Source organism: Polyodon spathula, chromosome 11, assembly GCF_017654505.1.
Source record: "Polyodon spathula isolate WHYD16114869_AA chromosome 11, ASM1765450v1, whole genome shotgun sequence".
NCBI lineage: Eukaryota > Metazoa > Chordata > Actinopteri > Acipenseriformes > Polyodontidae > Polyodon > Polyodon spathula.
In genome coordinates, this window is record NC_054544.1 from 23,109,637 (window position 1) to 23,181,725 (window position 72,089).

Below are 72,089 nucleotides of genomic sequence, written 5' to 3' on the forward strand. Positions count from 1 at the left end.
CCTTTCTATAGGAAAGTTTTTACGCAACACAAAAATCTCACTCGTTTTTTTTCATTCGTGCAGTAAGACAGGAAAAAAGTAAGCTTGTCATTCTGAAATGCCTTTTTGACACATCACCCAACTTTCTGAAAATGTTGTGTAGTGATTTTTATATAGACTGTGTGTGTGTGTGTGGTGTGTAATATATTATAATATATATAATATATATATTATATATATATATATATATATATATATATATATATTATATATATATCATAGTTGCGGCAGTCTGTTATGTGCAATGTAATAAACAAGAACCAAAATGGTGAGTTGTTTTCCCCTTCATGTTACAATGACATTTCCACGTTTATTTTAGTTGAAGTGTTTAAAGTTCAATTTCAGTTTTCGTTTGCTTGTTCAGCTACAAAAAGGCACAAATAAACCTAATTTTATTACATTATGAAAAAGTCTTGATGTCTACTGTTTACTATGAAGAAACGACAATGGCAAGGAATGAAAATAAATAAATAAATAAATAAAAAGCGTTGTCAACTTTTATGTACTATTTATTTCGGGAATAAACAAAACAACATTTAACTTGAACTGCTATTTGGCATCCTTTGTTTTGTAGGTAATTCACTGGGGTAAAGTAAGTCCTACACAACTTATTCTTTACTCCTGCTGTATTTTTCTATTTTAAAGTGTTATTATATTATATTAGAAGGTCTTCCTGTAAAATAAAGGCACACATACAGGGGCCACAGCCACATCCCCTACCCCTGCTGCTATGCTGTCTCTACCTGCGTTCAGATCACTATAATGGCTTTTATTACTTTTTGAAAAACGAGCAAACATCTGAACGAATATTTAAATAATGAGCGAATATCCGAACATGAAAATCCTGTGTTTGTCCCAGCACTAATAATAATCCATGAATGGTTTCACAGACATAGTGTTACATTAGGTAAAAATAGTCCAAGCTCAGTGCTAATTTGAAACCAGACACTGAAAAATTAAAAGTTGTTGTTGTTCCTAATCAACTTCTTTGCTGTATGACAATTTTACTACAATGGTTAAACTGCAATTAGACAATGTTACCTGCACAGGCAGTCATTAGGTACAAGGAAACAATACAACTATGACTCCAAGTGATGTTTCAGGTAAAAATATCAAAATTAAAGGGGACCAGTGATAAGACAATGGCTTTGAATACTTAGTTCTTAGTCCTTTCATTAAGAATAACCATTTTTTTCTCCCAAACTATGTCCCAGATGGCATGACATGTATTTCCCCTGATCGCTGATGCCAGCTCTCAGGTGGTGAGGGGGTTCTTCTGCAGCAGTGCGACGCTCCTGCAGTCAACCGTGAGCAAAGCAGCAGCAAGGTTTGATTACAACAGCACTCGAGCGCTGCAGAGGATTGATGAGACAGAACCATATGTGTTAACAGGATTAGAAAAGCAAATTGTGGGCACCTTGCCATCTGAACAGTAAATAGCTAATGGTAGGCAGGGTATATGCATAATGTGGCTGGAACAGTAACTGGGTTTGTCTTCAAATTATCTGTTACCGACTGATCTTTGATGGCAATTCAGCAGTGGTTCAACAATGGCAAATGCAGTGGTTCAGTACTTTACGACGCTGAGATGATAAAGCAGAGAAAAGTATGCAAAAACCATGACAGCCATGGTCGGCTATGTTAGAACCACTTTAGATTACAGGGCCTTCATAACCATGTCATAACATTGTAGTAACTGGGTAACTACAGATGCTCTTACTTGGTCACTACTGTATTGGTGGAATAGGTGTGTAATTACATTTGTGTCACTTCAACCTGGCATATTGTAGTCACCCTTTATGTTTAACAATAAAGTTTAAGGATAGTGAAACTGTAATTGTGACTTACATAGAAGACTAGGGCAGTGATATGTTCAAGTTCAAGACATACTAATTGATCCAATCCAATTTACTTCAAAGACAACGCAGCAGAAGTAAAATCTGTGTCTGTTCCTTATGACCAACCACTTCCTGTGTTGAAGCTCATTTCTGCTCCTGCCTTTTAGCTGCAGTCTGGCCATGTGCCCTATTACACAGGAAGTGAAACAATTCCAGGAAGAAATGGGTTGATTTGTCTTAATCGACATGCAAAGCACCAAAAGATTTTCAACACAAAAAAGAGAGGCCCCTCATGCTGCTCATAATTGAATAAACTGTCAGTTTACACATTATTGTTCAGAACCAATGAAGATTACATTTTAATAAGCAATCAAAAGAAATAAAGATTAAACTTCATCCATTTTTTTTTATTTTTTACATCTACATTGACTTTCAGTGTGTTAGCATTATTACAATTCATTTAACGTGATTTAAAAAAAATAAATAAATAAATCAACATTGACAAAACGTTCTTCTTTTCCTAAACATGAAACACGAAACTTGAGAAAGTGAGTATCAACATTATGGCACCATTTTATTTTCTTCTTAAGTGTCAAACCTTTAAAAACACGACATTTAAATTATACACAGTACTGTATAGTTTTCGCCAATAATGAATTAAAATATTCCAGTCTACTTTTGCTAGAGAAAAGAGCTTCACAGGAAACAGTGCTTTTTTTAAAAAAAATAGTGCTTGCAACAAATATAATAAAAATCACATACTTTATACTATTTACAGAACAATGTAATGTCCATTTCTATTGATTGTCATTTTTCTAAGAGGTTTATCGCATTTTGATTGTTCTGTTTAGAAATAAATCTATAGTAATTTGGAATGCCTGACTTTATCAGCATTATCATGCATTATCCTTTATCAGCACCTCAATCGCTGTCTGTGCAATATTTCCACCAGGCTGGCTATTGTCATCTTCAGTATTTAAAGAGTTTGTAGCTAACAAAAATTATTCTGTACATTCGGTACACTTCTCAAATGAATAGTTTTGAAATAAATATTTGCTTTCACTTTCATGGTCATTTCACCTGGCGAAATTATCCCTACCCCTTCAGAGCCAACTTTCCTGTAACGAACCAACAAGCTGCTTCCCCTAATGACTGTAAGATGGTTGACCCAGAAAACACTGCTGTGGGGAAATGACATAGGAAGTGCAAGTGTAACAGATTTCCTTGGAGGCAAGGCAAGCAAATAAGAACTTTATTTTACCTATTGTACTATCTCATGTCATATTTTTCAAAACTGCACAGTTGAGACCTATACTTATTGAATTGTAGGACAGTATTTGAATTGTAGAAGAATTTTGACAGTTTATCTTAAACAGAGTAAAATGAAATGATCATGTTGAATTTCAGAATAATCTCTAGCACCGGTTTGACAGTACAGTAGAACCTTGGAGTTACGAACACCTTGACAATGGAGGTTGTTTGTAAGTCTGAAATGAAAACTGAATTTTCTATGGTGTTATTTATTGTGGACATAGTGATACAATATTCATATTGTTATGGTCCAAAAGTCTTTAAAAGGGTACTACAAATGGAAAAAAAGCTATATTTAATTTACCATTGAAATCATAACTGTAGCAAAAACACAGATTTAAACAACCACGAAAACCTGGGTTAATGTAGTGCTTGCTTTAAACAAAATGCATCTGTGCAGCTTGGCTCCTTTGGCTTAAACAAACAAACAAAAAAAAACAGTCTTTGTTTAAAACTAAAATGTTTCTAGTAATATTGCCTGTACAGTACTTGCTTTGAGCTCTGCCTCACATTTATGGATGCAGTTGTTGGTACAGTAATTTTTCATTCTCTGTGACCAGCACACCGCTTATAGCAGTGCCTATCTGGCTGCATCGCATGCATGGTGGAGTGATTGAATACTTCCGGTTGAAAGTGGGGTGTTCGGTGGACTGGTCACTTTATAAGTTTGGTGTTTGTAACTCTGGGGTTCTACTGTACTTCACAGAATGTGCGTTTTCTCCAAAAAGTTTTGGCTTCACCCTTTATTGCATTAAGTTGCCTCACAGCAGCACATCAGTTTCATATTGTTTTTAGGGCAGATCATGTTAAAGTTTGCTTTTTTTTACACACGTTTGGTCACCATCATAGCTGTTGCATGAACCAGAGTGTAATAATCCAGCACCTCTGCACTTAAGTATTTGTATATCAGCTGACAAGTGTTCAGCTGATATCCCATCATGCCTTTCTTCTTAAAGGCGTGCAGCCTCTAGATATGAATCCCCAATATCTCTCACAAGTTCCTGGTACATATGTATAGCTATCATGTACTATATATCATGTTACAGTATAATAATACGACAAAAAATGCACAAAAATAATCTTAGTTCTATTATAAAGTAGCCGGTGCAAATATAGTATTAGGCAGAGGATTGCGCCGATCGCTGGCTTACTTTGAAAATCCTGCATTCATTGTCACTGTTTTTGCTTTGAAAATAATCGGTTATTTTTTTAGCTGTCATTTTTAATGTTTTAGCCTCTCGGATTTAACACAGAAAACCCACCCCTTCAACTCTCTGATTGGTTAAATGTTGTGTCAAGACGTAACACAGTTGTCATGTGGTTCCAAGATTTTTTTTGTTCACCCAGCCATGCGCAAGTGATCTAGTCTGCTAGAAGCGCAATCAATCCTTTTTGTTAAAGGCAAAGTAGCATCTGCAAAACGGGGAAGAACCCTGAGCCTACTGGAATGTTTGTTAAGCAGGATTTCAAACGTGTTGTGTGAAAGGCATTGCTCAGAAAGTTTGTCTACTTGGCTTGGTTTCTTTTACTTCAGGGTTTGAAATTATGAATGAATCACTGTAAAATGTATTAAGAAATTATGGTTCAAAAGACCAATCTTGTAAATGCAGCTACTGTTTTGGGAAAAAAAAAAAAAAAAAAAAAAAAAAAAAAAAAAAACCTGACTTACAGAAGAAAACATCAATTCACAGAATACATTTTTAAAGTTAAAAAACACATTACATTAATTCAAACATTTTGAAACGTAAACTTGATTGTCTTCACAATTTTCAATTGAATTAAAGTAACACGATAAAAACACAGGTCCATTTCTTAATGAGTTTCTCAAGACTCAATAATTGATATAAAAAAGGCTGTAAGTGACTGCCCTGCATTTCTACCTTGGTTTTCAACTGATTTAAAACCCTGCTTCATTGTGCTTTACAGTGCTTTTTTTTTTTACTGTACTTTACCACACTCTACAGGGTGTACAAAAGTCACACAACACAGGAATTGCTACTTTTATTGCTGCACATTCTCAAATTGTCATTCTGATTCTTGCAAACATGCCCAAGCACATCTGAGAGGCAGGACACTTTCTGATATTGTATCCTTTGGAATGTGTATTCCAAACCAGTTCATGCATGTACAAAGGGTCCTCATAGCCATGGAATAACTGCAGTGTAACATTTGACCATGGTATATTTGCACAATCATTTCTTCTCCCAATTTATCACAGTGTCTTATGTTTGCACTCCATGCTTTGCCGTGCTTATTATTTACTTCCCCTCTTTTAATTCTCTTTCCTATGCTGTTATCATGGCTTTTACATTTTTCAGAGTGGATTACTGCAAAAGCAATATCCATACAGGCAAATCATATTGCACTGGCCTAAATGTGTGTCTACTTGACTTTATTTCTTATAGTTTGTATGGTTTTATTTTGGAATTCTGATGGAGTGTCTTGAAGTTATGTGTTATATTGCAGCTTACTGCATTAATCTATTGAATCTGCTGTAACTCCCTGAGGAATATTACAGCCATTACATATCTAGTGCAGTTGCATAGTTGGGGGGAAAAAGTCACAAGAAGCAATCTGGTCATGCACCTCTGAAGGTATTTTAAGTTATTACAAATGGTAATTATGGGTTTCAACCAGTGTTAAGAGGAGCAGAGACATTTCCAAGTTTGTCTTCTAACCAATGTTGACAATGCAAAGAAAAACACATCAAAAAGCTATATTGAAGACTGTGGATTTATCACCTATTTAATGCCTGAAGGTTGGTTCATAGACAATTTATGGTCAGAGTCGAGGGTCTCCGACCCTGTGTGACAGGTCGGAACATCATCCACACTCTTGCGACGTGCATCTTTTTTGGAAAGTCATACAGCATTTTTTCATGCGTCTGCGACTGAAATCACACAGGGTCGGATAATGTGGAGAAACGTAAACATTTGCTGCATGGTCAGAATGAAGCTGCACAGCTTTTATAGCTGTCTATGCCTGACGTATTGCATTCATCTGTGACAGAAGTATGAACCAACCCTTACTTATTGGCCTTTATAAACATAGTGGAGACATTGTCAGACTAACATTTTTCATGTGAAACCAATTCTTTCAGTTCCACAGAATTTAAATACACTTGCTATATTTTATGCTTTTTCTTAAAACAAGAATGCTCAGCAAGCTTAGCAAATAAAACAGAATCATTTGGTTTTCAACTCACAAAGAAAATGCTGATTTCAGTAAAACAGAAAACTGCATTACCAACACAGCGATTTAACCAAACCAGAGAGAGATTCTGCAAAGGTGCCACACTGCTGACACTTTCATTTTTGTTTCTTTTATTTCTTTGTTGGTGAAAATCACTTTTTTCTTTTACTTCATGCACCTGTTTCTCAGTTTTGTGCATCATCAGAAAAAAACATCTTTAAAAGGAGAAAAGAAAAAGGAAAACTAAATGGAGAACATAAAATCAGCAAAGTGCTGCATTTTCAAAAGACCCAGCCTTCTTGTTATTCAACTCCGTGGGATAATCCAAGTCTGACCTTGATAATCTCCCCATGTTTAGAGGTAAAAGCCAGTAGTCTGAGTGCCGGGAAGATGTGGATCCGCATTGTCCGACGGGACTTCATTGCCATTGGGGAGCAGACGGTCTTCAGGATACCCCAGGTTTGTATTGGTTAGGATGCATCCGTTCTCCATCTGAGGATCAAGGACATTACATCAGTCAATTAATATAAGGACTTCCAGTGATTGTAGATGACCATTCTTACCTGTTTAGTTTATTCACTTTGTGCCCACAGGGCCAGCACAGGTACATCTCAATAGTGTAAGCACTAATACAAAGAGAGACCTAAGTAGACCATACTTAGGTCTTCACTCGGGACATTTAACTGCAAGATACGGGCCTTGCCTGATGTTTTTTGGTACCCTAAGTCCAATGTTTTTATTTAATCTGCGTGCCTGTGAAGGGTGTCAACACTCACTGCTCAGAGTCTGATTCAGTAGTATTCAGTGACAACCCATGTGTGTAACACTGCCGTTACAGCCGAGATGGTCACCTGCATAAATACCTGCAGCTCTCTGCACTCCAGGTGGGTGTTCAGAAGTGGAGAATGGCCAGAGCGAGAGGAGAGATTAATTTAAAAGAAAAAGATATAGGAACAGTGAAGGCGATCGTCCAGCTTGACCTATATTTGTATTTTTGTGTTTTGATTTATTTTATTTAAAACCTTTTATTTCGCTCTGTGAGCAAGTGTTTATTTTTGTTTAAATATTTAATTAATTTTTGATGTTCGTAATGAAACGGCACACGCCGTGCCTTTGACCTGCAGTACCTACCTCTCTGTGTTTTTGTTTCGCCTTCTGGTCTGACATCACCGCAACACCATTTCCTGCCACACTCACCTTGCAGCAGTATTTACGTACTTTGGTGTTAAAAAAACAAAACAAAACTATAGTATGGATTTGCTGGGAGTGGGAGCAGTTGCAGCAGCAGTAGCAGCAAATGTAATTTTTGAGCTTGAGTGCGAGTCTGATGATGAAGGCAATACAGAAAGAGGGTGTACATGACCTTGGTTAATTTCTTAGATTGAACAGATGACGATCTAAAAACTCGACAGCGTCTGTGTAGGGCATTTTTTCAACCTCTGTCAGACTCTGCAGGAGGACCTTGAATTGCATCAGCTGCAGAGTTACTTACAACAACAGTTCACCCGAAAGATGGAGCACAAGGAAGTCAAGTGACTTGCTCACGATCACAGAGTGAGTCGGTGAGTGAGCTGGGATTTGAACCCGGGACCTCCTGGTTACAAGCCCTTTTCTTTAACCACCAGATCACACAGTGATCAACATCATCCATTTTTATTATTCTGTCTTTAATAAGCCACCGTGATGACTTTGACTTGTAACAGTGGCGGCTCATCATAAGAGGCTTTCCAGTGTCTACTGTATTGCTTTTGGCTAATGTAGCCTCAAAATGGGTGAGATTCTATGTGTCTTCCAACTGCAATCACCCTCTGTATGTCGAGTTTTATGTATGTACTGGCTACACGGTGCAAGTTTGTATCTAGCCTCAACCACTCATATTTAGACTTAATCTTGATGTTGCCAAGCAGTTTATGGGTCATGTGTGGTCACTTCGCATCAATGTCTGTGGTAACACTAATATCTGTGTGTAAAGTAGACATGTTATGCGTGTTGTTCTGGGGGTCTGACAATGTTAACATTCCCATAGTGGATAGCTGGTGCTGCTGCTGTCCTACCTCTAGAAACTGCTCCAAGGAAGGATTCTGAGGAGGATACTGGGAGAAACAAGTGGAGGAGACCTGCTGCTTCTGGGAGATCATCTGATAGGAAGAAGCAGTGGCCACCACCCCCTGATATTGGTGGACTTCTTCGACGAGTCCACTGTTTATTGTAAAATCCAGGTTAGGCATATCGCTCATGTTATAATCCCCATGAGCCATTCCAGTGCTTGGGACCTGAGGTTGGCAGAGCTGCTGGGAGGAGGCTACCCCCTGCACAGTATTATACGCAGACATGTTTGTTGGCTGCTCAACCTGATTAGGGTTGGTTACCGGCACGTAGCCATGGTGGTTGCCCAATGTCTGCTGATTCACTGAACCCTGGCCATGCATCCCATTTACTGTCAAAACATTGTTGGCCTTTTGTTTGAAATGGCACTGTGGCTGGAGGTGTACGTGGAGCTGCTGTTGTGGGAGCTGGGGCTTCTGCTGCAGGCCCCCTTGATGTGTGTGAGAGCTATGCTCCGCAGCCTGCCCATTGATGCTCATAGGCACATTTTGGGTAATCCAGTGGCTGTTTTGGGCTGCATGTTGCCCCTGCAGTCGCTGATCCCAGTGTTGAATGCTGTTCCCTTGTGGGAGTCTGTGGGGCAGGTTTTGCTTATTCATCTGGATTTGTAGTTCGGGAGTCGGTGACTGAAGCTGATGAATCCACTGGTGCTCTTTAATCGGTGGGTTTTGAGTGTGGAGATGCTGCTGCATTTGCTGTGAGAACTGTAAAATTGGCTGCTGATTTTGCGGCAACTGTTGCTGGTGGGGATAATACTGTGCTGGTGTTTCTTGCAGTTTGGGGGTGGTTTGGTGGGGAACAGGCCATGGACAGGACAGCTGATTATCAGAGCCCCCCTCCTCAGTTCTGTTCTCCAGAGAATCATGAACGTAAGATAAGATTTCGTTGTTTGTTAAAAGGTCGTTGAGGGAAGGGATGTAGCCCGGGTCTATTTCTATTCTGATCATCCTCTCGTCTAACAAGATAAGTTCTAGGTCTTCTGCGTTCAGCCCAATGTTCTCCAGTGCGCTAAACAGCTCGTTATTTGAGCAGTCCCCGTCATTGTCTAATGACAGAGAGTCTAAGGTTGATAGGAGGGGGTCAACTGGTCCAAAAGTATCTAGCTCTGGTTTTAGCCCATTGCTCCCATTTGGAACTGCGTTCCAGCTGTCCCCCCCTGGGTTGGGAAAGCTGGTGGAATCTCCCTGTTCATTGAACAAGCTGGTATTGAAGGAATACTTGGGCTCCAGTGCCGGATGGGAGATGTAAATGGATTCATCTTGCCTCATCATGGCCCCCAGAACAGAGTTGGGATTGACGGTGTCATTCTGCTCCTTCTCCTGCTTGTTCTGAGAATGCTTATTGGACTTGGCGCGCTTCTCCTTCACCTGGAAAGGATCCGGGCGGCCGGGGATGGGGTAGCTGGTCTGGTACAACAGCGCTTCTCCAGTAGCAAAGGTGAAAGGAAGATGCATAGAGCGCTTTCGGAGGTGTTCGCCTCCTTCTTCTTCCCTAATAATGAAAAAAAGATACACATACACTACTCCCAAATTCATTGGACTAGTCCAGCAATGCATTTTCACACAGTGTTTCTACAGTTGGCTTGCTTGTTTACCACAACTACTTTTAAACTAATCTATCCTACTGTTGTCTCATGTGTGGCTGAATGACAGATTCTGTAATTATTAAATTGGTTTTGTTTAAAGACTAAATTATTAAATAATTAAAAATTCTGTAACTTAAGATTCATGAAGTTCCTGCTGGTGTTATCCCCCAAGAGACAGTGTCCCTCCTATTACTACCACCACCCCCACACTCTCCTATTAGGTTTCCCAGAGTTGAAATTAACTTGAAATCAGTCCTGTCTCCTTTTCCATCAGAGACTGAGATCAAAATGGTCCAGGAGCCCAGTTATGACTGTAGCTGGAGGAAGTTACCTAATGAATGTCTAATGCTCACCCTCAAACTACAAAAAAAAAAAAAAGATCTAGCCAGACAGTCGTGTGATGTCAGGTTTGCACATTGTATTGTAAACTGTGGAACAAGATGAGAGTGCAGATGATACATACAAAAAATGTCTACAGCAGGTTTACAAGTTTCAAAAGTATTTATATCTGCCACTATTTAGATCATATAATAGACTCTGTGCTGCCATTTTCCTTTATAATGCAACACAAACATTGTGACAGTACATGAGTAGATCGTGTTCCATTACTTACACAAGAGGCCTCTGTGTGGCAATGATGTAGTCCGGTTTTCCATTCTTATACACCAGCCTGGCATTTGCCTGAACCCACTTCCATCGATTCTCCTTTGTCAAGAGCCGGAAGACCGTCAGACCACTTTCTCCTGTCTTTATCACTGCCAAATTAAACAGAGCACCCCTACAGTTAACTGCATGTTAGAATAATTACCTTTCAATATCTTATTCAACACTGTAATTTTTTTATTGTTTCATTTTAAAATGTTTTTTCTGTTTTCAAACTACTCAGGGCAGTGATGTTTATTCATGGACAATGCTGTTTATTCAAGGCAGTGCTGTTTATTCAAGGATAGTGCTGTTTATTCAAGGCAGTGTTGTTTATTTAAGGCAGTGCTGTTTATTCAAGGCAGTGCTGTTTATTCAAGGATAGTGCTGTTTATTCATGGACAATGCTGTTTATTCAAGGCAGTGCTGTTTATTCAAGGACAGTGCTGTTTATTCAAGGATAGTGCTGTTTATTCAAGGCAGTGCTGTTTATTCAAGGCAGTGCTGTTTATTCAAAGGCAGTGCTGTTTATTCAAGGACAATGCTGTTTATTCAAGGCAGTGCTGTTTATTCAAGGATAGTGCTGTTTATTCATGGACAATGCTGTTTATTCAAGGCAGTGCTGTTTATTCAAGGCAGTGATGTTTATTTAATGACAATGCTGTTTATTCAACGGCAGTGCTGTTTATTCAAGGCAGTGCTGTTTATTCAAGGCAGTGCTGTTTATTTAAGGGCAGTGCTGTTTATTCAAGGCAGTGCTGTTTATTCAAAGGCAGTGCTGTTTATTCAAGGACAATGCTGTTTATTCAAGGACAATGCTGTTTATTCAAGGACAATGCTGTTTATTCAAGGGCAGTGCTGTTTATTCAAGGCAGTGCTGTTTATTCAAGGGCAGTGCTGTTTATTCAAGGCAGTGCTGTTTATTCAAGGGCGGTGCTGTTTATTTAAGGCAGTGCTGTTTTTCAAGGGCAGTTCTAATGTGAGGATATATGGTATGTGGTTTTGCAACTTGTTTTTGTAAAATGTAAATAAAAAAGATTGTAGGTTTGGATTTTAAGTATCAAAATCTCCAAAAGGTCTTTCAATCAAAGACACCTCTCTGTACTCAGAGAGGTGATTGCTCTGTTGTGCTTTATATTTGTTACAGAACAGCAAACTTAGCAACAAAAGGACATACATATTACACCCTTTTACAATAAAAGTACATTACAATAACATTTAACAGTTTTAAATTAGATATGACCAATGTTTTGTTTTTTTCAGATGACATTTCTGAAAGAGCAAAACACATGATTTATACATTGCCAGTGGACTGGAAATTAGATACATTGGAAGGGTGTGGGGGAGCTGTGAGTTAATTTACAGAAAACTGGAGCAGTCATCATAAATTAATAGCAGTACTACTCTAACTATATCATACAAATGAAATGCTGAGACAGTGCACATACCACTGAAGTCTCGAATTTAATAGCATCAAAATGCACGGCACAATGAACCCTATTTGAATATTGTAAGACAAATACATATAACCTCTGGAATAATTTCATAATAGTTATAGCATACATTAATATTAATATTAAACCGCGTACATTTCTTATGTAACTAAATATTTGTGCTTAAGACTGTCACATTAAAACATGTACATGCTTCTAATTAATTTGCAATTACTTAATGTTTATCTGTTTATAAAACATTGAGACAAACCAACAGCTATCAGCCATTAAATCGTCAGTAAATATTTGTCTTTGTTATTCCTTGAACTGTTTGTTTTCGTATGTGTTGTTTACTACATATGGAGCACTGTTGTATATTTGAAATAAAAGTACAATATATGCATGTAACAGGGAGAGATCTGTGCTGACTCTGCTGGCGTGTTCACGGGCTGCAGGAAGAGGGCGGCAGTCGTCCAACAACCGCCTGTGAGTCATGGCAGTGACACAGGGAGGTGGGAAAGTGGGTGTGTGGACTTTCCCTCTCTCTGAATGGCTGACATGTGCATCTTGGGAGATTGTTGGTCCTATAAAATAACGCTCTGCTGTTTCCTCAGGTCTGCCTTTGTTGACACGCTGTGTGTGCGGAATGGCTGGTCAAGGACAGAGAGACCAGCTGGGAACAGCGAACAAGCCAGAGAGTGACAGCGGGGAACCCTCGGGCAGACCCCGAACTATTGTTTAGAGTAGGCAGGGAGCCGCCAGAGTAGGACGGTGATCCGGGTTGTGCGGGTAGCGGCGACCGGATAACGCTGCCGAGTGCAGCACCTTTTATTTGTAGTTTTATTACTGTTTTATTTTCCCTTGTTCTTTTCGCCTTCTGTTCTCTATATTATTTTGAGCACCTGCAAGTGCGTCCGCAGTTCATTCAACTTACCAGCTTTGGTATTTCCGTGGTGCTGTTTATCATTGTTGATAGGCAGCCCACGGACAACAGTGACCTCTGCGGGTAAAACAGTGAAATTGCTGAGAATAAAACTGGGCACCTGGGCGGTGTTCCAAGTACAACTGTTCTGTCTTGTGTGTCAGTGAATTACCCATCACCCTTCCACAATGCACTACTGAATTATTATATTCTGTGGTTGGCTATCAATGTGCCAGGACACATAATGTTCCTTCCCAAGTGTACTTTATTATCTTGTCACATGTAGCACTAATGAAGACAACACCACACATGGATTTGTAACCCCACTTTTCATTTCAGTCCTCTCGTTGACATAAGCCTTCACTCAGTCTCTATTGTAAATTACACTCCCATCCTCACACCCCTCCCCTGTCCTCTTGATCAGACGAGGCGGGGTCAAGCTGTCAACTGCCTTGTACTTCAGGGCTGGCTTTGTGAGGCTTACACTTTCAACTAAATTTATTTTAAGTAGCTCACAATACCGTGTACTCACTACAACGAATGAGAATGCATCACAATGTTGCATCAACACACAACACATGCTGTTGTGACTATGCATTTACAAACTTGTAGGTAATGCTATTTGTTTATATGTATTAGTTTATGTGTTATATACTTAGTACAGTACATGTGACTACATTAAATACTGATACAAACCTTTTATGAACCTCTTCCTTTGATTTCAGTTGAGGATCCCAATTCAAAACCATTTGTAACTTTGTTCTTTTGTTTAATTTCAGGGATTTATGATATACCTTGCCACTGTAATTTAAACTAACAGGAATCACATTTTAGTTGTGTTACAGGTGCACAGCAGAGGGTATAAAGAGTATATAAACAGAATGTCATCATCTCCGGGAGTATTTATACAAACTGAACACACCTACAGTGCTTCTGTGCACTGATCACTCTCTCCTGTTTAAGTAAATTATAACAAATGATCGGTAAGCTCCTGGACTATTTTCTGTTTAAATATATTCTTAACCTAATCTGATGTATTGCTAATATGACAGCCATTTCATTATGTCTCCAATTGTATTGGCAATAAAATATCAATATTTACATTTTTAAAGCCTTGATGGTATGCACCCTAGCCAAACCCTTACATTAAAATAAATAAATAAAACATATACAGTGAAACTCTAATACAACATACTGCCTTGGGACCGTAAAAACAGTATATTATAACTGAGGTATGCATTATGTATAATAGATACATCCGCATACCTGCGAAATAAGCACAAAAATCTAAACTAAGGAGGTAGTCTCGAACTTGGTTGTCGGCATAATTGGGTTATATAAACTGGTTTAACTGTAATCTGGACGTGAACCGTGTTCCAGTCTGGTTACACAGTATCCTTTGATATCTCCTAGTGCTTTGTGGTAGTACATTGCCATAATCCCCCTGGTTATATGTGACAAGAATAAAGAAAAGACAAGCCTGAACTAAAATACAGGAGGATTTGATTTATTCTTGTCATATTCCATGGGTACAGTCAGATATGCTAATGTACTGTAGTAGAAAAAACTTAAAATGTGTCCAAAACACTTTTTAAATTATCTTAGATCACGTCATCACTTCTTATCTGCGCCAGATTTTCCCTTTTTGCAAATGCCCTTCTTATTTACTATGATGTGGGCAACCCCCCCCCCCCCCCCCCACGATTTATTCCACTTTTGATTAGTTAGGTACTTTCTTGTAGCTCCTCTGTTCTGCTCCCGCGTTCAATTAAAATAAACAACAATATTTACTTGGGGGGGGAGAATGTGTATACATTACAGTGGTTTCTGGGATACAATCATCCAGCGAGGTATTTTTTTTAACAACAGCTGGGTTAAACTAACCCGGTTTTACTACAGCAATCTGGATGCTCTAACACTGATGGGCTAAGGTTCAGGTAAATCAATTTTTAACTTTGTTGTCGATTTTTTTGCTCTAATGTGGACAGGGCGACTGCTGCTTTTTAAACTTGAGCTCTTTGACAACATAATTCTGACTGCTTTTGTCCCTTTAAGATTTCTCCAATAATATACAGTTTGTCCTTAAGTGCAATTGATGATCATTTAACGCTGGCCATGATAATGTTGCATAAATTACAGTAATAGAGAGCAAGGTCAAATTCAAACAGCAAAAAGTAGGTCTACAAATATGTATTATGCGCAACACAGACCACTGTGTGCCATTGCAGTGCATGCGTAATAAAAAGAATTATGCACTATCAAAGTACGTACTAAAAGGAGAATTTAAACAGGATTTAATATGATTTTATTCAGTTCCATGATAATGGTTCTTTGTATCAGTATGTACGTTATATCCGAGTTACGTTGTAAATGGGTTTGACTGTATTAGTATATTCCCAACTCAGACATAAATCCGCATTCTACACAGTGGAAGCCAGTGTCACCAGCAACCTAATCCTAAAGATAAGAGTCCAATCCCATAGTGAAGGCTGATTGGGTAGACGGACCAAGAACCTGGCCCCGTCCCATTCACGAATAAAGGACTTTTTACTACAACATATTTAATGTGAAAGATCAGTTTATCACCAACTCTGGAAAAACTAACCACAGATTCTTATGTTTAACATAAACCTGTGACTTTGCCATGTTCTAAGACCATACTGCTTATGTGAGTTTTTTCAAACAGCAATTCAAAATATATCTGAATAAAGTCTTACTTCTGACGTGATTCTCTGCACAATACAGCATGTCTGCAGCATGGATAAACTGGTAACCTGTCCCCCGCACTCGGAGCTCAGCTTCGGTGTATCCCAGGACAATCTTACCCCTGCAGAGACCAGAACAACACAACACAGTAATGCAAAATTCAGAGATATCAACCACTCAATTAATTCAATTCCAGTACACTGCTCTTCTGCATTATGGGCACTTGATAAGTCTATTGTAGTACTGCTTATTGCAATGACTTTGTCATTGTGGGATCTGATCCCTATACTGTGCTGATTTGTGAATTTAGCAATTTTCTGTTTAGTGTGTGTATATGTTTACAAGTATGTCTTAATGACACTGATTAAGACTTAAAAGGAAGTCTTAATAATACTGTTCCTGTCATATTGGTCACACAGCTTCCATATTGTCGAACACAACAGGGAAGCAGGGTACAACACAGGGGAGCTGGGTACAGCACGGTGTAGCAGGGTGAAAACAAGGGAGCAGGGTACAGCACAGGGGAGCAGGGTGAAAACAAGGGAGCAGGGTACAGCATAGGAAAGCAGGGTAAAACACAGGGGAGCAGAGTACAGCACAGAGGAGCAGGGTACAGTACAGGGAAGAAGGGTACAGCATAGGAAAGCAGGGTACAGCACAGGGGAGCAGGGTACAGCACAGGGGAGAAGGGTAAAGCTCAGGGAAACATGGTAAGTGCAGGGAAGCTGGGTAAATTACGGGAAGCATAGTAAAGTGCAGGGAAGCTGGGTAAAGTACAGGAAGCATGGTAAAGTGCAGGGGATCTGGGTAAAGTACAGGAAGCATGGTAAAGTGCAGAAGACCTGGGTACAGTTTAATATGTTGACTCTGCAGGTCTCTTTACTTGGCATCGCAGGCTAAAGGTGTGAAGTCCAGCTTGTGCTTGGTTCTGAAGATCATGTTTTTGGTCCTGATCTCCAGTATGGAAGGAGGCTGCAGGGGCATAGCGATGACAAACAGAGCCAGCTGGGGGGGCACCAGGGAGCCTTTGTCCGACCACCTGTTCTGGCCATGGAGGAACTTCAATCGGCCTTGCAGGTTCAATGCCTGGCACAAGAGCAAGAAAAAAGAGGAAGGTTAAAGCATGCATGCCATTCCTCTCCACCTAATGACTATACAAGTAGATAGGCTGGTGAAACCCAAACTAGTTGAAACCCTATTTATCTGTTCTTTACCATATCTTTTTTTACCTCCTCTTTTCCTTTTCTACTTATCCTAGCCAGACTTTTTCTCCATGGCACAAGATCAAAACTTGATCTCCATTTTTCATTTTTCCTCTCTACTTTTAAAAGCCAGGCTACACTGCCGAGCTGCACCCAGCTGAATGGAGAATGCTGTACATCATTAGCAGACACTATCTGCTGACTCAAATAAGGTGCTGGTTCCTCCACATTTGCAAATGGTTAAAACACACACTTTTGAAAGGTTTGTCTAAAAGACTAGGAAGATTCATTAGCTACTGTAGAACTATAAATACAGCAACTTCCATTCACACTCCACTCCAATGGCATTCCAATGAATTAAACAATCTTCAGGCAAAGAAGGGTCACTGGAGATCAGTCCACAAACAGAGGAGAACAGCATTCTAATTCAACTAATCCCACTGGTTTCCCTTCTCCTTGGGAATGTGTTACAAAAGATCAGCTGGAGCTCTTAAAAGGGACTGTCTGTTTAAACAGAACAAGTTAATGAATAGCTTCATGGCTTCATTGTACAGTATTTGTAAGAAAAGTGAAGCCTAAGGGCTTGGTGGGGGAGTGAGTTAATTCTCAAGCCATTACCATCTGAAGGCAAGAATGGCTGTGTGAGTAATATGCCAGGCAATGAATTTGTCAAACTGAGTTTAAAGTCTGTTCTCCAGAGTCATCGTTTTCAGACATTTTCACTGGAATTCATTTTCTGCATTTTCTTCAGAAATGTTTAATGTGTGAAATTTTGGTAGACACACCCTAGGGGGAATTTTAAAAAAGGAAATTGTTGTTGACTTTGAACTTGTAACACAAGTGTAAAAGCAAAAGTCTGCTGCGCTAAATATCTGAACACTCACAATGATCAACCTGAATATTTTATATGAACACAAAATATAACACCAAGGATTGCAGTGGCATGGTAAATCTGGCAGTTAGGGGTAATTGCTATTCCAAATCATTTATGATATACACAGAACCAGGGGTGCACACTTCCTATCCTTGAGGTTTTGAATGGTCTTTGTTCCACCTGTAGTCTAAATTACTTAACTGAACCGATTAAATCTTCTCTATGTTTTAATCAGTTAAAACCTCCAGGACTTTGTACACCCCTGGAATATACTGTAATGTTATTTTCTGATGAAGACCCACCAAAAACCCGGAGGAGTTGTCCAGCAAGCATCGGAAACGACATACAAAGCTCCGCTCCAGGAAGGAGGAGTTTTCGGGAGGCAGCTGGTCTGGGTTGTAAATGACCACTGAGGAACTGGGGACTTTGTCTCCTGTTTTCAAAAAAACAAAACAACTTCGTGGTCATCTACATTTCAGATATTTAATTTCAAAGGCAGTGATGTGTGAATTAAAACATATGTTTTTAAACCTGTTTTCACACTCTCGCTGGTCACCTTTCATAGAAAGTAGCTTCACATGCTTTTTTCCCCTGTTCCCTTGCCTTTTCATGGTGCTTCCGATCATTTTTAGTAATTCATTGTTTGTTTGCCCAAATATTGTGTTTAACTTCTGTCACTGTCAATAGTGATTCTAGCACATGTTATAAAAGAAGAATCTAAATGATATGTTCAGCAATTTTTCATTTACTATACGATAAGGGTTACATCTTGATTAGTATCACACAAAAATGCAGTTTAAATATAATATTAATAATAAAGGACTGAGTAGTTCAATTGATACCAGCACTATGGCTTTACCCCTTGAACACATTTATATACCCTGCCTATGGATATGGAGGTGTGACAGAAAGACATGGTAAATCTCCCTCCCGACCTGTGAAGGCGCTAAGTAACGGGAACAGAACACTGGACTACTTGGCCTGACACTTCGTTCCGAGGGTTAAAAGGAAGTCGGTCATGTAGAAAAGAGACAGAGCTTTGGCACACTAACTCATTGACCTGGAAGGTAAATAATGTGGCAGCCGTGGATTAAAGGAGAGGCTGCAATCATTTAGCAAGGAGTCATGAGTGACAGAATAAATCGGGGTTGAAGCGATGCATCTGTTCCTTCGTTTTGGTTTGAGTGGTAGACCTGTAAGGACCTGTGAGAGACCCAGTGATAAAAGTTACCATGAGTGTTTTGTTTTGTTTGCTTATAATAGTTTGTTTGTAATTATTAGACAGCTAACAGGTTCTGGAGCTGTCACCAAGAACCAGCACAAAACCCGGAACAGGACTTCACTTTTGTCACGAATAAACTTGTATCACCCACCACGAGCACTGCCGCACGCACCCAGGACTGGTCACTGTGTTTGTACATTATGGGAAAAATACGTGTGTTTATTATTTGGGACTGCAACCCGTTTGTTTGTTTCCAGTGCAATGCACATTGTTGTGTATTGCCTGAAATTATTGTTTGGTCACCAGACAAGGATTATAAACAAAAACACTTTTCCATCTGGATTACATATCTCTGTTTGTTCATTGCGCACTGCATCACTCCTGCACCTGTACACAATCAACCACATTGCCACAGGGGGGGCAGTGAAGAAACTAAGGAATTTCATTATGAAGCTACTTACTTTTAAAATAGGGGAAGCTTACACAATTGGTTTGCATATATAGAATTAATATCTATGGTGTAACAGTAAAACTAGGTGTGTTGCAAACACACAGTTTCCTGTTTACAAAATGGTAGCGCATTACAGCAACTCAGTGTGAAACAATGAATATGGGATGTTTTACACATTAAAATTTTTAGGTAAACATTAAATTAAAGATTATTCAAGTTCCTTGTTTGAACTAGCTAAAACAAAGACCAATAATGAATGATCTATTAGAAAACAAACTCATACAATGAAAAACACCAACAATAAAGCCTGCAGTGGACATCTTTCTAACTGCAACTTCAGTTACAGTTTCTTAGTTGCTGTTTTGTGCTAGTTTGTGTTTTTCTGTGCTGCTTCTGTTTTGTCTGTAGACCACACACAACGTGAGGACTGTTGTAATGAAGTGTTTGCCTGATATCTCTTTGGAAACATGGTGTTGCTTCAAGTGTTTATGCTGGCAAGCGCTAAATGTTAATTACATACATAAATAAATATAAATTTGCTGTTTCATGCTTTGACGCAAATGTAAGATCTCTGGCTTGAACTCAATGTTATTGAAAACTTGGGTCATGTTCTCCTGCAGAGGGTATTTATACATTGCAGCAGCACACAGAACTAAGATCTCCCCCATAATGCCAACATTTAAATCATCCGTAAAACTTTACACACTTCACTTTTGCATTATGTTTGATGTCTGTTTCAGTGTTAACATTTCGGGTCGCACTTGGGACGTTTCACATAAAGGTCATGCAAATATAACTTTTTATTTTTTTTTTCGTTTCAAGTTCCATGTAATAATTTGTTGACATGTTCCAAATGTACTTCTTCTTTAATCCAGGATCTTCAGGCTGATTGTAATAGTATTCAAACTCTGAAGTTTTAGCTCTGGAATAATAAAACTCATGAAGTGCCTCAGGTATAAACAATTTCACAGAAACTGAATTTTATTTTACCCAGCAAGATGGTAATTCTCTTCTAAGTTATAGTTCCCTACATTTATCATTTAGGCCGCACATTCATAATCACTTCCAGGTGTACGCACCACACATTGTGTAACGGGGGTCCGCTACATGTGGCTGAAGGAATGACTGATTAGATGATGCGGATGCGTGATCACTGTGTGATTGACAGGAGACCAAGACTGGAAGGTTGGGACTGACACGCCCCACAGGCACACAGGTTTATTTACGTAGACGTACAGGCGAACACACAGGAACCCCACTTGACACTACCAGAAATGGTAGCTCACATGGGACAAAATGCAAAATAAACACTGTACAAAAACTATTAAATATAATGTGCTGTGAAGATAGCTTGCGTTATTCCACTAACAAATGGAGGTCCCGCATCCATACCTGTCTGTTATACTGGGTGGGATCTACTATCCCAAAACTAACTCCCTGTCCCTCGGACAGGTCACCAAACTCCGACTTCAGAATATACACACGATCGTTGGTTCATTGCAGCTTCCTTCTCGGAACAAGTATTGAGATCTGTATAAATATCAGTACATTTTACAGTTCTGGATATGGAAGTACTTGAGCACCAATCTTCAGCCCTTTAACTTGCAAAGGGTGATGCTGCTTTATATATTACATATAACATGTCAGGGATTTCATTTCAATACTAAATGAATCAGTCAAATGAGCGGCATCCCATTTAAGCAAAAGCACATGTTCAATATTTCAACTTCTTCCACTACTGTGTTTTGTCATAAAGAGATTAGCTGAACAGAGCCTTTTTGCAGACAAATCCAGAATTAAATCCACAAAGAATTCTGATCACTGTTACAAGGGGAACAACATGTTTAATATAAAATCTATATTAAGGGCTGCATTTCTGTTGAGGAAAGAGTAAGGAAAGAATCTGTTGAATTGATTTCACTTGACAAAGTAATTGAGATCTCCGCTTTTGTTTTGAAAGGGTCACTACAAAAGTTAAGGTGAGATTACAGAGCTTTTAACCTCATCTCATCAACAGGGGTCAGAATCTGAAATGCCATTGCTTCACACAACACTCCAGGTTACACTATTCACCCTTTAACCTTGGTGATTGTCTGCAGCCAGTCTACAAGATCAGGTTCATGGCACCAATGTATCAGAGTGGAGCCAGGCTCTTTTGCATAGTAGTTCAGGCACTCATTGAGTGGTCACTAGTAAAGTGCTGTAAAAGATGGCAGACAAGATGAATCAATCAAATCACAATCAAGGTAAAACTTACTAAATGCTAGAGACACCTTGTGTCAGACAGAGCCCTGCTTGTAAATAGTGTTTTGTTTGTATGTTGGTGGTGGTAGTTGGCAGTGATAGGGTTAATTCCTATCCCTGCCAAATACATGTGACAATGTGGTTGTTCCCAAATTAAATAATTGGTGCTAATGAGGAACAGCCACATGATATAAAAAGGGAGCTAGAAGCTCCATTGTAAGAGAGGTTTTTGAAACTGCCTGCAGAGAGACCAACACTCCTCTGTTTAGATTTAAAACTCACTGTAGTGTGAGACTTGGGTGACAGATTGTCTGTTTATTATTAGTGGTGTGCAACTGTTTTGTTTAACCTTTTTATTTTGGCTCTGTGCCCTTTTTTCTGTCATTTTTATTTAAGAAATAAATATTTGCCGTTCATCAGCTTTGAATCTCCTTCGTACCTCCTGATCACCTTAGACACCTGGTTGTCCTGTCGCACACTTATCTGCAGAAAGGTGAGAAACTAACTTAGCAGTGATGAAGCTACAATCAGCTGTTTCCCAGGAAAGGATGCTAGAAACTGCAAATGGAAATCCCACTGAACAGCATAGTAGATTGACAGGGACCATTGAAAACCTTTAGCATGGCTATGGAAGCTGATCTTCTAGATGTATCTTCCCAGTGCCTGGCTGAGGGCCCCTGCAGTAACAATGCTGCTGCACTCACCTTGTGTGGACTCCTCTGGTTCAGAGAGGCTGGAGGGGTTGAGGGCCCAGTGCAGGTTCCTTCTGAACTCCTGCTGGTCCTCAGTGTGGATCAGCTCAAAGACACTCTGGTTCATAACATCCGTCTGGAGAAGAAAGCACAGGGTCGTTTTAGTTTTTACACTTCTGTACTGTAACCATACTCAAAGATACGGCATTATATGAAAAGGGTATATTCAGGTAAGAAAAACACTTTTTGTCTGTACGGCCCTCTTGTCAGAACATTATACACACATTGTTTTCTTTTAAGACCTGACTAACAGAGTTGGGTTTATATTTGTCTTAGTTTCACCCCTAACTTTTTAACACAATTATTAGCATCTCCTCACAACAGCTCAGGGGATGTGGAATATTTCTGGACGATACTGGGACTTAAAACCTTATAGTTATGGATGATCCTTTCATTCTACAGCTACTAGTGGCCATATGGGGTTATTACACATGCCAATACACATGGAAAAATACATGGAAAAAATATAAAAACATTAATACAGGGTTCAAACAAATCACATTGTCAGTCCTATAATTCCCCACAAGTATGACAATTTCATGAAGATCTGTCTTAATTTACGTTTTGCCAAGAAGAACAACAAGAAGAATATTTACACTGACTGATAATCTCCCCTAAAACCGATGTTACGAATATTGTTTTGTACGTGATGTTAGTGTTTTATTATTTGAATGGCGCTGAAGCAAGCTGTGGCAATACCCTAGAAGTTTTCTCCTGTAGAGGACAGTTTTACTTCAAACTTGATTCTACAGTAAATTGGCTAAATTGAAAGTAAAGTGACTAATGTGACTCCCAATCATTACCTAGTTATGTTATGGATGACTATAAAACATATTATAAAACTATAAATCAGGCACTCAGAAATGCAATGTTGTTACACAGCAGTAATATGATCTGCACTGCCATAACAACAAGTGGGTATTATTTGCCAATTACCAACCCTCCCGCAGTTAGATCAAAGGTGCTTATTTGAGGAAATTTTCTTTTCTTCTGAATTGACAGAAATGCCACCCATGTGGTCTAGCCCTTTTTAACCAATTCAGACTGATGCCTGCCAGTTTCCCCCATTGTTGCTAGAAGACAATGCTGTCAAATAATCAAAGGGGAAACAAAGTCTGTGTTTTTGTGTGTGCCTGCTGGGAAAAGCCAAACTAATGCATCACTAGAGTAAGAACTCCAACGATACCTGGTGAAAACAGAAGGCTGTTTTGTTAGCCCTATTTTTGTGCCAACTTTTTTGAAATCCTATTTTTGGTTGCAGCAGTTAGCAGAACACATGATGATTCAGTTCTAAAAGTGAAGGGTGTATACATGTGGGTGAAACCTAGACCTACTAAATGCTGCCAGACCTGGCCAGATCAATCAAAACAGCTATATGTAAGTGTTATGAGTGTCTCTTCCCTGGTAAAGGCACGTCCATGTGTTGTGCAGGGTGAGTCACACAGTCAGGGGACTGCAGGTTCCTGACAGTGTGAAGGTGCCAGTCTTTACTGGGGATTTCAGCGGAGCGGGTTACTGAGGCAAAACTGGCAGGGAGTGTTTCTCCTCACCGTGCTACAGTGGACCCTACCGTCCAGGCACCTGGTGTGCTCAGACAGACACCCGCAGGGCTGGCCTTTATAATTGGGCATTCTAAATTATAATACAGAACAGCTGCATGGTACCCTTATTCAGTCATTTGTTAGGACCTGTACCTAATATCAGGTTGGGCCACTATTTGCCCCAATCACAGCAATAACATGATATAGACTCCACAAGGTGCTGGATGGTTAATCCATTCTGTAATTAATACATTTTAATGGAGAACATACCCCACACAATTAGTCTAGTGTTCTCTCTTGCCTTGCCACATAATGCTTTGCACTCTGAGTTGTCTCAGCTTAACTGGCTGGTTTCTGTAATGTTACCCATAGTAATTTTTATATTTCAAATAAAATAAAAACATTTTTAATGCTAGTTTAGATCACTGAACTAGATTTCTCTCAAAATGTATAAATATGAATTCTAGAGAATGCTTTCCTCATCTGACCTCAGTAGAGAGCATCTAATTGAGCTGTACAGTAAACTGGGATGTGTATCATCTGATTTGCTGGTTTGTGATACTGTGGCTTTATCTTATCATCTTGTGCTGAGCTCGCTTTGGTAGATGACAGTGTAATGCTTGGCAGTGTAATATACTCTACATCAACCACACACTCCTCTGTATGCTGCTCTAACATTTAACAGCAGGTAAAGTTTTACTTGTTCATTACTTCAAAAAAGTGTACTGTGTACTAATACATGAGAAGTACTATTGTATTCCTAATTGTCAGATAAGGTTTATTTGATGTTAAGATATGGTTTAATACAGGTGGGTTTACACCAGAACTGTCAGCCTTGTTAATTCTTTCAGCATCTTCAGTACATTTTCAGTACCTTTACACAAGGACTTCTCCAGGAAATTAAAAAGTCTCTTATACTGAAAAAAAAAAAAAATCTATATGATTGCTGGTTATCTGGTTTGAGAGGAGTTATGTTTTCTATACTACTAGAGCTGGCTTTTGTTTTCAGTGGGGTAATCTTTCCTACACCTGTATATAGATCTCAAGTTAAAGAAAGACCATCAAATCGATTCTTCTACAGTCAGTTGGTGGTGCCTGGGACACAATTCTCAAATTTCACAAATTTCCATGTCCATCAATCTTGGACTCTTTGAAAAAACAGGTATGTAGCCAAGTGGGCCGCCATCCACATCACAGCTAACACCACTGGAGAGGCAAGCGGAGAGGACAATCCATCCCAAACAAAGTGATCTGGGTTTGAATATGCAGGTTCTTCTCTGTCTTGCCCTTCTCCGAAGGTTTTCCTGCCTGTCTTTGACAAGAGCCATGCGTCACTGCATCAGGAAGTGTACCACAGCAGCCATCCTGAGACCAATGGCAGGTCTCTCAAGGTGTGTGGGGTTTTATACAGCTCTTAATTATTCACTTCTACAATGGTTTGCACCTTGTCAGAGGAGGTGCAAAGTTTTTGGTGGGTCAGGAATTGCCCAAGTGCAAGGCAAAATCTTTACATCTCATTTTAATTACTTGCTTAGTATTCCAGATCCCTGCCCAATTCCATGCTCTGTTCTTCATTTGAATACATTTCAATATCATTTAAATGGATTAATGATGGCTAAGTTGATAGCAGGTGCAGAACGTCAGGTTTAAACCATTCTTCCATTCTTTACATACGCTGCATTTTTAGTGAACGCTAAAGTCCCACCTTCTGGCAGCTAAACGCTGTTTTTGGCAGCATTATGGGTTTTTGCAGCCGCAAATCACTTTGCACGTATCTTTACATCAGTCCCTCTAAAGGCTCTAGTCACATTGTTGTCTTAAAGCCCGTTTGATTACTGTTATCAAGTTTTTTAATGATCACAAAACATTCTCAAACTTTTTTTAAAGAATGTCAGAAGTTTACCTTCAGTTTCTGAAGAGCTTTTTGATCTACAAGAATGTTATTAATCTCTTTTGAAAAAAAAAAAAAACATTAGTGCAACAGTCCCTAATTGGCCCTTAATAACTACATAAAACTACAAAGTCCTTACTAAGTACTGTACATGTAGCACAGCAGTAAGACAGAAAATTCATGCTAAACTATCTAATTAGTGACAACTCTGGTGCTGTAAATGCTCTCATCCACTTGGATTCTCATTCCATTAAATTGAATGGAAAGACAAGGGCTGGAGCTGGACATGAGCCATGAGCCTCATGGTTCCAAGACAAAGATTTTACCAATTAACTAAAGAGCAAGCTCTGTAGTCGAAAGGTCAGTATGAGTCAGTATTATTAACTCATCAGTCACTAGGAGGAGATCCATTATAACATCTAAGCATCCATGAACTGAACTTTGAACTAGGGAAATAATGCATAGTGTTGTATCATAACCTTCACCTTGAAGATGAAGTTGCTCTTCTCCACTTTACAGCTTGTCTTACCTGATGAAACCCAAGATAGTCTTGAATGGTGTGAGAAGAATAAAAAATATGTCCCTCTGAAGTGACAACCAGGACAAATCCACTGAGGGCCTGCAATGAAAAGGAGGGCGAGTTTAGCAAGCTTTTCATTTTTATTGTTTGCATTCCTGGTGTAAATTTGGTAAGTAAAAATTGCACTGGCTACAGTGAAACACAGTGTAGACAGGCAGGCGCCATGGGAGCTACCACTCACTGCTCTAAAACACCCCAGGCTCTAGAACTGCCATTGAAAACATAATGCATATCATTTAAGAATAGTCTTTCAACCACATTACTCTGACAAAGGCTAATAAATCTGTCTGCTTAGGGGTTCATTTTATTAACATACACCTATCTGTGGTTATCCCAGGATCCCTCCCTAAAACACATGGTTGATGTAATCCAGGTGGAGTCCCTGGTCCTGCTGTGGTATATCCTGGTAGGGGGTGGATTAATCAGATTAACAGAGTGCATGTACCGCTGAAGATAGATCTGTTTAAATGTTTGCACTGCACTGGCAATTTTTCAACTCGCATGCCTTGCCATGTGGGTTAAGATTTTGTAAATGGATGTCTGCTGTTTTAAGCTATTTGACTGTTTTGATAATTTTTGTGGGATACACAGTGGGTGAGCCTTTTTTTTTGTTACTTATTGATCATAATAACCCCTTAACTTCTTATGAATACTAAGTGAATTTCCATGAATTGTTCTCTATATATCTGGGACAAATGCCGTACATTATGGAAAAAAATTGCTAAAACTTATTGGGTTTCTTGTAAAAGCTATGACCACGTTTTATTTTATGGGGTATATTATTATTTCTGAGGTACATTTCGTTGAGAATCACAAGATGAAAGCAATAATCGATTCATTGTTGCATCTTTTCTATTTGCATTACTGATCTTTTATTAGTAAACCTTTATAAAAAAAAAAGGTGCCGGCATATCCAAGAGAAAAAAAAGGATAAAAGTTCACAATAGCTTGTAAGTGATTTGTGAAGCAATGTGGTGTGTATTGTTATACGCAATGTATATGTGCTACTCTTCATGACCCAAGGCTGTTTTTCACAGTAAAACTAATATTAATAATAGTTAAATAAAATGAAACGGGACAAAAAATAACCTACGGATAAGTTTTAAGTGGTGCGTTGAAGCACAATGCCAACGATACGATGAATAAACCTACTGAGAGCAATGACTCACTTACGATTCCCTCATTGGCCTGATGCCTCAGCATGTTTGAGGTCATTCAACAGCACCTTTTCACAAGGTGCTTCGTTGATGGTACTAATTATCAATTTCCATTGCAGACGGTGACTTCCATGCATATAATAGCTGCCTTTTACTGCTTTATACTGTTCCAACTTATTTATCCTTCTCATAATAGTGCCCATGACAGCCAGGATCAAATGTGGATTTGGATATTTCATTGCTGAATATCTATTACATTTACATAATCTTGGTACACAAAGGGCCTTATTTAAAACCTCTAAGACAGATCTAAACAGCAGTGGCCCGGGGAAGCAGTTCTCATTAGCCAACCACCTGCTTTCCTTTATTACTGACATGCTTTGCAGCCAGTGGCCTGCTTTGACCCCAAAGATGTTGCTGAGGTAAAATGACCAAGGGAGAGTAAGTAGAACAGACTGTAGATGAAAGTAAGGCATTGTGACTAGGACGGTTGAATGGTGACATACCCAGAACAGGAAGCTGACAATGAGGCAGTTACTTGTAGGTTTAAAGCACTGGTGTGCATTTTTATTGAAATAACAAAAATAAATCAAAAGTATTTACAAAACATACAGCTCACAGAGCCAAAATAAAAAGGTTAAAGAAAAACAAATCTTGCACACAAATAATTTTACAAAATCAAGTACTGTGCTGGTCCTCCCAGCACAAGTAGTAACTGTATTTTTTATTTTTTATTTTTAAATCTCTCTCTCTCTCTCTCTCTCTCTCTCTCTCTCTCTCTCTCTCTCTCTCTCTCTCTCTCAGTATTTTTTGCTGGATAAAATAGTAATTATTTTAAATAATGATCTAAGCAGAACACAAAACACACAGACAACTGGATATTAAAAAGGTAAGAAATGAAATAAATGACCAGTTCAGTAACATATTGTTTTCATGTAAAGGAAGAAGGGCAGACATTAATTACATTTAATTCCAGCCAGCTAAGTGCATTGTTCCTATATAATGAAAACTTTCTTAAAAACATTTTCAAAAAGTTTTAAACATAGGCACAGGCAATTTAAAATGACTTTAAATTGGTTCCATTATGATGTTAAAAAAATAGTTTCCTATACTCAAAAAAAAAATGTTACTGCAATAGAAACAGTGATACAACTGGACGTAAAATGGCACACTGTAAAAGCCAGTCAGCAGGAAACTATAAAACTCATGTCAAGCTAAACCACAAACAGTTAAGTGATTGGCTTAATGTATTAAACTTGATGGCTGGAGGGCAGGTTCAATTGCCCCAGTATGGGCAATGTTTAACCAGCACCAGTTATTCAAATAAACGTAAAAGCATTCAAGGCAACAGTTACCATATTTGTGTTCGCCAGATGTATCAAATGTAATTTATATACATACACATTACAGCATCACAACTGTCAGCAAGGTAAGCTTGCAGATGTATTGAAGATAATCTAATTAGTCTCACTGTCCTAAACGGTGACAAAGTTAAATTGAGACCCTGTTAAAATCATTAAAAGAAATACATCTCTCGCAGTATGTGTGAGTCTCTTAAGTCCTAGCTTAATATTTAAATTGTAGCTATTGTTTGAATATAGGTCTCACATCGATGACACAAAGAGCCCTTCTGGGGTACTACACAATAGGCATATTGAAATGGTCTTCAGGAGTGAGGCATATTGCTATGAATCTTAAAACATATACTATGAATGGTGCATGGGTAAGTCAAGTATTCAATTCCATAAACCTTCAGTACCATTTTAAAACCACTGAAGACCATCTTAAACATTTCATTGAGCTTCGAGAATGGCAGCCACCATTACTAATGCTCACTCGCCTCACCACACCACAACCACCACACAAATGCAAGCTCTGTATCGTTTTCGTGCATAAATATTTAGGTTCGACCAGTTTGCACAGAGCATACACCAACCTCCAACGATAGCCTTGCTAATGCAGTCCCCACACAGCATTGCACATTTTGCGGTTCACTTGCTCCTGCAGTCCAGTAGGAATTTGCAAAGCATTTAAAAGCAGTAAGAGAATGAAGCTGTCTGTATTCTAGAATACATACAGTGTTGATGGATTTGTTTGTTTTTAGAAATTCCATGTGATTTGGGCTGGATGAAACGGATATGATGTACTGATGAAACCATGCATAGGCAGTCAGGAAAAACCTCTTTTAGGAGTCTTGACTCAGTTTCTTATTTTATTTTTCACATTTTGGAACCTTTTCAGCTAATGAAATATTATTTGTTTGTGATTTCTTTAGGTTTGGGGCTTTGCTTTTTTTTTTTTAGGGGTATCAGATTAAGTGCTGGTACATATACAGCCACTGGCGAAACTAGAATTATGTTGTGTCTCACTGAGACAGATACATGCATTAACCTGTCTTTCCTTTTGTTGCTTATGCATTAGTTGTGTCTCAGACTGATCCACCTCATTTTAAAGGAGTACTTACCAAGGCTTTAATATAATTGTAGCAAACAAAATAGTTCCATAGCAATCAGCTGCTTCGCTTATTGACTGACATGTTTTCAGCTAGCAAAATGCTTTAAGTCTTGTAAGTGCAAGTAAGGTAGGTAAATAATAGGTAAGCAGAAACAACAGCAGGGCAAGATATAGAACACAAATACTATGTTATTAAACAGACAAGGAATTAAACATTATGAACATGTAGATTATATAAAGTACCATTTAAATGATTTATAATACATGTATGAAACAGACTACTGTTTATCAGTGAAACCAGAGAACACTGACTACATAATAATGTTTTAGAAATGTAATGTTCATGTATATACAGGGCTGGCATAAAAACCATGGGGTATACCCACACATGCTGTGGCTTGTACAGACAATGCAGTGCTCAATGTTGGTACTTGCAAAGAACAAGTCATGGGGAGAACAATGGTGCAATACACAGTTGCCCATAATGGGTGCTGTTGAAGCCCTTATGATAAATTACTTATGAGCAGGTCAAAGCTGACTGTTTGAGGCCTCAGCTCATCCATTCAGCATCGTATTGTCAGTGATGTTAACACCCCAAGTTAATTAATCATGTGTCATGCGCTTCAGCAAAGCAGCTCATAGTTAATTAACTAGTGTGATGTGCACCTATGGGCTCCTACAGCACCCCATATGAGCAATTGTATATTGCTGCACTGTGTTCCCTGTTGTTCTGCACCAGTACCAACATGCAGCACTCTACATCAGCTAGACAAGCCAATGGGTGGATATACCCCATGATGCTTTATGCCAAGTCTATGCCCCTATACAAGTTTACCACAATGGTTTTTACCACTGTTTGATGAGCGCTTCAACTGTCAATGTACTGCTCTTTCTGGTGTTAGAATGTTTGCAATCATTCCTGCCCCAATGCTGAGCTGTAATCCCTTTTCCTTACACAGCAATTGTTTATTAGTATGCCTATTCCAAATCTCAAAATATTGTTTGCTTGAAAGCCTTCATTTAATATTTGTTTTAACTAATAAAATAAGAGCTAGTTAGTTGGTACTAATATATGTACACACTATGGGGTCTATTCACTTGAGCTACAGCACAATTTTGCAGATCTAATTCTGCCATTTTTTAAATCATTAAAAGCAATGCCATTATCCATTAAATATAATTTGCAAAACATACACAACACAGACCTATCCAGGTCTGAAGACACCACAGCACATCTGGAGCCCCACATCTGTGTTATTGAGGGGAGGGGCCTCATTACAGGCACAGAACATATGTTACAGCTCTTTAACGTACTGGTAACTACAATGCCTACAACAGAAAGTACTGTTCTTATAAGGTAAGTACCACTAACAACTATTTACTACAATAAACAGAATAGAAAGCATGGTTCTTAATGCTACTAGTATGTACAATATCACTAAGCTGTTTTGTTTTAGTTAAAACCAGGAAAAGCACTAGTTCTTAATTTTTCAACTTATTAAAATGATATTCTTATTGCATTCAATTATCCCTAATTCACAAACAGAATGGGACTGTCTCCTATGGAAACAATTATTACGATTATTATTTTAATGATTATTCTGCTAACAGCCAATAGTTGAAAGAATGAATGAATAAAGAATGAGACATTTTGTGAATATATATTTCCAGTAGGAAAGTAGGAGGAGTGGCAAACACTGTTGCAGCAGCAAAGGTCATTCAAAATGATCTAGACAAGATTCAGAACTGGGCAGACACATGGCAAATGACATTTAATAGAGAAAAGTGTAAGGTACTGCACGCAGGAAATAAAAATGTACATTATAAATATCATATGGGAGATATTGAAATTGGAGAAGGAATCTATGAAAAAGACCTAGGAGTTTTTGTTGACTCAGAAATGTCTTCATCTAGGCAATGTGGGGAAGCTATAAAAAAGGCTAACAAGATGCTCGGATACATTGTGAAAAGTGTTGAATTTAAATCAAGGGAAGTAATGTTAAAACTGTACAATGCACTAGTAAGACCTCATCTTGAATATTGTGTTCAGTTCTGGTCACCTCGCTATAAAAAAGATATTGCTGCTCTAGAAAGAGTGCAAAGAAGAGCGACCAGAATTATTCCGGGCTTAAAAGGCATGTCATATGCAGACAGGCTAAAAGAATTGAATCTGTTCAGTCTTGAACAAAGAAGACTACGTGGCGACCTAATTCAAGCATTCAAAATTCTAAAAGGTATTGACAGTGTCGACCCAAGGGACTTTTTCAGCCTGAAAAAAGAAACAAGGACCAGGGGTCACAAATGGAGTTTAGAAAAAGGGGCATTCAGAACAGAAAATAGGAGGCACTTTTTTACACAGAGAATTGTGAGGGTCTGGAATCAACTCCCCAGTAATGTTGTTGAAGCTGACACCCTGGGATCCTTCAAGAAGCTGCTTGATGAGATTTTGGGATCAATAAGCTACTAACAACCAAACGAGCAAGATGGGCCGAATGGCCTCCTCTCGTTTGTAAACTTTCTTATGTAATTGGGCAATGAAATACTGTTTACACACTTGAGCAAAATGAATGCAAGAGTTGAATCTGGTAGTGAAATCTGGGAGTAGTTTATGTGGTTTTGCTCCCTGTTCTGTTCACACTAAAAACTAGCCCAGATTTGATGCAGCTTAATTTTTATTCAGGACAGACAAACTAAAGCTGGAGTTGACTCTGCAGTGCAGTGCTTTGATCTGTGCATGTGTAACACATTTCTAGCGTGCCTTGTAAACATTCTCGTATATAATAGTTACGTATATACACGTTATTTTTTTTGATTCCACTTACAAATAGATTGTACCAATCAAACAAATGTGTGTGTTTATACTCTATTTTTATAAGACGAGCATTAATTCTTAACTTGACAGGATCCTCTACCTAATCAATCAGGTACGTAATTCTTTTACACTTGTTTTGAAACTGGTTATGAGTCTTGCTTCAGTACACATTCAAAACAACCCTAAAGTACCAGTGTGAAAATGGTAAAAGACAGAAGAAACCATGACATTGAACCTGTTAAAATATATATATATATATATATATATATATATATATATATATATATATATATATATATATATATATATATACTCTATTATCTGGGTGCATCACAAGGGAACTTCAAAATGCTTTATTACAGTTTGCGGTTTATTTTTTATTTTTTAAATATAAATCAAAACACACATTTCTCCAGAGGTTGTCCTCATTTACAAGCCTGGACCCCCGGGCACCGATGGGGTTAGAGGTAAGACTCTATATATGAAAGATGCATACTTTTAGGCTAAATAAAAGAATAAAGGTCTGAGGCATAAAGCTTTGACACAGCGCTAGATTGCTGTTTCTGATTCACTAATGTATAGATGTCCAAACTAATTAACGTCGGAAGTGCACTTTAAGCCAAGTTGAGGCTTTGTGGCTGCCAAGTCCTTCTCTTTAGGTCAGTCTTTCTTTTTATCCCACAAACAAAAGGCCCCTTGTCCATTGAGAAAAGCAGCCTGTCTGTGGGAATCATGCAGCAAGGTTAATGAATGTCTCTCTCTGCTAGCTTTAACCCTCTGCAAGGATGTCTACAAATACAGTCTTTACAGTCTGATACAGTGCTACCAACACTTCAACAGTTACCTTGTAATGACCAGTCTTTTACTGTGTTGAAATTGAATTTTATAAGAAACAAATAACTTTTACAATCATTAATTTTTCTTGGATATGACTTGTACAGCCCTGAAACTTGCCTTACATCTTGACCAATCATTCAACTGACACTAATTAGTTTAATTAGCTCAGTGTGTCCTTTGACACTAGTTCCTCATGACATTTAAGTTGTATATTTCATTTGAGTATTTATTTTATGCTCTTCAATATTGGCCAACATTTTCTTAGAAATTAAAGTCACATAGTTACAGTATGATACTATTAAGTCTCAGGTTAATAAACACTGTAAATTAGAAAATTATACAAGGCATGCAACATGTGTATGAGGTATAATAACGCAGCAATAATACGTATACTGATAAAAATTACACTACTGCTAATAATATTATAATGAACACACAACTGTTCGTAATAAGGCTGTAATTCCCTTAAGGGTTTTTGGTAACATACACTAGCTCCAATCACCAGAGCCCCATACACAGCCTTGTATGTACAGTGGGATGGACTAACTAGTTGTACAATTCTTACATTCACATTACATTTGTATATCGCTCAATTTTTTTTATTTATTTTTTATTACTACAGCATTTTCTTGAATTTGAATACTTTTTACAGCTGTTCTGAGGTGGAATTGGTAAAGACATGTACGCTTATTATTTACAAGTGGCACAACACAAGGGTCGTGTGACAATTGTAAATGGCAAGGCTGTAAAATCCTGTAGTTAACACAGACGTACACATTTACTACTAATTATATAAGTAATAATGGCCATCCAGCTGTACACGTTGTGATAATGTACCGTGAGAACAGAGCCCTGAACGGCCAATGTTTTCAAACACTTCATTCACAATACTTACAACAAAGAAAACACAAAACAAATCTCTAACTCCCCTTGGAGCCCTATGCTGAACTTGCATCAGTTTTCCTAAATAAACAGGACAGCTAAGCCGTTTACCTGTGTCGTCCTTCATTCTCTTTTCATTGTGCACTTTCAACACACTCTTCCTTTATCTCTCCCAGGGAAAAACCCTCCCGAATCATGGAACAACAGATTTTTATTCTCAACATGCAATTAATTATCAACCACCCCTTAACTGGACACAAACTTTTCACCCTAATCATCTTATTAACAAAACATACCCCAGGCGCTCTCCCGGAATCTCTTCTTTTTCGCAGACCAGTGGCCTCTAGTGGTCATCTCATTGGTACTGCAGTCTATTTTTGCCAAAGCTTTAAATAAATGTTCTGAACAAGGGAACAGAGCTCTATTCACCCTTCTGTCACTTTGCCACAACATACATAATAAGGCTGGCATTCCATCAAGGAGATCTGAAGACAAGGTAGACCAGGAGAGCTCACATGGTTTATCAATGTCATCAGAACCGTGGAATGGAATTAGAACGTTAGTCTGGGTGGATTGTATCCGTTATATTAGATGTTAACTGACAAAGACAGACTCTTTGCTTTATTGAGGGAATGGGTGGTTTCACAGACTTCTCGCATTTTCTAACAAAAGTAATGTTGCACATTGTCTGCTTTTATTCTGGTGTTTTATGTTTTTTTTTTTTTCAATGGATTTCTCCTTAGAGATAATGGGACTGTGTAATGTGTTCCAAATTCATTGCTGACACTACTGTGGTCTGCTAGGGTTTCTGCAGGCTAATACACTAGGATTGTTTTCTGTATAATTTCAGCTTTTTATCTGGTAATTTTCACTCGCTTCTGAAATAAATACATCGTAAAAGCAACAAAAAAAAACATTGTTAAATTATAAGATGATCAAACAACTTTGCAGTTTACGGGGTTCATCTGAGATTATCCATGGTGTAGTGCTATATTATATTGTGAATACTTTCATCTAATAAGAATAGTTCTTCATGCATGGACAGGCTCTTCTGTTTATATATTTTAAAAAAAGAATCAAATTTTATTTGATAGAATAAAAGAAAATGTTTACTGTTTTAACTCTAATTGTAAAATGCTGACACCTCAGCACAGCATTGATACAGGTTCCATTCACCTCTCTTACTCATTATTCAGGATCAGGCATGCATTATTCAAACCTTTTCATTATTATCTTGCAAGGGTTTCTTATGGCTGTTGTGTTCTTTGCTTATCTGTATGGGTTATACACATGTACAGTGCCTATAGAAAGTCTACACCCCCTAAATTTTCATCTTTTGTTGCCTTCTAGCCTTGAATTAAAATGCATTAAAATAGTTTTTTTTTCATTTATCTACACATCCTACCGCACAACTTCCAAGTGAAAAAAAATATTCTAGAAATCTGTAGAAAATGAATTAAAAATAAAAACTGAAATAGCTTGGTTGGATACGTGTCCACCCCCTTGTAGTAGCAATCCTAAATTAGCTCAGGTGTAACTAATCGCCTTCAAAATTACACACCAAGTTAAGTGGCCTCCACCGGTGTTAAATTGTAGTGATTCACATGATTCAGGATAAATTCAGCAGTTCCTGTAGGTTCCCTCTGGTGGGTAGTGCATTTCAAAGCAAAGACTCAACCATGAGCACCAAGGCACTTTCAAAAGTACTTCGGGACAAAGTTGTTGAAAGGCATAGATCAGGGGATGGGTATAAAAAAATATCAAAGGCCTTCGATATCCCTTGGAGCACGTCAAAACGATTATTAAGAAGTGGAAGGTGCACCACCAAGACCCTGCCTAGATCAGGCCATCCCTCCAAACTGGATGAAGGATGCAAGAAGAAGACTGATCAGAGAGGCTACCAAGAGCTACAGGCTTTTATAGCCAAGACTGGTCAAAGTGTGCATGTGACACTAATATCCCAAGCACTCCACAAATCTGGCCTGTATGGTAGGATAGCAAGAATGAAGCCATTACACAAGAAAGCCCACCTTGAATCCTGTCTGAAGTACGCAAAAAAACACTCAGGAGATTCTGTAGCCATGTGGCAAAAAGTTTTGTGGTCTGATGAAACTCAAATGGAACTTTTTGGCCTAAAAGCGTTATGTTTGGTGCAAACCCAACACAGTGCATCACCCAAAGAACACCATCCCTACTGTGAAGAATGGTGGTGGCAACATCATGTTACAGGGATGTTTCTCATCGTCAGGGACTGGGGCACTTGTCAGGATAGAAGGTAAAACGAATGGAGCAAAGTACACAGAAGTCCTTAAGAAAAACCTGCTGCCCTCTTCAAGAAAGCAGAAACTGGGACGGAGGTTCACCTTTCAGCATGACAATGACCCAAAGCACACAGCCAAAGCTACACTAGATGGCTAAGGAACAAAAAGGTAAATGTCCTTGAGTGGCCCAGTCAGAGCCCTGTCCTAAATCCAATCGAAAAAATTGTGGCATGACTTGACGATTGCTGTCTATCAACACTCCCTAAGGAACTTGACAGAGCTTGAACAGTTTTGTAAAGAAGAATGGTCAAATATTGTCAAATCTAGGTGTGCAAAGTTGGTAGAGACCTATCCCAACAGACTCACAGCTATAATTTCTGCCACTGGTGCTTCAACCAAGTATTAACTCAGGAGGGTGGAGACGTATCCAATTATGATCTTTCAGGTTTGTATTTTTTATATATAACTTGTTTCTCAATAAAACTTTTTTTCCCCTTGGCAGTGTGGAGTATGGTGTATAGATAAGTGGAAAAAAATCTCCATTTAAATGCATGAAACTCTGAGGCACTGACACAACAAAATGTGAAAAAAAAAATCAAGGGGGTGTAGACTTTCTATAGGCACTATATATCTATCTCCATATGTCAACAGGAGCAAAACACTAAATATTCTAAGTGTGAAGAATGGAAGCGGTGCTCTCCCTGCCCAAGAAGTGAGGGGTCAGCGCTCCCTGCTGACCCTGCAGCACTACACCTCTGGAGACTATTATAATTTACCAATCTGTCATGTTTTTCAGTTCTTTACAATTACTATAAAATGGTAATCAATTTTGAAATACAGAAAAACAAGGAGCGTTTTATAGTAATTTTAGCTATCGGAATAACTCAATTAATCTTACATGTTGTGTACGTCTATTAGCTACAGAAGTCTCAAATGTGCAGTTTCTAAAGAAGCACACACCATTTTAATACTAAAACTTGAAGCAGCTGTTTGGTAGGGACAGGGAAGAAGCCGTTGAAAGAGATGGAGACAAGTTCACCGTCGAGGTGAAATGACCAAGGAAGTGACATTATTTTCTTATCCTCAATCATTTAAACTATTTGGTATTTAAATCTGCCACAGCACATGTTTTTTTACTTGTGCAGTATGTAAAAGCAACTAAAAATAACATGAATGTACTTCCCATAGCTTCAATTCACAACTCAATTACTGCTTTAGTATGCACTGGTACTTTAAAGTAAATATGGAATCATTTTACAATTTGTCAGCTTTTGAACCCTTTTATTATGTTAAATCTGCTGGTCTGCCAAAAGTTGCATGTGCTTATTGAAACCAAATCTTGTTATCCTGAAACAGACGGGACGGTTTCCAATGGAAACTCGATGCTTTCATTTCCTAAGGGCAGTCTTGATTATACACAATGTTATTTTAAAGAAAATGCACTGCTTATTTTAGATTACAGTTATTTTATATGGTTTATCTAATCTGTATAGTTTCCGTGAGACTGACATTTTGGTGGTTTGAATTAAGTAATGCCTTTACTAGTTAGAGTATCTGTTATATATGTGTTTTCCCAAGCTTGGCATTTCACCAATGTCTCTCTGGTCTGAATTTCAAGTGGGTGCATAGTATCCTCTGCAGCGGGGTGCAATCCTCAGAGATGGGGATTTGATGGAGGTGCCTGTACGTACAGTATGTAAGGAAGACACACTTGTAATGAATCATTTTGCGGTTCGCATCCAGCCTTTGCGTTTCTATTCAATTCAATGGGCAGAGATCCCAATTTATTACATTCTGGGGACATTGGTAGTCATTGGTTTATAATTCGATTTTAGATGATCTGATCAAAGATGACAGGCAAAGAGACAGACACCATCACTATAACCCTGTGTGGCAGTGTGGCAGAGTGAAAGCCCTGCCAATGCACGGTATGTGTTGTTGTGGGAAATATTGGGTTGGCAGGGTTGCATTTCTCCCTGTCAAAACATGTGGGAATATGGCTAGAGTCGACAAGTGAATAAATTATTAAATAAATAGTGGAATTAATGTTGATGATAGAGGTGGAGGTCTGTGTTGCGTGTTCTGTGCTGTGCTGCCCCGTTTTGTTTACTATCATGAGTTTTTGTAAACCCTTTGGCCCTTGTGCCATTTATTTTGTTAAGTGTGTTTTGTCTGTGTTTATTTGTGAATTTAACTGCACATTACAACATTAAACTTGCAGCTTTCTCTCCCTGCCAATACTATCTGGACTGTAACGCTACCGCGCCACACCATCACCAGGTATTGGAATCTTCAGTGGGGAGTAAGAGACAAGCTTTAGAAAGACTTGATTGTCACGCGTTTAAATGTTAACTGTACCTAAGGCAGCTGTGTTTCTCATTTTATTTGAGATGTACCACAGACTTCACTACTGCTTTAAAAACAGTTTAATAACAGATTGTTATTCAGTATTTATTGGAGAGTGAATAATTATAAACTTAGACCAAGCACTGACATCAAAAGCAATTTTCCTTTTATCCTAAATGACAAATATTCCCTGGATTTCTTTGATCCTTCATGATTGAGTTAGCGTGAGTGAGGAGCTAACTAGCAAGTGGGCTATGAAAGAAAGAAAAACAGATGATCTGACTTATTTATACAGGGGCGAGAGAAAAAAGCACCTTATGACAGAAATACAATAAATCTTGGATGTAAATTTCCTTCTCGACCTGTGAGGGCACTAAGTGAGGACAGAGTTCTTTGGACGGCTGGCCTGAAAGTCCTTTCCCTGGGTCGGGAAGTCGGTCAGTCTGGAAGAAGGCGAGACTCTGTTGCAAGAACGTATTGACCCAGAAGGGAAACAATGTAGCACCCGCAGATTGTAAAGGCAGCTGCATTCATTTACCAAGGGGTCATGTGTGACGGCATATAAGGGGGACGTAGAATCGTAATCTGTTCCTTCGCATTGGTTTGTAGTGAGTTAAAGCCAGAAGGACAGTAAAAGTATATTGTTACAGAAAATTGTGTTTGTTTGTAATTGTCTCGTCTTGTCTTGTACGTTACCAGACATTTAAAATAGTTCCAGAGTTGTCACCAGGGGCCAGCTCGAAACTGGACAACACTGCACCTACGTCACAAATATAAAACTGTATCACCCACCATGAGCACTACTGCATGACCCTAGGACTGGTGACCTTGTTTGTATTATTGTGGGCCGGATATTTGTTTATTATTTGGGACTGTCTGTTCTTCTTATATACCCCGTGCTGTACATATTGGTGTGTACTGCCAGGGAACTATTGTTTGGTTGCCAGACCTGGATTACAATTATCTCTGTCTGCTCCTTTCACACACTGCATCACCCCTGTCTACAATAAACCACTTTGTCACACACCTACACTATGTCTCTTATGGTAACATATAGTGAAAGTATGGTAAAGCCGAGGTAACCATTGTAAAGCCCAGACAAGTATGGTAACAATATTGTCACAATGACCATGTCTCCACAATAACAGGTGGTTGTATACAGCAGGGTTATTTACTATTGCTGGTGAAAAGTTGCAAAATCAATGTACCTAAGCAAAATTTATTGCATAAGAAATTGACTGCAACTGATTATTTTCTTACTTTAGAGCACTACACTATTTATACTTCATGGTTTGTACATGTGGTCTGTACTACAGTTTAAAAGTTTGACTCACTTTTTAAAATGATGCACCCTGAAGGTGTATCCTTGGTGTAAAAAATATGAAATATAATAGTTGATATACTATTGTGTATGTGTTGTTTCTGCTTAGATCATAACTTATCATTCTTACTAACCATTCAAGAAACAAAAACATTATAGGGTAGTGTCTGTAGTACATTAAGAAACAAAATAAAAAACACAAAACAAAAGGAATGGCTGTTTATTTACTCGTTCGCACAAACCACAGTTGCTAAACATGTCTAGAAGACAGAGTGAGAGCTGTCGATGATGTCACACAGCAGATAGCCTGCAGCACCAACCTGCAACAGAAGCTCGCCCTCAGGCAACCATCCATCAACCAATCCTGTGGCATTGCTGTTGTCAGGGCTACTGGCCTTGCCTGTTACCCCTGTGCAGCTGTGGTTCTTCAGGGCAACTGCAAAGAAAAAAAAGACAAATTGGCTTGGTTAATGCTAAAATAATATTTACAAAGCATTGCTGTGCAGGTCAGAATCTTTTGTGCATTACACACTGAACAGGTTTCATGCATGAAAGGAACACAGTGTCCCTCCCACCTATTAACAATTTATCATAATGTTTTATATGTTATACATTGCTTAAGCCTAGCTGCCAAAAAGCTAAACCATTTAATTAATTTTGCCGATAGATTCAAGTGATTAAAAGTAGTGTTGTCGTCACAGCCAACTCCTCATCCCCCAGTCAGATGCATTCAAGTTCTAGTTAGCACAGATAAAGGCTCACTAATCCAGGACTCAAAAGCGCATTATAATGAATGAGAGAAAGGGGTCAAACATAGTATAGGCTGCAGCAGATCTAGTCCTCCACTGTCTTACTTACAGAAACAGGTTCATAGCCAGGGCAGTGCTGGCTAAGTATGTTTATTTCTTGGTTTGTTTGTTCAGTGTTTCTGAATGGCTGCTTAAACATGAGAGCTGTCCTGTGTCTTCAATGCGAGCCCTTTTGTAAATGATGTACATGTTTTGGACTGTGTCTTCAATGGTGAAACGTTTCCATGCTTGAGCACAGAGGCCATGGAAAACCCATTTTCTTGTAATTCTGTGTATTTTTAAATACAATTTAATGAGCTGCTTCTGTAGTGGTGGGTTACAGAGGACTCTAAAATGATTAATTACTGGTTTGACATCAGGACAGTGAATTATGAGTGTGTGCTGACACAATCAATCAAATTAAAGGGGATTCATAAATCTTACCTGTCATGCACATCTACTCACTACATTGATCTCAAATGTGCAGTTTGGGTAGAAACATATGCTACTGCAAACGTGTATTTTCATTTTAAAACATGGCATCTGGTACTACTTGTTTGCTTGCCTTGCCTTCCAGGAAATCCGTTACATTTGCACTACATACATTTGCTAGGTCATTTCACCTAGCACTCTCTTTAGGGTCAAGCATCTTACTGACTGCAAGGCATGTCAGTCATTAGGGTCAGCTGCTTGGTTACTGACAGGGAGGAAGGCCCTGAATAGTTGGGCACAATTTCACTGTCCAGGTGAAATGAACATGAAAGCAAGGCCTTTTATTTAAACTACAGCTATGGCCAAAAGATTTGCATCAGCTAGAATTTTAGGATTAAGACAGAATGAAAAAAAAAAAAAAACTATGAGCATAATTTAGACCTTTTATTTAACATAATGTAATCAAAGATTTCGAAATGACACATTTTCAGTTTTTCGTTAAGTATATGGAAAATTACAAAGTGCTATGTAATTCAATATGTTAAAGTAACATTGTTCGGCAGGTTTCATTCGACTTTATAAAGCAAAAGTGGTTAATTCTATAGGGCCCTTTTAGCTGTAGCTGTACTAGTTGACTAGAAGGTGACAGTCAGCCTCAGAAAGTGGCAGTCGACATCACACATCACACGATTTAAGCAATAGGACCAGAAGAAGATCCGTCTTAAGACTGATGGTCTTGCTGTCTGGAGACATGTCATGCCTGGGCACTGGGTGAATTTGGGTTTTGTTATTTGTTTCATCTTTTATTTGATTTTATTGTAAAGTGTTTAGATGGGTTCCTTCATGATGCTAATTTTAAAGTTGCCCTAATAACTTATAAGGTCCTTTGTGGATTAGGGCCATCCTATCTGCAAGACCTACACACTCTGTATATTCCTATTTGTTCTTTGAGATCAGAAAATACAAAACCCTTAGTTGTTCCAGAAATTCATCTTAAATAAACTGGAGCTGGTGCTTTTTGCTATTGTGCTGCTCGTTTAGGCAGGTGGCATCGTTGGATTCTATTAAATTCGGCAAGTTGCATCGTTGGATTCGTCTAAATTGAAAATGTACTTTTTTGAATGTGCTTTTATATAAGTGGTTGTATTCTGGAGTGTATTGTACATGTGAGCTCTCTTGTTATGTCTTTAACTTGTGCAGTGCTCTGGGATGCCATGGTGTGAAGAGAGGGTGCTACATAACAGTACTTTTGTATTGTATTGTATTGTTTTATTATTTTTTTAAAGTTTCATTGTGTTGTTTCTTGAGATCATTTCTAGTGAATAAGTGTACCTTATTATTATTATTATTATTATTATTATTATTATTATTATTATTATTATTATTATTATAAATACTAAATAGAAATAAAAATAACGGAGATATCCATTGAAGTCGAAAGTCTTGAGATGTGTTATTGTGTAGAATCACAATCAATCAATCAATCTTTATTTTACATAGTGCCTTTCATAGTGGACCACCATTACAAAGCACTTTACAAGCTGTAGTAACAACAAGAAAATCCATAACTTTAAATACAGAGGAAAGTGCATAATCCATAATAGTAGCATAATACTTGAAATAGTACATTTAATACAGTGGAAAGTGCATAATACATGATAATAGCATAATCCATGAAATATCAGCAGCAACACAGCAGCTAATAGCAGATATCAGGCTTAAAGAGCATTGAAAGCAAGAGGAAACAAGTGAGTCTTGAGACGTGATTTAAAGCGAGTGACGGTGGGAGCATCACGCACCAAAGCTGGGAGAGAGTTCCAAAGAGTCGGAGACATGAAGCTAAACAAATGTTCTCCAAGTGTCATGCACTTGCTTCGGGATAACAAGGAGGCCAGAGTCGGAGAACTTCAGCTTGCAGACAGGGACATAGCAGGTCAGCAGGCTGAGGAGGTACTGTGTGATGAAGGGAATTGTAGGTGAGCAGTAGAGTTTTGAAAATAATCCTAAACTTTACAGGTAGCCAGTGCATGTGGGCAAGATGGGGGGTGATGTGATCAAGTTTTTTACATCTGGTAAGGATCCTGGCAGCGGCATTCTGGACTAGCTGCAGTCGGTTTATGGTGTGTGCCGGGAGACCACTATATAGAGAGTTGCAGCACTCAAGTCAAGAGGAGACAAATGCATGACAAAGTATCTTCGCATCTGAGAGGGAAAGGTAGGGACGGACTTTGGAGATATTCCGAAGATGGTAGAAGGAAGATTTGACCACAGAGGACATGTGGGCATCAAATGAAAGGTTGCTGTCAAGAAGTACACCAAGGCTTTGTACTGTGGGGGAAGGCAGCAGCAGACAGTTTCCAAGGTTCAGGGCAGCTATACTGACATTCTTAAGTTGAGTTTTAGATCCTACTAGAAGGAGTTCAGATTTGTTAGTGTTCAGATGAAGAAAATTGGCAGACATCCAAGTCTCGATGTCTTGAATGCTAACTGAGAGCTGGACCATGGCAGGGAGGCTACCAGGGTCAAGTTTTAAGTAGAGTTGGGTGTCGTCAGCATAGGAGTGAAACATGAGGCTGTGTTGGCGGATGAGGTGACCCAAGGGAAGGATGTAAATATTGAAGAGAAGGGGCCCAAAAACAGACCTTTGGGGGACATCACAAGTGACTGGGTTTGCAATACCACTGCGTCCAGCATAGAAAACAGACTGCATGTGTCCCGATAGGTAAGATGACATCCAGAAGAGACAGGTTCCAGAGATTCCAGCATATTTCTGAAATCGGTCAAGAAGAATGCCATGATCTATGGTGTCAAAAGCAGCAGTTAAGTCAAAGAGGACAGATGGAGCACCAGCATCAGCATTGAGCAGGAGATCATTCACAATCCAGAGCAGAGCAGTTTCAGTACTGTGATGCGGTCGGAAACCAGACTGTAGAGATTCAAGCAGATTATTGTTCATGAGATGTCTCATCAGCTGACTGGCCCTTTCAAGAGTTTTTGAGAGAAAAGGGAGATTGGAGATGGGACAAAAATTAAATAAATCAGCCGTGTCAAGGAGGGTTTTTTGAGTACCGGCAGTGACCTGCTGAGAGTGTGCATAGGGAGGGATCAAGATCAAAAGCACAGAGAAAGACAAGGTTAGTTGGCCAGGGGTCCAGGGGACATGTGGCAACAGTTGATTTCAACAGTAAACCGGAAACATTAGCGTCAAGGTGGTCAAGCAGTAAACTGGGTTTGTGGTGGGCGAGCGTAGAATAGATGTTGTCGATTTTGTTCTAAAACAAAGAGGAGAAAAGAGAGGAGGATGGATGGGAGATGGATCTGTCGGTGGCTGGATGTAGGATTTGGTCAATGGTCTTAAAGAGAACATTGGGTTTACCGTGTCCCATAGTTATGATTTCAGAGAAGTATTTCACCCTGGCTGCGGCAAGCGCACGTCTGTAGCTCGCAAGATGGCCGGTCCAGATCTCTCTGTCAACCGTTAGTCCAGATGACCTCCACTTGCGCTCAAGCTTGCAGGCAGGCAGATTTAAGCAGTCAAGTTAAAAGGTGTACCATGGGCAGTTCCGATCTTTCTTGACATCGGAAGTGATGATAAATGACCACTAGGGGTTTGCATCTGTGATTTAACAAAGTGAAGTTCCATTTAGAAAAATGTTATAAATATACAGTTTTCAATAGTAAAACCATAGCAAAGTGTAATGAAGCACAGTCAAAGCATGGTAAAGCATAGATAAACAGTGTAAAGCCCAAATAGCTACAGTTAATCACATTAAAAACACGGGAAACCATGTTAAACTTTGGTAAATGCATAGTACAACCACAGAAAAAGTATGGGAAAACTGCAAAATTACAGTGAAAACATAGTATAGTAAACTTGTATAAGGCTTGTCACAGCTGTAGAACAGAAGGGGTTAAAATTACAGTGGCAAATCGGTCATTAGTAAGCCCGGTGAACAACTGCCTAAGCAGAAATAACATTACAGAATTAAAGAAAACACAAAAAATACAATATTAAAAAGATTTGTTCATTTTTTCATCTTGCTTCAGTAAGAAGCAATATTAAATAAAGGAATAATGGAATATTACACGACAGGGCATGTGTTGGGATAACATCACAACAGGTGGTTGGGCACGAGGCCGCAGACCGAGTGTGCCCAACACCTGAGAAGTGTTGTCATCCCAGCACAACACACAACCTTATGTAAGTCTAACCAGGTAAAACCGTAGCTGTCCTCAGCAGCCTAGCCAAGCTGTATACTTAGTGTAGACAAACCTGATCCATCAGTCAGCCTAAGTCATGCAATAAGTTCAAACTGGTGAGATATTTTAGAGGTGGAGAACTGCAGTGCTTAGTCAGTTTCCTAGCCCTCCTCTACCTGGTCTGAACTGTATATGTATTATCTATATGCATTGTAGAAGTCCTGGGGTGGAAGTTGGTGGAGTAACCCATTGTGACGGAAAGATGAGTTCTGGTGATGAATCTTCCTCCCGACCTGTGAGGGCGCTAAAGAACGGGAGGAGAAGTATCTGGAAGGGCTGGCCTGACAGTTTGTTTCCGGGTCAGGGAAGTGGGTCAGCCTGGAGAGAAGCGCGACTCTGTTGTAAGACCGTATTGATTTGAAAGGTAAACGAGAGGCAGCTGCAAGTAATAAGGCAGCTACAACCGTTTACCTCGATATCATGCGGGATTACATATAGGGGCCAGGGTAACGCTGATCTTCTCCTTCGTTTGGGTTAACGTTAGGAGAGAAGGACCGAGAGAGGAGCTCTCAGAGAGTATTTGTGAAGAGTGTTGTACGTGCTGTGTGTTATTTTCTGTGTGTCTGTAATTGTCTGTCTTTGTCGCACTAATAGACAGTTAACGCACATCTCCGGAGCTGTCGAAAGGAGAGCACTATCCGGAGCACCACTGCACTGAGCACCTGCACGTTTTCGATCACCCAGGACTGGTGACTGTACCGTTGTTTTTGTTCGGGACTGTGCCCTTGTTTTCAGTATCCCCGTGCTTTACACATTGTTGTGTATTGCCGGGGATTTATTATTTTTGATGGTCGCCAGACCTGGAAAAGAGCAATAAAGCACTTATTCACTGAATCACTGTTGTCTGTTCATCACTCCTGCACCGCATCACCGCGACATCTGTTCCCCTTACCAACCACTTTGCCACACCCATGCAGAACTATGTGGCTGATTTTAGGTATGACAGGTCACGCTAGCTTCTATAATTCAAGCATTAGATTCCAGCCTGGTCCATAGAGAAATCTGTGGCCAGCTGGAGGTAGCTTGTGGACTGTGATGGGGGCACTTGCTTAATTAATCTCTGTTTTTAAGACTGTATTGGAATACATATTTTGAATAGCATGTGTATGTACTGTATTTGTTTTGCATTGATTCTTTGAAAAGGTTTTCATTTCAGTAATGGATAAAGCACCTCCCTGCTCCAGTTTTCTGAAACCGTTTTACGGGGCTGCTGAGAAGTGACTTTTACCAGAGCCATGTCAGCATGTTTGGTTGTAGATTTACAATGCCAAATTTATTAAGCCTGAGTTTGTTTCCAGTATTCTCTATTGCCCATTTGCTTTAGTTAAACAACACTTAATAATTTGTAACTACTGTAGTGCAGATTGAGCTATATAAAAATGAAGATTCCTGTAGTTGTAGTATCTGGCTGTCAAAACAATGCCAGTGTGACCATTAATTAGGCATCCTCATGAGGAGGCTCTTAAATCTCATGTTTCTGTGCAGGCTGTTGTAAATGAACGAGTTAGTAAAATGTCTTATCTGGTCAAAGTACTGACTCCAGCTCAGTCAGAATAAAGGGTGGAGACAAACTACTGGGAGTATACAGGACCAAACTGTTACTCCGTCCATACCTAAATAATGTGCGAAAACATTACTGTGAATGAAGTGTCTTTCATGTTATTGCTTCTAAAGGTATTTAAGAACAGATCTGTAAATGCTACCACTGCTTTTTAATGCCTGGTATGGATAAAAATAATTAATCAATCAATCTTTATTTCTTATATAGCGGCTTTCGTGATTTTATCTTTATAGATAAAAAAAGAGAATTAAGAAGTCAAAAAGTGGGGAGAATATTGTTCTTTTCCTTTTAAATGAGTCTTTTTTTTTGTACCTGTGAAATGCTTCAGTTAGATATCCAATATTCAATAACCCAGGCCTTGTTGGCTATGCAGTTTGTTTACATTCTCACACAACCTTCTCATCTTCTTACCACTCTGGAAATTAAACAGAGATGTTTAATTCCCAGAGTGGTAAGAAGATGGGAAGGTTGTGTGGGAAGCATTATTGCATATCAAGTCCACCAAGTAATGGCATACTTGTACTCTGAAGACTATAGCTACTTTCAAGATGACAATGCACCCATCCACCATGACCAGAACCTTGAATGGTTTGAGGAGCATGACAGAAACTTCAGGCATCACCAATGGCCACCACAACTCCCAGATCTCAATCCAATCCAACATGTTTGAGATTAACTTGTATGGCACATTTGTCAACCCCATCCTCTGTCTACCTTTTAGATAAAGGTCCTAATAATGTGGGCAGACAGAGCAATGGTCAGATATACCATTTTCAAAATCAGTGATTTAGAAATACAAGACCTATTAACACAAAAGTGTGTGCTAAATATGTTTGGTGTGTTTCTAATCTGTCATCCAATTCCTTTCTGTTTCCTCTCATCATTCAGCTACACCCTGTGTGCACAGCACAAAGTAACATGTTCTCTTTCTGCATCTCTCTGTCTCTCTCTCATTCTATAAATAGAGCTCTGTCCGTCAGGTCACTAAATCAGCAGAACTGTCACAGTGAATCAGCGAGACGAGGTAAGTGCACGCTGAGGAACTGATAATGGCATTCTCCACACTGCACACTCTTTTCTCCCTACACAGCTCCTCCTGGGCTTCCCATTGCAATAACACCCTTCCCAGCACCGACACACACTCTCACCCACTCACTTACTCAGCACTCATCAGCAACAACAGTGCTGGCTCCTGGAGAGACGACACACTTTTCAGTCCTTTGGGATGCCAAGTACCCCTTTCTGAAGTCAACACAGTAGCCTGTTGGCTGCATACACCTCCTCTCATTTGTTCAAAACTAGCAACTTTTTTTGGTTTTGGTTTTGGTTTTAAATTAATAATAATAATAATACTAATAATAATAATAATAATAATAATTAAACAACATCAATATAACGCATAATAAATATTGTAAAAAACAAGCAGCCAACAAAATACTGTACCAGATATGAAAGGAAGAGAAAGACAGAACGAGAAAGAGAGTGATAAGAAGAAAGCTGTAGAATGGAAGGGAGGAGTTTTAGCTGGTCAAGATAGGATACAAATGATCTGCCATGCATTGTACAATAACCATTGTATCCTCTTATTGAAAAAATCATCCTTTCCACTTTAATGACATACAGATGCATTTGAGGGTGGAGCCTCCTGTACCTAAATCAACCAAATCAAGTGTCTGGGAGTCTGACGACAGCTTAGACAGAGACGATCACTTACATCAGGTGTTTGCATCGGGTAGATACCAGTGATGATTTTTTATTATAACGCACCACCTCCTTTTCAAGCCATTGTGGCAGGTGAGCATCAACAATTTACTCAAAGCCTCCACTAGTGTTTTCTACTATTATAACAACCTTGACTTGCATAAGCATGGAAAAACATTGAGTGAAATTGCTCGCATTACTCGATTTTGAAGGTGTGGTATCCGAAGCATAATCAACAAGTACAGAGAAACATCATCTGTAATTGACAAACCCAGGACTGGAAGACCCAAAAAGCTGTCTAACAAGGTTGAGCAATAATGAAAGATAATATCCTTAAGGAATAGAAAGAAGACAAGCGATGACTTGACAACAGATCTGGCAGAAGACACAGGTGTCGTTGTCCATCCATCAACATTCCAAAGCACCTTTGACCATTGTTCCATAGTCCAATTTCTGTATTCTTGTGCATATTTTTGCCTTTTAGTCTTGTTCCTCTTTCTTAACAGAGGTATTCTTACTGCAACACATCCTTTAAGTCCTGACTTCAAGAATGACTTTTGTACTTTTGATTTGATGGACAACGACACCTGTGCCTTCTGCCAGTTCTGTTGTCAATTCAACGCTTGTCTTCAAGTGCAGCAAAACACCTGGAGTTTGTTGCTCTGGATTTAATAATATTAACAGGTATTAACACTGTGTTCAGAACACTGTAAAGACCTGATTCAAGATTTTTCACAGTAAGCGCCTCTCAGTGTAAAAAACAATGTGTCCAAATAGCGCGAGGTACAGCGGCTTTTATTTTTTGCACACCAGCTGAATGCTTTCCAGTCATTACTGCGGCTCAATCAGTGCAGACGCCAGTGCAATTAGACCATCTGATTTCTGCTGAAGTCATAAAATCATCTAACAGTTTGAAAAGATCATCTGACTTTGTTGTAGTCTTTAGTTCCTTGCAAAACAAAAAGTATTCCTTTATTCCCTTATTCCATACATACCAAACAAGGCGAGTAAATGGGACATTTTAGAAATGTCTGTGGATTCATCGAGTTGCAGCAAAATCATTGTCATGCAAACAACCAATGCACTGGGAAACTATGTCTTCTGACAGAAAAGCAATCTGTTTTTTGAGAGTCATTTCACATTGGTGTTTTTACCAGTTCCTTGGGCTTCTGCTCTCCAAACATTTCCTTTACAATTTCAATGGCACAGGGCATTATCAACTCCTCAGTAATCATATGCGATTTTTTTTTTGCTTTACAAAGTTTCTGCGCCTCTATCTACGATGACACTACAAGCTTTTTATCTGCGGTAGTTGTGGATTTCATTACGGCTTCAGTACCAAGCAGTTCCTTAGCCTTTAGCTAAAAAAAATAATGTTGCTTAAATAAATATTGCTTATTAAATATTTCATGCTTGGTAATTAAATATCTCTGTAATTTGTAGGGTTTCAAACATTCATTGGATGTGCTTGTGCATAAATTACGCACTGCGGTTGAGATATATCTCCACTTCCAGTACAAATTTCAAGTAGCTGTCTTCGCTTTAATTTTGCAGGGTAAATAATGGCTTTATGTTTATTACTCTCAACACCACCTCCTCGCTGTTCATCAGCCCTTAAAGTTGAACTTGTTGAAGGAAGTTCTGTATCATAATTCTGTGGGTTTTGTTGTTTTGATGCTGGTGGTAGAATAACAAATGTGTCCATATCTGGTATTTGTTGTGTGTGTTTCCAGTGATTTTTCCTTTCCTTTGTAATCTGTTGCGCTCCCGCTGACATAGCTCTATTACAACCGAGAACGTGTTCCGTAACCTGAGAACGTGTTCATTTCTGCGCATGCTTATCTCGTGCTGAAGCTAATAGGCTTCAGCGTGTCATAAGCATGCAGCGACAATAACACATTTTTCGTTTATTTTTGGAGGACCCCTTGAAACCTCCTCAAGGATCCTTAGAGGGCAGCTGACCCCCGGTTGAGAATCCCTGCTCTAAAGTACCAAACACAATGAAAACGTGGATGCAACATGATGTAACTTCTTTGCACATTTGATTTAGATTTAAGTAAAATACTATAACTGCACAAAAACAAAAAGTAAATTAGAACTAATTTCATAGAGGAAAACTTTATTTAGAAATACAAGAATACAGATATATATATATATATATATATATATATATATATATATATATATATATATATATATATATATATATATATATATATAATATAAAACTTCAGTGCAAAGATCCTTGATAGATAGGTTTCACTATATTTTAATAAAGACTGGGAAGTGTATAGTCCACTTGTAACAAGAGCTGCACAGTCTACAGTATGTTCTGTATGTTGTTTCTTCAAAGAAAAAGACATCTTCTTGCACTGTTATACAAAGCAAACAGGACTGTGACATTTTATTAGAAAAATGTCTGAGGTTTTCAAACTATGGCTGTGAATAACAACAAATACTATCCTGTAAACTAAAAACAGCAGAGGTATCAGTTACCATCTGAGTAAAAGTCCACTATCACCCCTTTCTAACTACAATCATTGCAAACGGAAAACGACTGAGAACTCTCTTGAAAATCCATTTCAAGACTCAACACACTGAGAAAAGCTGTCATTTCATTTGTTTGAACACCAATATACCTCTTTCCAAACAGAATTTGTTTTTAACGATTAGATTCCATTAGATTTAATTTCTGTTTTCCCGGCTTTATCCTTTGTTGGGAAAACGCTCCACCTCTGGTTGTTATGGGTAGCACACTGTGTGAGGCAAAGCCAATAGAAGTGGAAGCAGCTGGAGGGGCTTTGAGGTGAAGTCCTGTATGTGTTTTGTTTTGGTGTGTATTGTAATAAAGATGTATTATTTTGAATTTAAGTTTAACAATGATAGGGTTAATTACATCCTTGCCAGATTCATGTGCGGAATGTGGCTGGGTCTTGAATGATTGACACATGGTATATAAAGGGAGCCGAATCCTTTGCTAGGTAGAGCTGGTTCAGTGGAAAGGTCAGTTGAGACACCGGGGTGCCCAAGCTTGGGTGTTGGATTCAGATTTAGAGTTGTGTTTGTTTGAACCTTTTTATTTGTTAATGTGTTTGTTTTGTAAATAAACGTGCACCTCCATGCTTTAACTGCAGCTCTCTGTTTCTGAGTCTCCATCCTGCCTTGCCAGCAATGCTGCCCTTTCACAATGAGTTCAATATATTCTCAGAGAAATATTGGTGGTTGATGAATGGGTTTTTAAATAACAATTATACAAAAATGTGATACACACAAGTGATCTTTGACTTTGGTGTAATGTCTGCTTGATTGCTGCAGACCCATTTCAATAGTGAAACTAGATTTTTACAGACTGGTTTCATAGTGCAAATGGAAATTAATTCCATTCCACTCCTAACACCTGAAGCATAGACAGCTGCAACAATGAGCCACAGCAAAAGCCCCAGGACACCTAATGTGTCTACTCTGGGTAGCAACAACAACATGTGAGGTCCATCAATTATTCAGAGCAGCAGACATGGCACAGAAAAGTAAATATTATTTTTTGTTTTTGTTTTCACTCAATGTATGTTTCTTCTTGTATTTACAGTACACATCCTCTGTGTTTCTGTGAGGTCAGAGCAGAAGGAGACTCCCACTCTGCTGTGATTTAATTAATTAAAATGTTCAATGAATTATGGAAAGCTGGTCTGTACACTGTTCTTCTGGATAAGAATGAATGCCTCCCTTTGACGTGCACTTTCTCAATCATTTACACACGAACTCACGTCTAACCCCTTCAGGGTTCTCAAGTTTAATTATAGTATTAAAAGTAATTTTCTGCTTTCAGACCCTTACAGTACCGCTCCCCTATACATGGGTCTCAGTAGCTTTGCTTGCATATACATTGCTTTCTTTTAGAGCTACTGACAATCCCCAAATAATGGAGACCTGCTTTCCAATTGTGCCTAAAATATATTTTCATTAATTATACTGTGTATTAGAACATCAGAGGTCTACTTTGTATATCAAATACAGACAGTGGAACAAGACCTCACAACTTGACCGAAAGAATCACAGAAGACAACTGTGGACAGAAACAGCTATGAAGGCAATATCTCAAAAGGTCACATGACCGCAATAAGGCAGCCATCTTAGGTCACAGAGTAAAGTAAAAGATGCTGCTAGATTTTGCTCAAGAAGTTTCCATGACATTGAAAATAAGAAACAGGAAATGCTTTATGACATATTAGCAATAGCAGGAGCAGAAGGCTTCCAAACCTCACAGGGATGATGTGGGTCATTCCAGAGAATTGTCTTTGTTGCATTTCTTCCAGTAATTGTCCTAATTTGTAACATCTTGAAAACTATCTTCCTCGCAACCTAAATTGACTTGGCTGCTGCATACCAATGCATGCTGCTTGATGACAAGTTCATAACTATTACCAGCTTAGTTAGCTCAGTGCCCTCAATCTTCAAAAAGACAGTGAAGAATGTACTGATGCAGTTTTGTACTTGGAGGACCTTCTGTTGACAAGACGTCCCGAAGAAGTCCATCTCAAGTGTCTGCAATGGAACAGGCTCACCGTCATGAAGTTCAGTGATGAATTTGAGAAGAGTTGAATTTAATAGCTGGGCTTCAAAAATACACAGACATCCCTGGATTAGGAATGCACCAGATTTTACAAGCATCATGGATTCACGTGCACTCCTTGGATTAGTGCCGTACCATGGACAGTAACTTACAAGCACCTCTGTGCAACAAGAGCATGCAAAAGGAAGGATACTATTAATTAATGAAAAGAACACTGACCCGTTGACCAAGCTCTAGTTCACTATGACCTGACACTACCAATCAATCGCTCTAGCCTGGGTTACTGTTTATCTAGTTGCTACAACATGTCCTTCTTTTTGTTTTAAACTGCACATCCAAAACATATATAGAGAATGGAGATGCAAGACATGTAATTTTAATGACATTCTTTTGTTAGCTACAGACACTTTAAAAGATGCACCCGCTACAACCACTCATGGAGTGAGGTTCGTAAAAACATATTTAACCTCTAACCCTTGATGACTTGATGAGGTAATTAAACCTAATACAATGACATACCTTGTTAATAATCCATCTGCACTCATTTGGAACCGCATGCTAATATAATGCAGTCCCCTGGATAGAATCCTACCTGTTAAGAATTTTAGCATGTGTTGTCTCCCTCAGTCTCTAGTGTTGCTGCTGCTTAGGTCATTTTTTGACATGCTTAATATTCCAGCAAAAAACAGCAACTAGGATGTGTAACTGTAATTTCTTTCCCCTCAAAAGTTGTGATTTTGCATAAATATTTTCCACTCACAACTCACAGTGGGCAGAAGGGGAAGGAACTACAGCGGTGCAAGAACTGCCTCCCTTTAGAAATAGCCCAGTAATAATGATTTTAGCAGAAAGTGCAAAACACAATTCTAAGTGCAAATAATGGCAAAAAAAACAAACAAAACAAAACAAAAAAAAAACAACCCAGATAACGTAGTTAATATAAACTTTCATACAAGGGCTACATGGATGCTGCATATTTTTTCCCACTTCAGTTTTTTTTTTCTGTGTTTTACTAAAATAAAAATATCAATAAGAATAGTTGCGAACAAATCTGATTAATTTGTTATGCAAATGGTATCCTTCTTAAATATTCTGTAATATATACAAGCTGCATCTCCATGCTGCAAGCCAGTTCCAGTCACAGTGGGGCAGCAGATCTGACAGGCTTCTGACACGTCTCTGGGGTTTCTCAATAGTGATGACTCTATAAGATTTCACTGCAGATTTACACCTCCAGTATAACCTCTGTAAACCAGTAATCATGGACATTGATCAAGTATCCTTCCAGAACAAATTAAACACCCCACAATATAACTTCATATGTACAGTTGACACTGTCTCTTATGATATATAGGAGAGTCTTCTCGTGAGCACTTTGTAGACTACGAAGCAAAGCACAGACAACACTCGTATACCATAAGAGACAGTCAACTGAAACAGATACATATTAACCTGTTTATTAACCTATTAATCATGTTTTAATTTTAAAAAGAACACAATACCTAGTCAATGCTGTTATCCGGCTTTATAAAGTTTTATCAGTTGGTAGTCTACCAGCACTTCATGCTGGAATGTTCTGAAATCTGGCGATGAAAGCAGCTTCATGATTCACTCTCTTGGTAACACAGTGCTGTCTTAGTTGCCCATGGTGGTCCAACTGTAGTGTGTTACCTCTGCCATAAATACATAGTTCATCAAACACTCTCACGTTTTTTGGTATTAGATATGCAAGGTTGATCTGTGGGGTGAGTCTAACAGGACTGTAATTGCAGTGCTGAATCACAGGAAGTTTGCAAATTGCTGCCTGTCCCCAGTAATAATTAAGTGACACTCAGTACAAGGAAGAAAAGCCTTTAAACTGCTTTCATGCATGACCAGTCAAATGAAAACAAGATATTGGGAACCAGCTCCACGTGCAGCCCATTTCACAATCTGTGCTTTTCATTCCAGCAGAAGAATTTGAAACATACCTGGTTCACATACGCAACCTGATGCCTACATTGGCAACAAAGCACAACATAATACGAGAAAACTGGCATTCAGCCCCCAATCTAGTCTGTAATTGGGCGTTTTGCTACCTCGTCTGTTTTAAGGAACCAGTTAGACAAAATGAGTTCTGTCCCTTGAATATATTTCCAGAGTAACTAGCTCCAAATGCCACTCAAATAGCTTTAAATAAGTGGGATGCTACACATTTCAGTTTATTTCTTGAAGATATCAGATTAATTCTTTTCAAGTGATATACATATTATTAATCATTCCCTTAACCCTCAATTATGGTAACTGGATAAAAGCAGACACCCTACCTCTGATTCTGACTTGGATTCTGTGACTTCGGAATTGAGGTTACTCTGCATCCAAGGCACCCACTGCCTTTCCTCAAAGACGCGTGAGATTAAAAGTGATTCCAGATGTAACCTAAATTATTTTGTGCTGTAAGAGTATCAGATACTGCCACCCGACCTTTTAAAACCGCAGACTTTTGGAAATGGAAAATAAATAAAGAGCAACACAAAAATGAAATCATAGGAGTTTAAATTAATACTTAGCAGGTGTTGGCTGAGTTGTAAACTTCTCACGTCTCAACCAAAAGTTATTTTGGCTCTGCACTTCAGCCAAGCAAACTTCTCCAGAGTTGTGAAATCGGAGGGCAGTCCTAAGTTAAAGAATTAGTAGCTTCAAATCATTGTCATTGTTTTCTTTACCTTTCCTTTACTATTATGTGGAGTTTGCCAACATTCTGAGTGGTCCTGGGTTCTCCTTTATCTGCTTTGATTTTATCTAGAGAATCCTAAGTACCGGGTCCAAACAGCCTTCCTACATCCATTCAAATCACGTTACAATGGAACTTTTCAGTGGGTCTAACAGAGTTGAAAGGCTATATTGTGACATGATTAGAAAGGAAAGAGAAAGACTGTTCACTACTGGCACTCTCCAGACACGCTGAAAGCAGCTCAAAGCCAGATAAAGGCAGATTTAGAGAAAATGTTAACAGAACACCAGAACTCAGAACAGAGAGACGTTAGTGCTTATATACTGGTCCAGCACCTCAAGTGGAAAAGGAAGACACTGCCCTCTGAAAATAGAGCTGACCGCACTAACCTTTCTCACCTCCTCCTCATATAACCTCATTCTGTCTCAATTTTGAAAAAGAAGTCACACCTAAAACACAATCAGTTCCCAATGACCTTTTAACTTGCAAATGTGAATTTCAAGAAAGCCGAGCCCTGAGTGAAAATGGTGAGTTTTTAATTTGGATCAAAGATGTCATTATCCATTTTATGCTTAATAAGAGGATTCGTGAAAAGCGTATATTGAAGAAGTCTGGTACACAGGCAGGATTGTGATCAGAAAGACATTCTACACCTTCACAGGATATGAAGCTGATTGGATTTTGCAGTTTTCCTATGCTTTTCACATGGCAATGCTATTGTTTTAGCATAGTTTTCCATGCTCTTTTAAAAATAATTTTCCATATGCCACTAGGCTTTACATTGCTTACATATGTTTTATCATGCTTTCAGTATGCTTTATTATATTTTGCTATTTATTATGGTAAGATTTTATAAGGGCTTATACTCAAAGTTACTTATTTAAAAAATATGTCAGTTGCACATATGCCCTGTCAATTTTGTACATTGAAAATTAGATCTATCTGCAAATAGTGAAAATAAGGTGTAACTAAAGTCTGGAAAACTAAACAAACAATCTGCAGCAAGATCATAAGGAATTTCAGAGAGTTTTTAAAAGTGTGGTTATGACCCATTTAATGCCAGATATGTATTTTTCCAACAACTTATTTTTCCTAATAAGAACTCGAAAAAAAAACAAGGGGCACAAGAGGGCACAGCTTCTGAACAGAGCTGATCTGAAGTCACAAAATCCAGCATGCATACTTCTGTGATTCAACAAAATGGGCAGTCTCTGCTTGAGAGAAAGACCCAGGACTGATTGGCAGGCAGGGGAAGTTCAGGTCAGGAGATGCTCGCTCTTTCGTCAGCAGAGCTGTGAGGGAAAGTTCTCACAGTGGCGGTCAGCATGCTAAGATGACTGCTGGGATAGTACAGACAATATGGCAAGTGTAAGTCACAGTGACAGAGTCAGAAATAGTCCAGCGAACTGAATGTATACTATCACATATCCCTTAAACGCTGACCATAGTATAAACATAGCAAAATGCAATAAAGCATGATAAAGCATTTGTAAGCATTGTAAAAAAAAATAACAATTTACGGTAAAGCATATTAATAAACGTTATAAACTCCTGCACCAGGAAAGACTGATTTCAGTAAAATGAGTGCAGTTGATACCTATGGATGTCAAAGGGGACAAGATGTCTATTTAAACAGGGTTAGACTCGGTTTTAAAACTGGAGAAGCGACTCTCAAGTTCTAAGATAGGAATATAGCACGTGTTTGGGCATGCAGCAGCATCAAAGAAGAATACATTACCATTATGATTTTATAAATATCAGTACTGTGGGCCAAACAATGTGGTGAAGCAGAGGCCAATCAATAGTACATGTTACCAAGTAAATATCAGACATTTAAACTGTAATACGCAAGAAGGTGCTGATGTTTGATTTTGCTGCACTTTGTGCCTTATTTTTCCGCTCTTATAAATGTTTACTGAAGCATACTATTGTCAACATATGGTAGTGTTGTCAAGGAAAGTTACAAGCTTTGTCAAACCCATGAGCAAGGTAAACCACACAGTATGATAAAGTAACTGAGCAGCCTGGATTATTTATTTGAGCAGAAAGATCTAATACATTAACGTATCTGGACCCACAAAAATTCACACACACACATACACATACACACACGCACACCCACACCCACACCCACACCCACACCCACACCCACACACACAAAAATACATGAAATATAGCCAGTAATTAATTTGTGAAGGACCTTTCTGTACATATTACCTTGATATAAATCCTCTATAGCTTAGAGAAGCTCAGGGAATACATTTTATTATTTTAGAACAATAAGAAGGTAATTGGGATACTGGGATTAAACTGTTTTAACCGTCGGAAGGAAGTTCTTTTAAACTGCAACTGCCTAAAACTTTTTTACTATTCTTTTGTGGAGACCAATGTCTATTAGATATTAAAAGGTAGCCTATTTTGACAGCTTGGGCTTTAATTTTACTGAGCATTAATTGGGAGAGGGAAAAGGAAAGTTTGACGCAAATTTGACAGATGTCGTCTTAACCTTCTTTTATGAGGTTTAGATTCCTCAGGTTTTCAAGAAAGTTGTTTTAAAAATAAACTATTTATGAAGCCAGAAGAAGTGGGTGGGGGGTGGGGTGAGGTAGCCAGTCTTCATTTCACACTTAAGCCTCTCTCTGGCTCACATTGTCATCGTGCACAAAGTTTACTTAAAAACTGGCAAAGCAATTAAGTTTCATAAGCTTTCTTGGCAGAGACTGTCTTCCTGCTTCTACTCACGCAAGGGGCAGGCTGCTACTCATAGAATTGGTCTTCAATACAGCGGCTAATTTCCAGCTCAGAAAGGGGGAAAAGAACCCTCTGCTCAGCAGAGCTCTGGAGAGAGGCCAGAGGCTCTCAGCTGCAGCCACTTACAGAGGGGTCCTTTTTAACAAACATTTTACCGCTTTCAGGGGGTCTGCTTTTTCAAACTACGATATTTCAGGACATGCATGCTGTGTTGTTTAATGCTTTTCTTTCTTGTGTTTATTTTTATTCCACTGTTTGCAGCGTCCTATCTCTTGGGAGTCAGGATTTGAATGTCTTGACATGGAAATGCTTGTTTGGAAAGTGTTAACCGTTATTAAGCTTGAGATTGATCATGTTGGCCTTGACAGGATTGGAAATCAAGTCCCAAAGATGAAAGACAGGGTTGTTTTGGTTCATAAACCTGACCTCAGTCAGCAGTTCAACAATCCATCTCTTAGGCTTAGCAAACTAGACCTGTCATGGAGTATTAAGGATGCAATGTCACAAAATGATGTTTAGTATTACACTAATTAAAATATACTTCCTAGGTATGTTTACAATAGTTTACTTTTCAGTACGCTCTACTTTAAAAGTAAGCAGGTCTTGTTAGAAGTTTGTTTATCTTAAAGGAGGTTTTAACTAGACCTACATCCATAATTTAAAAAAGCTTTTGCTAGTTGTTTTTTTCCTTTCAGACAATGAAATGAGGTCACATTTTGTACTTAATTGAATACACAGTAACTTGTGGGATTACTGACAAACCAAAATGATACATTTAAACAGTTATTTTTAAAGTTTTCTACCACAATGTCATAGCTTGTTATGGGTCATTTAGTTTTTCACCTTTACTTGAAAACTGTCAGCCTCTTTGTAGACTGAAAATATAAAATAGCAAGTTGGATCAATAGAGGACACTTAATGGCTCTGAGTGGATAACAAACAACAAACAGGAGAGAGGAAAGACAAACACCACAATGGGACCAAGTAACTCACAAAGTCTTTTTATTAGATACCCAAAGAGAACCATCATGTTTTCTGTTTATCCTCCTTGAGAAATCAATACTTCAATTCTTAAATGCCTTCACTGTGACACAAGCTAGCACACTGTAATGTTTTCATTAGATTTGCCCACTAAAAGTGCTGGAACTCCACTAGGCTGGCTAGACGTTTCACCCAGCAAAACACAGTGATGCCCTTTTTTAACACTATAATTAGAAGCCAAAGTCATGAGAAACAGTGCCAGGTTTACAATGGCACCACGGTGCTGGGTCCACACACAGAAGGGGCCCATAACAACCTACATTTTTTGTATACCGAAATATTGAAACACATTTCCATAAAGAACATGTATATTTAAGAAAAAAAAAAAAGTGATTACATTTTTTTAAGTATGTATTATTTGAAAGGTGTATACTTTAAGTGCCACAGAAACATTCTGTCTTTATAGCTTATGTTTTTCTTACTCACTCTAGGCATTTACGGGCATGTGGTGTCACTGTCAGCCTCGTCAGTGCCTCACTCACATGCATGCATGCGGGCTGCTGGCATGGGTGAGAGCAAGTGAAGTACAGTTGTCGTCGATAAGTGATTTGCACAAAATCATGAAAAAACATTTAAGCAGCGCTCAGAAGCTCAAACGTAAAGCTGAAGTTGTTGCAACTACAGCAAAACTGCCTAGTATAAGCAGTTACTTCGTTAACAGCGCTGCCACATCACTAACTGCTTCATGAGTGAGCAGTAACTTTACTTGGCACTCCAGCCTACACGGACAATGGCTCTGACAAACACGGTAGCTCTTATCATGCTGCTTCTGATGAAATCCTCTCGTCACAGTCACAAAACAGCAACCTGACCATTAATAATAATAATAATAATAATAATATACCTTACTGTGATGATGCCTGTTGCGGACTGTTGATATTGGCCAAATACTGGAGGTATGGGCCGATTTGTGCCAAAACCGTGATGAAAATTACTACTCAAGACAATATAACTAAAGATAGAACAAGGTAATTCTAACTCTTTTATGCATTTTCTTTTAAATATTCAGTATGTTTACAGGAGATCAAGTTTTCCCAAAACTAATGTATCAGAAATGAAAACTAATATCTGAATAAATTATAAATTACAATTCTGATAAGTTCAGCTGTATACATAGATTTAACATTTGCATATCTATTTTAGAATGTATAATGTTTTTCTCAAAGTTTTGGCAGGACAACTTCCTGAACGCCACACAAACTGTTTGAAAATGTCTAAAAATGTAAATATAATAATAGAAAATATGTTTTACCGTTACAGGCTTCCAGTAACCTTCTGCAATATAATGTTGTAGTTTCTTTGACTTCATGATGTGGAATAAAATATAAAAATTATTTTCATATATATAATTCTCAATCGTAAATCTATAGCTGCATAAACACTTCTTTACACATCAGATATGTGGAATTCAGTGTACGATATATATAAATGGATCCCTGTACAAAAAGAAAGATGACTTTTTATTACAGACTATCCTGTTACATGGTATAAAGGGCCGTTGTATGAAGGGGGAGCACTGTACATTTGCTTTGGTGGAACACCTGTAGCATTAGATCAATTACACATATACTATTTCCATAGATCACATTTATATGTGAATTCCCTGATAATTATCAAAAAATCATTTACCTGGTGTTTTAACATTTATAATTTCACTTTATAATTTATAATTTTGCTGTGTCAAGCTCGTGAGAACAGTAGGTTGAGTCTGTTATACAAAGATTGTAAGAGAAAGTACACTCTCAACTTGACTAGAGGAAGACACTGAACACTTAAAAACATAAGTCATTAAAACCAAATAAAAAATAAACTGATAAAAAGCTGATATTAACACATTTCATTTTTTGATGTAGATTCTGTTACTGAAATGTGTGCTAGCTACACTCTCAGCAAAATTATATGTGTAGTTGCTGCTAAAAGATTCCAGTGGGGGTGCGACTTTGCTTTTGTGACCAGGACAGTGATATTTCAAAATATCACTACTTCCAATGGGAAAACGGGCAAATGTGTCTCTTCGTTCACATAAAGTCAGAAAAAAACAACATATGAATCCAAATTAACATGTATTTATACTAAAGTAATACAAAAATGACTACAAAAGATTTAGAAGCGAGTAGTTTTTCAAGATTTACGATTATACTGTAAATACAATATAATCATTTTCTGACTATGTGAACGAAAAGACACACATTTGCCCGTTTTCCCATTGGAAATAGTGATATTTTGAAATATCACTGTCCTGGTCACAAAAGCAAAGCTTGTGGGGAATAATAGCCATTTCCTATACTTTTGAGGCATAAGCAATTAGGAAATAACACTTACTACCCAGGAACAAAAATTGTGTTACATAGTGTAATAATGGTTTAAGGTTTAACCATGAAAGAAAAAATATGGTGTAGCATGGATTATATAGAAAAGTCTTAATGTTAGCTGCCTGTGAATTGGGTTTATGAAGGAGAGAGACTGGCACTGGTAACTATCTACCAACAAGTGACAGAGGCAGTGTACTTAATCCTTACCTGAACACTGCATGACATTCAGTTCTGGGCCTCTCTCAAGCAGTATCTGTACTGAATTGTGTGGCTCTTGTCCACTAAGACCATCAAACTCATTTATTGATGGTACTTTTTTCAAAGCTATTCATGAAAACAATTTCCATATTGCTCCTTGCAGATATTTTAATGCATTGTAATACAAGAGGTCACATGAAGGAAAGCAAAGAAAACACAAGTCACAGGAAAATCAACAATTGGTTACAGTCCTAAGGCAAAACTATAAGAAACTAAGTCGACAACTGTTTCAGCTATTGCCTTCTTCAGTGTACAAGGCAAAACGTTTGTCTACTTGACTTGGATAGCATTGTGACTGGGCTTTCTGATTTACCTACTGTACAGCACCACAAGGCCAGTTGATCACAATAACAAATAAATACTTACACTGTCTCACATGCACAGGTGACTGTGCCACATCATCAATATCAGGGTCTATATTATAAAGACATTTCAGATGCCTGTATCACATCAATATCAGGGTCTGCTATATATTATAGACACATATCAGATGGCTGTGCCACATCAATATCAGAGTCTGCTATATATCACATGTAATTACGGGCACTTTCACTGTATCCCCGTCACTAGGGATATGCAACCTCGTGGGAGTTAAAAAGCACTGGTGTCCCTCAATCAGTGTGTCTGGATGAACAGAGCTGGTAGGCCCCGCTCATCAGTTCAGTAAACAAATAAAGATGCACTGCAAAGCCTCCACCAAGAGCTTAAGCCAATGTCAGACTCTCCGGAGAGTGTTTGAAGTAATTTTAGATTATCTTGGATGAGTCTGCTTGTGGCAGGCTGTTGAGTGGATAGAGGCCCAGAGACAGTCTACAGTTCAAAAAAATACTAATTTTATTATAACACAAAATAAAAGTGCACAAGGGCAAAAATAAAGGGATTTAAACACAAATAAAGCAATCCAAAAAAACAAAACTTACAAAATTAAGGTTTCCAGGCCGGGCAATGCCTTCACTGGATTCACAAATCACAAAAACCCCACAAACACCAAGCTCCCTCCTCAGCTCCCTCCTCAGCTCCCTCCTCAGCTCCCTCCTCAGCTCCCTCCTCAGCTCCCTCCTCTCAAATGAGAAGCAGAGGCCTCCTTTTATGTCAGGTGGCTGGGTGGTGATTGATCGTTAATTAACCTAATCAACTAATCAACCCCAGCCACCTGAACATAATAAACCCAGGCAGGTAGGGGAAATTAACCCCATCCTTGCCAATTTAAAAAGGGCAGAGCTTTGCTCTGCCACACTGCTATATAAAGGAACAGCAGTGTGACTCAAGTCTTCTCCCATGACATCCCAAATGAAATCCAAATGCCAAGACCTGCTGTTACAGGATGTCGTCTCTCCCCTTTGCCCCTCCTTTTATTTTGGTTTAAATTGAGCACCATCCTTTTCTCAGTTTGTTGATCATGCTGTTTTGTAACATTTGGGTTGTTTTGTTCATTTATTATCATGACTAGAAGAATTTAAATCAGTCTGGCATTCTTTTTGAATGTTTCCAGTTTTCTGTCGATTGCTGTCCAAAATTCCAAATGGCAAACGTCTCCAGTAATGTTTACCCATGCTCATACTATGCAATTAATAATTATAATATCAACATCCAATATTAGTTGTCAATATGTCCTTTATAGAAAATCATCCCTTGCAGCTACAGCTCAGTTCTGTGGGACTGTATTTAAAACTTGGCTAGACAGCCTGGTTAAAATCGGCTGCACTGGAAAAGCATAATTTTGAGATTTGAAGATGTCTTCCATGGATAACACAGATGATTTTCTTGAAAGCTTGTCCTGTTTTAAAATACACCTTTACACAGATAAAAGACATACCAGTACATGGAAACAACACTGTAAAAACAGTACTGTACAACAAGCTTTGTTTTTAATTTAAGTGAATTTTGTTTATCAGCATCAAAGTTTGTTTGGTTTCACATTGGACTCTCTAACTGATAACATCTGCTGTTGTCATGAACGTCTCTTGGATATACAGTTGGCTAAATAATGTTTACAATGGTTGATGCCAAAATTAGATCGAACATAAAGTTGCTGTGAGGTGGTGACCTGGTACTTTATTCATACAGAACAAGCATGTGGCTCTAACTCCAGCAAATCATTCCAGAAAAGAGATCGGATAAAGTTCAGAGATTTTATAGGGTATACAAATTTGGAAAGCTGCTAGTAGACCATTACATAATACAAATGTGTATCTTTCTGAACTTATCTTTCTGTTTCTTAAAATGAGTAGGCTACATACAGTACAAAGGTGAGTCCAAAGTGTAGTTAACTCAGTTTTCATATTGGTGTTGCATTTCATCATCATTAAATATCAGCTCGTTCATTCTGACTAGTGGAATGGAACTTGTGGTTCAACACTCATTTATAAAAAATGCCCATTGTGATAAACACAGGACAAGTAGACTGTTAGGTGTATTAATTATTAGGGTTACTGATTATTATGTTTATTGATATGACAGTTCACCTTCAGAACATGTCTGAATGCAAAAAAAACAAACAAAAAAACAGTATGTTTCTTTTTTAAAGAACAAAAATATATGCTTAAAGTAGCTAGAGAACAGAGAATAACAGCTGCCTCTAATATAAGAAGCAAACCCTCTATTAGTGGCTAGTATCAAATACTATGCATTACTCCTGAAAACCCCACACAATCACTAATGAACTAAACTAGCACAAGTATGTCCTCTGAGTTTTAAATAACTATTTCTATTAAAATCTTTATTTATTTATTTATTTATTTTTGTATAATATTGATATTATATCAGCTGCAGTGTTTTGGACTGTGTTGTATCTAATGTTTCATAAACAGCTCAGTCAAATCCTAAACGCTGACAAATACATACAGTTTATAAAAAATGATATGGTAAAATGTATTATTGCTAAAATGTTTCTTGTATATATGTGTATGGGTTATACCTGACTGTCATCAATGACTTCTGATGTACAGCGCTAAAAATTAGCCTTAAAAGGCGAACTGCAGTACTGCCACTGTATTTGACCTGACGTCTCACAAGACTATTTTTTTTACTGAGACCAATTTTTTGGGGAGGAGGCTGAGCGCATCTAAGCCCTACATTTGTAAGAATGTATTTATGATAACAGTACATTAGAAAAGACAGTAAAGACCTCTCATCAAACATGCCCTGAAAGGGTTAAAGGTTTTACTATAACAAGGTCAAGTTGACATTTTGAACTTCAATAGCAGAGAAAAGGTTAACTATAAAATGTGTTTGCAACATTATACCTGCTAAGATATACACAAAGCAATCTTTGTTAGCTGCCTAGTAGAATTGTAAAATCATGGATTGTTGAAACTTGTTAAAACAGGATAACCTGGCAACCAAATATTTCAATTAGAGCTTAATCGACCAGAATATTGTATAAGACAGTGTACAGGAACTCAGATAACATCTTTAGTTCCAATTTTAACCTACTATTTGTTCCCCTCATGAAATCAATGTCTGATTTTTTATTATTTTATTTAAATTGTTAAGGCCAATCATATTCCAAGATATTTGTGGTACAGCTTATCCTTAAGAAATCATCTTTTGTACTTTTATTTTTGGAAATTGTATCCTTAAAGAGCGAGTAGCTTCAAATGTGGTTTGACTTGATTTCCTTACAGTTACCTTGGTTTATATTGTCAGTGACTCGGAGTGGTTCTGGGTTCTGCTGTTCCAATACTGAATCATTATCATTGCTCTATATATCTGTCTTTACCTGGTGGAGAGCTTGCTTTCAGTTTGCCTGGAGAATCTTAACTATTAACTATCACTAAAGAGACTTCCTCAATCCAATTAAATCATGTGACAGTGTGATAATAACTCAATTATAATGACTCAGTGTTTGACAGAACCCAGAACTACTCAGAAGGATTCCAACTGTCATTTAAAAGTTAGTGAAATGTAAACAAAATCAAATACAATTACTCATCCAATTTTTTTTTTCTTTTCAATTTAGAGTGCCCAACTATTTACCTCTGAATTTCTCACCAATTTAGGATATCCAATTAGGTTTCCCTCACTGCAGCTATTCCCATCAACAGCTCAGGGTAACTGGATGTCAGTGGATGACCTCCAATCCCATGACCAAGACAATCTCCTCTCAGCACCTAGAATCTTGAGAATGGCCTGGCCAGTAACATTGCTTGTAGTGCACTGAGACTGTATGACTCACCCTGCACACCCTACAACCAAGCAATTGCGAGGTGAGCCACTCAGGACCCTAAAAATATCAGTTATCCTGACCAGAGTATGCAGCTGTGAGAAATGCATCAGTAAGTGTGGAATTTCTTGCACCCACTGGCGACAGGTTAAAGGTCACACAACCAAATTTAGTTCGAGATTAGACATGATTCTGATAGCCATATTGAGGCCATGACTTTTTAAAAAATACCAAGATGTGACTAAATGGTAAAGTATACAAAGTAAATCTAAAACAACAAGAAGAATGTATCAGTTAAGATGTTATAATACCCCATCTTAGAGTTTCATGTGTGGTGGAAAAGTTTTGAAAAAAATAAATCTTTCTAATAAAGAAAAATATCCTTCACTCATGTGAAGTTTGCAGAACTTTGTGATTTTCCAACCCAGAGAATATAAATACTTCCAGGCTGATCTTTTGATCTGTATTTGGTTTATTTGCGCTAAGATGATATACTGAGCCTTTCATTTATTGAACTTGTACAGCTAAGCAGAAGTAATACAGCGTCCACCTTGGCTGTCTCATGAAAAGCTCTAATGAGACGTTTTGTCAACATATGAAGGATGAAAAGCTTAAATTTGAACAAGGAAAGATAATTTGGTTATCAAAAGCCATAGTGGAAATTAATATATACCAAATTCAATAACCAAAGCTGTGCTGAAAAATGAGTTTGGAATACTGTGTCAGAAATCCAAAACAACACTAAAGGATTCAATTTTAACCCACTTGTGTCAGTGCTCAGCAACTTCAGGGCTACAAAGACACCAGTCCTTCCCCAGAGTTATTTCTCATGTGGTCAAGTGTTCAACTCTGGCCTTCAAGATCTGTTCCAATCAAGACACACATAGGCAGTCACAATGATGGTGGCTGTGTGGTTAAAGAAAAGGGCTTATAACCAGGAGGTCACTGGTTTAAATCCTGGCTCACTCACTGACTCCCTGCGACTCGTCCAGTGCAGTCACATACCTGGATGACATTCACTTAGACGTCGATTTCGTATCAAGTGTAAAGCATCAGTGAATCTCACGTACAACAATCACTTAGAGGGCCAAAGTCTACAGAGTGCCCGTTTTCAGCTAGACAGAGAAGGTCAAGACTGGCATCAGGTTTAAATCCTGGCTCACTCACTGACTCCCTGTGTGACCCTGAGCAAGTCACATAACCTGGATGAGATGTTGTTGTAAGTGAATCTGCAGCTAAAGCATAGTTCACACACCCTAGTCACTTAGAGTGCATGTTGTTTACAGAGTGCCCGGTTTCAGCTAGACAGAGAAGGTCAAGACTGGCATCAGTTATAAATTCACTGAGAAGCAGAGATTTATTTGTCAGAGAACAGCAATTGAAAAAGGAGATTTTCAAATTTGTAGCAGGCAGCATAGTGGGAGGATGAGTTAGTAATGGTATGTACAGCAGGTACTTACCAGTATTCATTCTGGAAGTGGAGAAAGAATGAGCTGCTTTGTCTAAGGGATCCAGATGTTAGGTGTCAAAGTAGGAATAAGGCCTCTAGTAGCCATTGGGAGGGATTTGGAAAAGATCCTCGCTCTGACTGCCACTACTCAGACTGCCACTGCTCAGACTACCCTTGAACAAGTGGCCCTTTGACTGGCTGGCACTTAGAATGGCTGGCATTCTAAGACACTGTTCGCAAATTTATACTGTCCTGCAGGTCTAGAGCAGGTCCAGTTTACACACTATCAGAATTCACTTCACTCTACCACAGCTCTGAACACTTTAGAAAATGAAATTATTTCAACCAGCTGATGTAGTTACCTCAGCAAACAAGCATCAAAAGTTACTTACCAAATTGCTATTTTCTTCCTTCCGATTGCAAGCAACAACAAAACCGTGTACTAAGCAGGTCACTCACTTGAATACTGGCATCCCTGAACAGGTAAGCATCTACTCTTTAAAAAATATATGCAAACAAGTTTAATAATCAAGCCATTTCACATGTGGTGGTATCCAAAATGTTATCAATTTACTATCATTACAGAATGACTGTGAGACAGGTGTTCTTCATTTGATGATACGTTATATTTTATACCAGTCTTGACCGTCTGCATTGCAGAATAATTTGCACTTACTATACATATAGTGGTACTTGGGAGAAAATTGTACCCGTTCAGGTTTCATACACTGAAGGAATAATATCCAGGAATGCTCATGTACCACTACTGAACTATTGGAACACCTTGCAGGAATCATCTCGTTAAACAGTACAGACCAGATGGCCTTACTGATAATTTTATGGCAGGTGTTTTGTCATTTGCATCTGCATTTAAATCACATAGAGCAGGTCTTCTCAACCTTCTCAAAAATGTTGTTTAAAAAACATACGGGGAGCAACACCTTTAGATTTCTTAGCAAAACTGGAAGAATAAACAGTAATTGCAAATTAAGTGGTGTCGAAGCTCACTTAGGCAGTTGCCCTGTTTTTAGATGTTTTATACAGTTTTTATTCTAGTTAATTGTGTGACAAAGTTTCCTAAGTCAATCTGTAATATTCATTCCTTCAGCATTAAGCTGCATTTCTACAGCTTGCCTTATGGCCGTTTATTTTCTATTGCTACAACAGTGCACCTCTGAAACTTGCGTGACAGATCACTCAATTGACGCTTGCCACTAGTGTTTGGAAAGTATCAAGCATATGCTCAAGAATATCTCTACAAAAACCCTTACAGCCATGCCCAGGCTTCAGGGCACACTGCTGCATGTATGGACTTCAGTACACAGTGCATTTCTGATATGATTCCCCACCAATGAAACTGTACCATGTCTTGTTATTGCATGATAATAGATTTTATATACTTGTCTGAATCCAGATCTGAATCTAGTCCTGTCCAAGGTCTTGGTGTGGATGCTTCAATGGCTTTGCAAGGTTAAACAACCATCTTATTCAACAGTTCAAGAAGCTTCCAGGAGTCTTTTGAAATGCACAGAAGTTAGTCCTCACTGCTTTTCCAATGACTCAAATGTTTTCAAAGTCCACATGATCTTCACGGAATAAAAAAAACTGATTGCCCTTTTACAGAATAATTTTTCAGACAAAGCCTACAAACTGCAAAATATGAAACTTGTAGGCACTTGGAGCATTTGCCCATCTTATTGAAGAATATGTAGCATCCAACAGGGCACAGTAAAACCTGTCAAAGTCATCATAGCCAGAGTGCTGCTTTACAGAGGAACTGTAAAATCTAATAATGTATCTAAAAAAGGCATATATGACAAACAAGGAGTAGCCTAGTGTCCAGGAATACGCTGTAATTCGAGGACTGTAATAATGTTATTTTACTTTGTCAATTGTGTATTTACTGCAATAGTTTGTGCCGTTTACACTTGGATAGTCTATAGTGTTCAGTGTATGATATAATGCCTGTTTTTATACTTGTGTATTTTACAGTAATAGATATTTTTGCACATATGAACATGCAGATTACAAGGCTGTATTTCTATTGCCAAAACAAAGAAACAAAGAAAAAAACATTTTTAGACCTCTATATTTCTTTATACGTTTGTTTTCTACTTACCTAGTTAATGAGTTACTAACTACATAGTAAACTTAATTAAAAATATATGTGTGTGTGTGTGTGTCTCTGCGTTTAATCACAGTTTGAGCTGCCAGGCATGGCAACTAAAACCTTTAAACAAAGTGTTTCTATAGAAGGAGGAGAGACAAACTGAAGCTCTGGGTGCCAGTCAGCATTTATACTGTTTGCACATAGTGAAGTCTGTTTGTTGTGGAGGCACTGCAGATAAAAGAAAGGACATGTCTTGAGCACAATCTGCAGTTAAATGATTTTGGTACAGCTAATCACCTACCTAACTGAGTGGAAATTATATAATTCAGTCTAAACATTACTGTAGCAATTAGGAAGCTGGGCTGATTAAATACAGCAAGAGAATGTAATTGCCTCTGAGACCAGCCTTACAGCAGAACCTTATAGTGTTTTTATTGTTATTATTAGTGCTGTGTCCTCCTTAAATATATTTCAACTATTGGGGTCTGTTTTAATGACATACTATAACAAGTGGTGGATCTCATTACCTGAATTTTGGATGTCCTTCATTGTATGTTGTGACTTATTATTATTATTATTATTATTATTATTATTATTATTAGTAGTCATATAGTCATCATCAGTCATCATCATTATGAACTACTTGAAGGTACAATTTACCAACAACTTCACAGTTACCACATAATCATTTATTGCTATAAATTTGGCAATTTAAAGCAAACTACTGTGCTATCGTATATACACAGTGTCAGTCGTATAACCTATTACCCATGGGTGTTTTACTGCCCTTGTATTAAGAATAAAATCAATCCCCATTATATTTATATATATATATATATATATATATATATATATATATATATATATATATATATATATATATATGCACACACAATTTCCAACTCAGTCACCAGTTTTCTGATACAAAGCCCATCTCTTCAATGTTACAATTTTTCTGAATATCCATAATAGCCCATGTTTAAAATAAATAAATAAATAAATAGATACATTCTCTCTAATGCCAAATCAGTTTGTCTTGTATTGTGCAGTTACACAGTGCTTCCTCCTGTTTTATCTGATGAAAATGCAGCCAAGTTATGGTAATGTATGCATCACACGCATTTAACCATCACTGAAGTCAAAATTTTATAGGGTTGGACATGTGACTGTATATACAGTGCCTTGCAAAAGTATTCAGACCCTTCCTATGGTGTCCCATCTTGTGAAATTACAAAATAATGCATACGCATTTTTTTTAAACTTAAAATATTTTATTCAAAACTTGAATGCTCAGTCTGTAGACTTTTAAGGGTAAGATAAATTACAGTAAATGTCAGCAAAAACTAAAGAGAAAACAATTACAGCCGCAAGTCTTT

The 72,089-nt window shown here is 38.3% G+C and overlaps 1 protein-coding gene across 1 annotated transcript; it reads right to left on the bottom strand.

The window, feature by feature from the left end:
* Positions 1 to 6,666: 6,666 nt before the first annotated feature.
* On the bottom strand, positions 6,667 to 41,846 carry LOC121323078 (aryl hydrocarbon receptor-like). Its single transcript, XM_041263816.1, has 10 exons — positions 41,834 to 41,846; positions 40,922 to 41,037; positions 26,481 to 26,570; positions 22,472 to 22,595; positions 18,153 to 18,283; positions 16,658 to 16,860; positions 15,786 to 15,895; positions 10,685 to 10,826; positions 8,435 to 9,977; positions 6,667 to 6,872 (listed from the first exon to the last, which is right to left on the bottom strand). Exons 1-10 carry the CDS (start codon positions 41,844 to 41,846, stop codon positions 6,735 to 6,737), a joined length of 2,610 nt encoding a protein of 869 aa, XP_041119750.1. The 3' UTR covers positions 6,667 to 6,734.
* Between the last annotated feature and the right edge of the window lie 30,243 nt (positions 41,847 to 72,089).

Coding starts and splice junctions, on each gene's coding strand:
- LOC121323078 (XM_041263816.1), bottom strand. Junction 18,284..22,471: donor ACCAGAGGAGTCCACACAAG/GTGAGTGCAGCA, acceptor TTTTGAAAACAG/GAGACAAAGTCCCCAGTTCC. Junction 6,873..8,434: donor CCTTGGAGCAGTTTCTAGAG/GTAGGACAGCAG, acceptor CTTGATCCTCAG/ATGGAGAACGGATGCATCCT.